Source organism: Pinus tabuliformis, chromosome 6, assembly GCF_031772625.1.
Source record: "Pinus tabuliformis cultivar Carrire ecotype Pingquan chromosome 6, CPIR1, whole genome shotgun sequence".
Lineage (NCBI taxonomy): Eukaryota > Viridiplantae > Streptophyta > Pinopsida > Pinales > Pinaceae > Pinus > Pinus tabuliformis.
Window position 1 is genome coordinate 2,022,536,634 of NC_142292.1, and position 69,713 is coordinate 2,022,606,346.

Here is a 69,713-nt window from a genome sequence, read left to right on the forward strand (position 1 = left end):
GGGCTAAGCCCCTAGCCCTTGGTTTCTTTGCCTTCGGTTTTGTGGGCGTGTAGTGACCGAGGACAGGGGGCTTAGCCCCGATCCCTTCCCCCAAACATTCAACGTCGAAAATTTAAATAGAACATGGGGCCTATAGTAGTTAAGTCCCACAATAGTAGAGACAGTAGAGTGTTGTAGTGTTGTCCATGAGGTTACAGGTTCAATCCCTGTTGAGCCTTGTGTAGAAATTTGAATAATATAACACTTATTCACAGAGATTATCTTGATTATACACTATTTGCGGAATGCATGCATAATACATAACCTCCTCTACCATTGATCATCAATTTGCGGAATTAAAAAACAATTGCATGCGCACATTGAAACATCAATCACACATATCAACACAGTATGTAATGGGGAAAGCATACAGCTGAAAACCCCCAACTATCTGTATATTATAATGATAGATAACATGTAACAATACATAGTACAATACTCCTCACAAGTACTTAGTACTATCTCCACATGCTACACACAAAACTAGCTCAGATCTGAACAAGTCACGGGTTCAAATCTCCTCCACTGTTTGCCTGCCTCTACTGTGCAATCCAAGTTGAGAATAGATCAGATCCAAGTTCGAATTCCCTTGGCTTGTACTGCGCAATCCTCATTGGCAATCTCAATCAATGATTGTGCAAATCTCATGCACAACTATAGTCACAACTGATAGTAGTCTCACCCTTTCACCCACCTCTAACACTTGTCTCCACTGAACTATCCATGCACTGAGTTAACTGATGTATTCTTTAGTTGATTTATGAGTTAATAATTAGTGAATTAATTCACATCACTCATCACTAGTGTATTTGGCAGTTAGACTAAATACAACTAGTTCAACTAAGTCAAACTGAACACAACTCCATCAACTCCTCAATCAACTCCACCAAACTCAATCACTTGAGTTTTAACTGAAGTCCATCATGCAATAGGTCAACTAACCCATAGGAAAAGTGTATTTCCTTCTGGCAGTTGCATGTGCCACATTCGTAGCTCGAACTGAAGTGCTGCAAGAGGATAAGATAATGTTTATAGTCCAAATATTATTAAGAGCTAATAATATTCGACTATTCTATTTTTTTGACTGCCGGTCTAAAAATAGACTCCGCCCATATGTCTAAAAATAGAGGTCCATCTATTTTTACCAACATGACCAATCATCCATAAATAGCATCCTGCAACTCATAAACCATGATCCATATGTCTAAAAATAGACATAGCCTAAAAATAGACTTTGCGCCAAAAATACCCTACGGGCCCACTTAGTGAAGACGACTTCTTTTCACTAAGCTCCATCATCTTGTTATCTGCAACCCCTATCCTGCCTCTATGGTATTCGAATTTGCTCCCGGTGAGCGCCTTCGTCAAGATATCAGCATCCTGATCCTCCGTGGGAATGTATGAAAGTAACATGATTCTCTGTTGCACACAATCTCTGATATGATGGTACCTGATGTCGATGTGCTTCGATCTATCATGAAATACTGGATTAGCCGAGAGTTTAATGTAACTCTGGTTATCACAATAAATCAAAGTAGGCTCCAAGTGTGACCCGAACAACCCGACCAGGATCTTCCTCATCCATATAGCCTCGCATGCAGCCAAACTTGCTGCCATATACTCGGCCTCTACTGAACTGAGTGCCACGGATATCTGCTTCCTGCTGTACCAAGAAACTGTTGTTGACCCGATACTGAAGATCCCTCCAAATGTGCTCTTTCTGTCTGTTGGGCTCCCTGCCCAATCTGCATCCGTGAAGCCACATAGCTTCACCTCATCCTCCTATCTGTACCACAATCCATATCCCGATGTGCCTCTGAGATAACACAATACATGCTTGCCTGCCTTCCAGAAGAGCTTGGTTGGCTTAACCATAGCTTGTGAAAGCTGGTTAACAACATAGCATATATTGGGTCGTGTATTGACCAGATACATAAGCGACCCCACCAACTGTCGATAAACAGTGGCATCCACTACCTCCACTGAAGTAGCATCCTCCTTCCTCCAACCTCCAGGAAGAGGAGTATCAACAGGCTTGCAACCATGCATGTTAAACTTCTCTAGTATCTCCCGAGCATACTTACCCTGAGAAACAAATAGTCCATCATTGCGCTGCCAAATTTCCAATCCCAGGAAATAATGAAGGAGGACCAAGTCCTTCATCTCAAACTCTCTAGCAAGATCCTCCTTGCATGAAAGTATCAACAGCTCATCTCCCGTCAAAATCAAATCATCTACATAAAGTACAATGATCAGCAACTTACCCTCCACCACAATCTGGTATAGGTTAGGATCCGCCTCACTCTTGGAGAATCCAAGTCCAATGAAATAACTATCTATCAGTGTGTACCAAGCACGAGGTGCTTGTTTCAACCCATACAATGCTCTCTTGAGCCTGCACACATGCGACTTGCTGTTGAAGATCTCGAAACCTTTAGGCTGCTCTATGTACACCTCCTCCTCAATGAATTCGTTGAGGAACGCAGTCTTCACATCCATCTGATGGATGTGCCACCCCATCTGCGCTGAGAGAGCAAGAATCGTCCGTATGGAAGAATACCTTGCGACGGGTGCAAAGGTCTCCTCATAATCGATACCCTTTATCTATGAGAAGCCTCGGGCAACAAATCTTGCCTTGTACTTCTCCACACTCCCTTCAGCTTCCTGCTTCACTTTGTAGATCCATCTCGAACCCACCACTGATTTCCCCTCTGGTCTTGGGACAATCTCCCATGCATTGTTTTTGACAATCGAATCATACTCTTCCACCATGGCATCTACCCATGCGGGATCCTCCACAGCTTCCTCGAAAGAGGATGGCTCAGTCACGACACATTTGCTCACAAGAGCCATGTATCCATTGTACCAATCAGGTGACTGTCTCTGTCTCCGCTGTGTTGTAGGTGGTCCTACAACCTTCTCTGCATCTTGAGCCAGTTGCTCAGCTTCTGTAGTGCGCTTTCGCCCTCTGATGGTTGGCGTTGCATGAGTGGTCTCTTCCACTCCATGAACTTCATCTTGTGGCTGATCCACATCCTGAAGCTCATCCTTAGGAACTAATAGCTCCTCATCTGCATGCAAGTGTGGCTCCCTCTCAAGCGAACACTTCATGGCTTTCTCCTCCTGAAATTTGATATCCCGTCGCACAACAGTCTTGCGACTGTCTGGAAAATACACACGATAGTTGTGGGGCGTATCAGTGTACCCCACAAATATCCCAACCTCTGCGGTCGGCTCCAGCTTCTTCCTGGCATCCTTCGTCACATGCATGTAAACAGGAGAACCAAAAATCCTCAAATGGGAAATATCAAGCCTCTTACCAGAATAAGCCTCCTCGGGTGTACTCATGCCAAGTATCTTGTGAGGACAACGGTTCTGCACATATACTGCAGTATTGCATGCCTCTACCCACAAGTGAAGGGGTAGGCCCTGATCATGCAACATCGCCCATGCAACACCCACGATCGTTCTGTTCTTCCGCTCAGCAACCCTGTTCTACTGTGGGTTATGGGGAGCTATGAGCTCTCTTTGAATCCCTTCTGCGTTGCAGAAGTCCTTGAACTTGCCAGAGATGAATTCACCACCATTGTCGCTCCTAAGAGCCTTCACCATCTTCCCCGATTCCTTCTCGACTAGTGCTTTGAACAGACAGAACTTTGAGTATGTCTCGCTCTTCTGCTGCATGAAGAAGATCTAGTACTTTCGAGAGAAATCATCAACAAAGATCACATAGTACTTGTGCTTTGCTGTCGAAGCTACTGAGAAAGTTCCACACACGTCTGTGTGAATTCTCTCAAGGATCGTCGTGGCGCGACTATCCTTCTCGTGAAATGTGGCTTTCACAAATTTTCCCAAAGTACACCCCTTGCACTGATCTGACTGCGCAAGAGTGCCTTTAGGAAGCCCAGTAGAAATCTGTTGCAGTATCTTCAAGGCTCCATGGTGAAGGTGGCCCAATCTCCGGTGCCACAGCTCGCCATCGTCCCGGCTCACCAATCATTCTACCTTGCATGCCATTGCTGCGCAGCGATCTACATGCAATTGATAAAGGTTCTTGACTTGAACCCCTATCTTCTGGGTTTCTCCAGTTGTCTTACTGCGCAGGAAAGCCTTTCCCTCGCTGAAGACAACATCATATCCCTTGTCTTCTAACATTGCCACAGAGATAAGATTCTTCTTCAATCCTAGAACGTGCATCACTTCCTTCAATACGAAGGGCTTACCAGACTCCCTCTCAAAGGAAATGGTACTGATACCGGTCGCACTGTATCTACCATCATCGCCCATCTCGATGTGCACTCCAAGATCTTTCTCATCCAGATCAGAAAACAAATCTCGATCTCCTGTCATGTGAAAAGACGCACCACTGTCCAAGAACCATACGATCCCATCACACTTGATACCAAGCATGCAATCAGTGAAAAATCCAGCTCAAACTGCGAGGCTAAGGCCTCTCCCGCTGCAGATCCAGCAGCTTGCTTATTTTTCTTCTTCTACGGACAATTTGTGGCATAATGTCCGTGCTGGTGACAGTGAAAGAACTTCACCTTGGACATGTCCTACTTCTTGCCTTTCGCACCGGAATGAGAAGCTTTCTTGTTCTTCCCCTTCTTTGCTTTGGCAGCCAGAGCGCAATTTTCTTCATCAGATGCGTTTGATGAAGATCCATCCCTGGTATTCCGCCTGATCTCCTCTTGCACAAGATCATACGAAAGTCTCTCCCATCCTGGGAATTTCTCCCGACCATTGACAGGGTCCTGATAGGAATGCCAACTCTTTGGAAGACCAAGGAGAGCCAAGCTCACCAAGTCCTCATCATTGACAGTCACCCCCACACTTCCCAGCTCATCCCGGAATTGGGTGAACTTCGTGAGATACTTGGGCACTCTGTTTCCTTTCTCACAGTTAATGTTTCTGAGTTTATCCTTGAGCGCCAACTTCCTCTGGTCGCTCTTGCTTTGGAATAAATTTGTCAACGCTTTCCACATCAAGTATGGAGAAGCCTTTCCATGCAGGCTGGATACAATGTGATCCTTCACGTCGTCCAACAGAATCCTTCGACACTTTGTTGTCTTCTTTCGCCAAGCCTCAACTTGAGCAGCATCAGTAGGCTTTGGGACCTCAGCATCTATGAACTCCTTAAACCCATTTTCATCTAACACCGCCTCCATCCTGTCTTTCCATGCAATATAATTTGAGCTGCCTTCAAGGGCATACTCCAATCACAATCCATTGAAAGACATTTCAACTTTGACACCAAGAAAACACTGCTGCAAATTCGAATTCCACCAGCTCAAAACTCAACCACTTCTGATCTAAAATTCGTGAGAACAAAGTATTTCTCGTACAGAGATCGACTGTATGGGCATTTACCGGATATCTCACCTTCCAAAAGAAGGATGAATCCAGGGGCTGCCTGGCCCGATTATAGACTCTGCCTGAAGAAATAAAATGTAATCACTTTCTGAATAATAGATCTGATGATCAACTTCGCTCTGATACCATGTAGAAATTTGGATAGTATAACACTTATTCACAGAGATTATCCTGATTATACACTATTTGCAGAATGCATGCATAATACATAACCTCCTCTACCATTGATCATCAATTTGCGGAATTAAAAAACAATCACATGCGCACATTGAAACATCAATCATACATATCAACACAGTATGTAATGGGGAAAGCATGCAGCTGAAAACCCCCAACTATCTGTATATTATAATGATAGAGAACATGTAACAGTACATAGTACAATACTCCTCACAAGTACTCAGTACTATCTCCACATGCTACACACAAAACTAGCTCAGATCTGAACAAGTCACGGGTTCAAATCTCCTCCACTATTTGCCTGCCTCTACTGCGCAATCCAAGTTGAGAATAGATCAAATCCAAGTTCGAATTCCCTTGGCTTGTACTGCGCAATCCTCATTGGCAATCTCAATCAATGATTGTGCAAATCTCATGCACAACTATAGTCACAACTGATAGTAGTCTCACCCTTTCACCCACCTCTAACACTTGTCTCCACTGAACTATCCATGCACTGAGTTAACTGATGTATTCTTTAGTTGATTTATGAGTTAATAATTAATTCACATCACTCATCACTAGTGTATTTGGAAGTTAGACTAAATACAACTAGTTCAATTAAGTCAAACTGAACACAACTCCATCAACTCCTCAATCAACTCCAAAAAACTCAATCACTTGAGTTTTAACTAAAGTCCATCATGCAATAGCTCAACTAACCCATAGGAAAAGCGTATTTCCTTCTGGAAGTTGCATGTGCCACATCCGTAGCTCGAACTGAAGTGATGCAAGAGGATAAGATAATGTTTATAGTCCAAATATTATTAAGAGCTAATAATATTCGACTGTTCTATTTTTTTGACTGCCAGTCTAAAAATAGACTCCGCCCATATGTCTAAAAATAGAGGTCCATCTATTTTTACCAACATGACCAATCATCCATAAATAGCATCCCGCAACTCATAGACCATGATCCATATGTCTAAAAATAGACTTTGCGCCAAAAATAGCCTGCGGGCCCACTTAGTGAAGACGACTTCTTTTCACTAAGCTCCATCATCTTGTTGCATTTTCAACATCTTGTCTGAGATTAACAAAAACTTATTCGCCACTGGGGTGCCACATGGCACCTAACCATTGGTCCACCAAAACAAGCCATCAACCGATCAAAATTCAACCATGTGCTAAATTCAAAGGTTTTCACTTGTCAGACTATCATTGGGCTTATTACTGATCAAACTAGCAGGGGACCTAAAGGGAAAATGTTAGGCCAAGGGCAACAAATGGAGACTCAATCCATTGTCAATTCAGCTAAGGCTTCCTTCTATTTACGGACTTTCACTAATGGGAGGAGACCTGATATATTATGGAGTCACTAATCAAGGATGAGTCAATGGATATGAGTGACCCAAATAAACCCTTTCCCAGAAGAGTTTGAAGGATGGAACTCTGCTTGCTTTCTAAGCAAGGTACTATGTATTCTAGGGAAGACAGAGAGGATTTGGGGGTTAGTTTTATGGGATAAGACTTGTGAAGGAGTTCCCCAATCCCTAAAATCCTTGTTAGAATTGGTATCTTAGATGGTTCTTGAAGAATGATCTTTCAATGGAGCGAGACCATATGGGGCCAAGTGGACCCAGTCTAGGGTATGAGGAAATTATGTATCAACCAATGATATTATTACCTTAGACAAGGTGGGGGAAGGGATCAAATAAATAATTTCACTTGAAGATGTTGTTTTGACTCTATGAGGTACTAGCCTTAGGGATGGTAGGGAAAGTTTTGATCCCAGAGCTAGGCATTGGATTTTCTCCCAACTCCACCATCGAAATGGCTTCAAAATTGGAGGAGATCTAGAGGAAAGGTTAGCGCAAGAGACCCTAGAAGATCATATTTTTATGGCTAGCTTGTCGGGAAATTGATGCCCTAGGTACCCCAACATGGATAGATCTGGAAGGAGGTGAAAGAATATGCGTTTTAGTGACCACCCTTGTAGATCAATGCCTTAATCTTTGGGAGAATGGAGTCTATGATTAATATGAGTAGGATTTCTTGGTTCCCAATCAAGGAGGCCTCGAGATCACTTCATTAGCCATCTAGGTCAAGGAGAAGCAACCTTGCAGCATTTATACTTCGATGTGCAAAGGAAATGGCTTATCAAGGTGAAATTGCTTAATAGAATTATGCCTAGAAGATTTCACTCATATTACCTGGCCCATACATTGAGAGATGCTATAATAGAGACAAATAACAAAATTTTAAGTAGTAAATGCATGCAACAATTAGCCCTAGAACAACGAAAATCCCAATCCAACATATATGACAAAAATAAACAAGAATAATTAAAAGCATGTACTTACATGTAACAGAGTATATCCAACCATTCACAATTGACAAGAGAGAAGCTCCAAGAGAAGATAAACCAATATCCACACATCAAAATCCATCCATAAAGCTCCAATTCATCCTCTAGAAAAAGTGTGAAAAGCTCAAGAAAGAGAGAAATGATCCAAACCAAAGTGATGATGAGCAAATGAGCACATCTCACTTGTATTTATACACAACTTAGGAGTTTGAATTAGCATCCTTGGCCTACATAAGCCCCAAAAATAAAATAATGTTCTAATAATTCAACTTTTGGTGGCAAGCCCACCAAACTAGTTCATAAATGAAAAAGTAAGCCTTTCAAGAGGTCAAATAATAATATATGTGTGTTGTAGGGCCCTCTAAGAGGCCTAAAGAGGTCCATGGGTGCCAAAATGAAGAACAGGACCCTCAAAAGCGGTGGACAAGGGGTTGTCCCTTTGTAATAACCTCTGGTGATCCAAATGACATGTTGGGGCACATAAGTGTCCTCATGGGTCTCCAAACAAATTGAAGATGCCTGTATATCATCTACAAGTGATAGGATGATGGTGTAGGTTGTGCCACATCATCGTGCAAGTCCTAGATCATCTTCCAAGTGTATGGTGTAGATTTGGGGCCAGCTGGGCATGATGGATTAGGTGCATCCTCCTCATCCAATAAGTGAACCATGAGAAATCTCTGAATGGTTGTGGGGATCCATGGAGCACAATCTGTTGCTATTGATTCAAAATGGATCTTGGATAGACTTCTAAGTCTAAAGTGTTCCTCACAGAGGAAAATGAAAGTCCAAGAAAGCTCCTGGAAATAGTCCCCTTGCATAGATATTTTCGTTTTGAATCTACTGCAACTTGAATGGGCTAAAATGGACTTCGGATGATGAAGTTATCGCAAAGGGAAGATTGCTTTTGTACTTTGAAAAAGGAGGCATTTCTTCCAAAAATGGGCTTAAGGCCTTATAAAGGAAAATTGTATCGCAAAAGTTTCAAAGGGTGGACTTAAGGCCAGGGCGGAAGGACCCCTGATCAGCGATCTCTGACTCATCGCATTGGAGGCAGGCATGTATGCGATAGCGGGATCCTAGACTTGGCGATTGTGATAATGCAATTGTGATAATCGTTGATCGGAGCGATCGGTCGATCGGAGATCGAAGGAGCAGGGATATGGACCCTGCTGATGCGATACGTGATGGGCGATATTGACGATCAGTGGATCAGCGGTCGGCACGGCCAAAGGAAGGAACCCCCAGGGGCCGTTGAAATTGCTATATGTCGATAGCGATACACCGATATCGGTGATCGACGATCGAGTGATCGGTGATCCCCGATATAAAGGGTCGTTGGGCACGCGACTTGCGATATGCCGATAAGTGCCGGACCCGATGGGTTTATAGACTTGATTTCATAAATTTTGAAATCCGGGAATTCGGGATTTCTGTGTATTCCCGTGTATTGAGGTTTTTAGACCTCCTGCCTATGCGATTGCGATATGCCTATGAAATCACCCCTATAAACCCTATCAGGTCCGCCTTTGATCGACATATCGCATTCGCATAGGCGAGAGATCTAAAAACCTGAATACACAAGAATACATAGAAACCCTGAATTCCCGGATTTCAAAATTTATGAAATCGGGTCTTTAAACCCATCAGGTCTGGCCCTTATCGGCATATCGCAAGTTGTGTGCCCAACGACCCTTTGTATCGGGGATCACCGATCACTCGATCGCCAATCGCCGATATCGGTGTATCGCTATCGACATATTGCAATTGCAACGGCCCTTGGGGGTTCCTTCCTTTCGCCATGCCGACCGCTGATCTGTCAATCTGCCAATCACTAATATCACCCATCGCGTATCGCATCAGCGGGGTCCATATCCCTGCTCCTTCGATCGCCGATTATCATAATCGCATTATCGCATTATCGCAATTGCCAAGTCTGGGGTCCCACTATTATATACATGCCTGCCTTTGATGCGATGAGTCGAAGATCGTTGATCGGGGGTCCTTCCACCCTGGCCTTAAGTCCGCCCTTTGAACCTTTTGCGATGCGATTTTCCTTTATAAGGCCTTAAGCCCATTTTTGGAAGAAATGCTTCCTTTTTCAAAGGACAAAGGCAATCTTCCTTTTGCGAGAACTTCATTATCCAGTCCATTTTATCCCATTCAAGTTGTAGTAGATTCAAAATGAAAAGATCTATGCAATGGAACTATTTCCAGGAGCATCCTTGGACTTTCATTTTCCTCTGTGAGGAACACCTTAGACTTAGAAGTCTATCCAAGATCCATTTTGGATCATGCCTTCCCACTAAAGAACTTTTGGTCTCCAAAAGACTAATATACTAATCTGAACAGTAAATGAGAGTAACAACACCCTCTTCTTTCAGCCTCCATACACTTGCCTTGCATAGTGCCTCTGAACCAAAGCATTTGACCACTCTCCTTCTTGGATGTGCTGGTCCTCTGGGGCAGAACTGTTTTCCTCCTTGACTTCATGCAGAACTCCCGTTGAGATGGTTACAGAAGGTAGTTTGAACTTCTCTTCCTTGATCATTGATCCAAGGTGGCTCCAACAAATGTGAAGTTACATCTGCTTCACAAAATTTTCATTTGTACCTGTTTGACAAGCTGTCAACAACAACTGTTAACAACAACATAAATACAGACAACAATTGGATGGCCTAAACTCCTGCTTCAACAAAAGAAATATATTTTCACATTTTGTGAACACCTTAATGTCTTACATATGCATACAAATGTGGACTAGATAACAAGCCCACAAAACATGCTTTTAAAACAAATGACCCTTCAAGTCAAGCATGTAGAAAAGATCCCAAGGATTCTTTTCAAAAGATGAAACACTTCATCATTATCTCCATCTTGGAGACCAAATCAACTTTTCTCAAGTCAATATTGCATTACATGCATGCCAAAACAATAAACCCTTCAAGTTAATTACACATACATGTTCAAATATAAGGAAATCATGAGCATCCCTGTGTTCATGCACATCAAGTTTATGCATGCATTTCATCCTTCAACTTTCGCTTAAGCACACTGTACTTTCAAAGCTGAAATGAAATATGATGTTGCTGCAATAAAGTGAGTCTCCTACTCAACTTTTCCATTCACCTTCTTGGTAAAATCCTGCAACTTGCATTCCATTAACAAAGAAATGCAAATAGATGTATCAAATCAAAAGACATGCAGTCTTTAATTGGATAAGAACTCTAACCATTTCTTACCAATTCATTTCAAAGGTGCTACCTTTGTCTGCACATCAACATCCACATGTGAATCATCCTGAAACACATCATTCATGGAAACTTCCTTTCCATTTCTGCCATCTGTCAGAAAGCAACTGCTTCTCTTCCTCCACGGAATTCAACTGCTCTCTAGGTATGATGCTCTTCCTTCCATCCTCATACATTTCTTTCACCATATCCATCATGGTGGACAAGTCTCGCTTCATGTCTTCCTCAAAGACTCTTGTGAAGAAAGAAGAATTTGAGGACTCACTTGTAGAAGTTGTCATTATGCCAATGAACAAAAGAACTTCAACAAGATTAACAAAGAGCTTATTCAAGCAACCTTTTGCAACAAACCTCTTATGCTTCAAGGATTGCCTTGAGGTCCTTTGGGATAAGAAGGATGCCTTCAGCCCTTCTTTTCCTCTCCTCAACTGAGCTATCAATAGATTTCCCTTCACCTCTGCAAACTCAAAAAATAGCCAGTCTGCAAACAAGCATACAATCAACCTCTGACTGTTTAAACACCTTTTAGACAAGCAATCTTTGCTCTGTCAATCAAGCATTCTGATCTGATACCACTTGCTCTGGTATAATCAACTTTGATATCACCTTCTTTGAAGGTGGGGTTAATCAAACTTAAGCTCTGATACCACTTGATCTTAAAATGGGGCACTAAAGGCTTCTTGTCAACTTACAAGAACCTCTCCCACTTCCAAAGCTTAAATATTTCCAAGACCTTATGATTAACCATTTGCGGAATTAAAAGGTGCTTGAAAATAGGTGTATACTTGTGTTTTCCTTTATATTGCTCAAGTGCTTATGTTCATTTGCTTAAACTGATATGAAATGCATATAACAGTAATTAAAGTAGCAAGTAAGAAAACACATAAGACAACAATATAATTAGGAGTTCATCCAAAACTTTTGGGCTACGTCTCCGTGAGCTCTAGTCAACTCAACTAGGCTCTCTGGGATTATGGCATAAGTTCTTTTACAAGCTCCATGCTCAACTCCATTGGATTACACAGAAACAATGGGCTTAGAATGCCATCTTACCCCTTTGGTTGTCCTCACTCTGCAGACAGATCTAGGCTTCTCTGGACTTGACTCCTTCAATCAGCGCTTTGAGTGATCTTGCTCTAGCTTGCACCAACTCGCTCAGAATCCTCTTAACTGTCTCTGGAATGTCGTCTTCTATCTTTAGTACACTCTGGACACCAACATACACCTATTTTCAAGCACTTTTTAATTCCACAATTGGTTAATCATAAGGTCTTGGAAATATTTAAGCTTTGGAAGTGGGAGAGGTTCTTGTAAGCTGACAAGAAGCCTTTAGTGCCCCATTTTCAGATCAGCTATGGAGGTCCATGGCTCTCAACGCTCACCCTACATGTGCCAATGCAGCTCTCTTGAGGATTAGGATCTCGTATAGGGAGACAAAACCCAAGATGGAAACCATCTACAATTACGCATAAGATCCAATGTGTCCCCTAGCCTTCCAGTACAACAAGTCAATAGAGAAATCGAGTAAATGAGCTTACCTAATCATGGACCACAGGTGGGGACTTCATAATAGCATGTGGTGGGCTCCAGTATTGTAGCAATAATGCTACAACTCTTGGAACTCCCTTCTTTAATTTTATCAACCCGGTAGTTCATAACAAACTTGGAAGCGACGGTGCTGTATGCACAAGTACTAGCTCTTGTCGCAGCTGTCACTTGGTCAGCTGGCACAAGTCCGCTAGGGGCTTAAGCCAACTTCGATGAGCTCTTAGAAGAAGCTTTTTAACTGATGGATGAAAGCTAACTCAAAGGAAGCTAATCTACTTGCAGAAAGAAACTGAAAGCCAAAAAGAAACGCAAACCCTAGCAAACCCTAATTCTACCAGCTAGTCCTACTGATGCAAAGACGAGAATGCAAACTACTGAAAGAGATTCCATTACTTCTATGAAGGTAAGATACATGTGTCTAGACTACCTCTACCTGAAGCAAACATCTTTTTGTATTTTTGAATAAGTTATTAGAATTATCATGCATGTGCTTTTAACTGGCTTTTTACTGTGCAGAGGTGGATCAAGGAGGAGAAATGCTTGGAAGAGGTCGGGAAGGTTCAGAGAGGGTCTAAGGAGTCCCTAACACCCTTCCAGAGAGTTTCACAAAGTTTGGTTGCCAAGAAACTGCGTTTATGAGCTTCTACAGGAAGTCTGCAGGGGTTCTACAGGATGTTCTGGGATTTCTACAGGATGTTCTGTAATTTTTCTACAGGATGTTTAGTAATGGAATTTTGGAGCATGGATGGAGGGAAAAAGGTGGAGGAATGAGTATGGAGGTGAAATAGGGGTGTAGGGGAGTTCAAGACTTGGAGGATGGAGTTGAGGAGAAGTTGTAGATGGCTGGACTTGTTCCAAGAAGACTAAAGTAATGTTGCACAAAAGGTAGGGTTATGAGGGCAGTATGGAAACGTGAGGCAAGAAACCAAGTTAGGAGATGGAGAAGATGGGTTTGAGGGAGTCTGGGTAGACAGAGAAGTAGTACAGGTGCTCTGCAATTTGTGTTTCCAACTGAACCAACAAAGACATGCAAGAAAACAAAGATCTAGTTATGCTACCCTAATATGATCTAGCTAACAGTAACAAGAATGGACAACAGCTTTATTTGCAAGGAAACCATGTATATTAACTATGCAATGAAGCATTCAAAGATCTGAACATGTAACCAACTTCTGCAAATGAAAACCAAACACTAATGATTGCATGGGAAAGCAAAGTCAGTGTTTTTGTGGGCAGCAAAGTCATCCTAGTCACAGCTCCTAATCCTAGTGAGGGAGACGTGAAACCACAGATGTTTGTTGGCCCTTTTCTTGAAGCTTTTTCTGTTAACAACCTATCAACTAAATCTGAGCATGAAAATATATTTTACTCATCAAAAAACAAACTAAATAACAAAACAAGATTTAGATCTAAATAACAGATTTTATTCTAAGAATGCAACAAAAACACATAAAGATAATCAAAGGAGGTATTGGGCGCTTGAGATGGGCCCAACCCCAAGAGCTATAGCCTCCTAAGAGAGATTTAGAGCTGGTGCAAAGCTGGATTCATCTTTATTGAGCAAGAAAAGAAGAGTTACATCAAAACTGTCCACAAGGAGAACTTGAAAATGAGCTGAAAGCAAAGCTAATCTATTGCCTAAAAATCGAAATACAAACTAGCTAAATTCTGCCTACAAAATGACTAACCATTGGCTACAAAATGACTAACCACTAGCTAACCAAAATCAGGCCCCAAGCCTTCTTATTTATACAAATTGAGGACCCCAACAGTCCTCCTAAACTTTAGGGACTCGGCTGCCCAAAACTTGTAGTTAACAGCAGTCCTACTTGACTTGCTTGGCTGCCCTTGTGTTAATTGATTTGGTGGCCCTTGAACTCCGAGCTGATAGTGGAGAATTCGAAGTAAGGACCCATAAATGAAGGGGACACCTTCCTACAAATCCTCTCCCTTGTTCTCCCACGAATTTGGCTGCCAAGTGCTCATTAAACCCTTCAATTTTGTCTCCAAATTGACCAAAAAGGCTACACAAAGCACCCATTAGACTTGTTGGCATAATGACTAACCCAATTCACTCTATTAGCATAAATATAATTAAAAACATGCAATAAACTAATGAGAATGGTGGATTAAGTCGAATTAGGAGGTTGAATGAACCCAAATAATTATCCATTTTTGGGGCTCATTAGCATGCCCTTCCATAATGGCCTTCAAGATGTGCCAATGTCTCCTAAACTCCAAATGGGGTTAACTAATAATCCTATTAGGTGGTTTACACTTCTAAAGGGGATAATATAGTCAATGTACATCCTTCAAAAGGTGGTGGCATGTGACAGATAGGTGAATGAAGTAGGGAATGAGAAGGGGAAACCCTGGGTCATATGTTGGGGTACAAGGGTAGCTAATAAGAAGGAAGCCCACACTTGGGTTTATAATGTGTAGGAGGGAGAAATCGTGGTACATGAGGTGCCTTGACCTTGATTTTTTTATCCTTCTTTTATTTCTTTTGCCTTTTAATGGTTTTCTTTGATTAACTACTCGGGGCTAAAGGGGTTAGAGCATGATGTATACAATATAGCAATGAATTGCCCCTTTAAAGGTGGGGCAGTTCATCACCCACTAGGAGTTGGGACAATCATGGGTTTCTATATGATGAAGAAGGCTCATAGAACCTATAGGAACCAGGGTGATGGCCATGATGATCTGGTAGAGCTCATGTATTGGATTTTTCCCATGTGCTAAATGTATTTGTCCCAACCATATTTTTCATTTTGTGGTACATTTTCCTGTTGAAATTGGCCATATATGATTTTTATCTTTCTTTTTAGCTGCTTCAACCTCCGGGCTTCATTCCAGGCCATGAACCAAGGTGTGGGCAAGGGGAAGGGACAAGCTAGCCATATGTGGACCCAGTGGAGGAATGTGGACCAAGGTGGGAGAAATGATGAATGGTGTAATAATGAATGGAAAGAGGGTAATATAAGCATACAAGGGAGCAAGACCACGCGACCAAAATCAGGGTATCCCATGAAATATCATCCCTAGGGCTGAATGGTCAGTAAAAGAGATCCCACGAGACTAGAATCCAAGGTTAATGCCTAAAATGGGTCTAGGGGACAAAAGCATAGCCCTAGCCCATTCTTTCCGCTGAATCTGCCCATTAACCCATACCCAGAAGTGCCCATGATAAGCAAACTACAATACTCAATTTACAAATGACAAGGCATACCTTTAGGTTTGGGAGGTCCACCTTTAAACATACGATCATGGCAGATGGGGGAGGGACCACATGATTAGCTTTGGTGGCGTAGAAATGGTATAATGAGCTAGTTGGGGGCTGTTGGCTGCCGGCTGAGGACCATCTTGGAGAAAAAAATTCTCCTAGTGATATTACCCACAAAATGGTGGGTAATAGAACTGAGGGTGCACAGTCAACCTATTGAGTCATTGTATGGACTTCCCAGTCAACAGTCTTGTACTTCAACCTGCAAAATTTTTAGTTGTTTAGGAAAATGACCAGAACACGATATCTTGAGCATACGATGTCAGTTTTGAACGATTCAAGTTGCGTTGGATTCAGGACGACGAGATCTATGTTTTGGCACCAATTTCGAGCACTTTTGAGTGATTTCATTTTTGAGCACTTTACTAATCCACTAGATCACTCCTCCCCACTAGAAGCTTTTGGATCACCAAAAGACTAATTTCAGTCAACATATAGGTGAGGATACAACTCCCTCACCCTTCCAATATCAATCCATTTGGCTTTAATTGGATTAGTATATTTGAGCCCCACATGAAGGTACTCCACGTTCCCTCGTTTTGAAGTTCTTGTTCTCCTGTCAAGGATTGTATCTTGCAACCATTCTTTAAGATATTCAGGAGAGAAATCTTCAATTGTAGGAATGCGAACATTCTCTCCTCGATCTTCAATCAAAGGAGGCTCATATAATATCAAGTTCTCTTCACCTTGAAGATTTTCTTTTTTGATGCAAAGCCTTACTTCATATCCAACCTGAAAATTGTGGTCAACACGATGCTTATCATGTATAGCCTTGTACTTGGCTTGACTCTTCACCAAATTTTCTTGTACCATTTGATTCACTAATTAAATTTGTAATGACTGATTAAGATATGATGCAAAAATTGATGTTGTACTGATTTTACCTTTCAATGCATTGAAGGCTTTCTGTTGCTTGCCTCCCCATTGAGAGACATGTTTCACCCTTGTCAAAGCATGCAATGAAGCTAGCTTTGTCTTGAAAGCGGTTTTCCATGTATCACCTTCAACAAGTATTATTTGATGGTAACCACTTCGCAAGTTCAACTTAGTGAAATAAACAACATCCTTCAATTGATTTAACAAAACATCAATGTGAGGAAGAGGATAATGATTCTTTACTGTGATTTTGTTCAAAGCTCCAAAATCCACACACCATGATCGCCATCGCCATGTACCATCCTTCTTCAAAGCTAAAACATTAGGAGACCCACAAGGAGATGTACTAGACCTAATGACCCCTTTGTCAAGTAGCTCTTGCATCTGCTTCTTGATCCCTGCATTCTCTAACACTGGCATCTTGTTCATACCAATGTTCAAAAGTGATGCATCCTATTGCAATTGAACTTCATGTTGTTTTCCTCTTTTAGGAGGCAACACGCCAGACTCCTGAAACATATTATCACGTGTTAACAACCTCAACTAAATCATATTTGAGTTTTACATCACATCCTTGGAAAGCTTTAGATTCTTCAACATCTTTGTGTTTGATCATTAACAATGCAAAATTCTGACTAGCATTTACAAGCCTCTTCATTTGTCCAACATTCATAAGAGACAAATTCAACTTCTTGCGATGTGCTTTAACAATATACTCAATCCCATCTTTAAACAAATGACACTTGTTCTCATGGTGATGAAAGATGGCTTTCCTATCATATAAGTATGGGCTTCCCAAAACAATCCCACATATGTCAAGTGGTACTACATCAAGCTCTACCTCATCAATAAAATTTGTAGTGATGGCAAATTTAAGTATGCATTTTCTTGTCACTTGCAATTTGGCATTGTCACATACCCAACCCAAAGGATAAGGTTTAGGATGAGGAATGGTTTCCAAGTTTAGTTTCTTGACAATGGCTTTGAAATAAGGTTGGCTTGGGATCCACTATCAAACAAAGTATCTACTTTGTTATGTTTTGAGATGACTCTAATATGGAAAAGCTCAATTCTTTCTTTTTCATTTTGAGTTTCAATGGGCTTGCTAGAAGAACTAGTACTTGCAATAGAATCTTTACCTTTCAATCCCATGGTTGTGATTTTGGTCTCATCTCCAAAATCAGATCCTAGATCTTGTTGAGTTGTTGCAACAATCTTTTCTTTCTCCTTGTTGTTAAACTTTTTGGGTCTCAACTTAGGATGAAGTTTCCAACAATGGTCTTCATCATGGCCTTCTTTTGAAAAATGTTTACATGTGAGTTTTTCTCCCTCTTTCTTGATTGAAGCATTATTTTTGTCTTTTCCTTTAAACTTCCCCTTTCCTTTGTCTCCAAACTTAAATGGCTTCTCGCTAATCTCTTCAGAAACATTCTTCCCTCTTGCTTCTAAATGAGTTGCTTGTACACAAACTTCATCTAGCTTTGTAGGGTTAAACATAAGAATTGTATGCCTCAATTAACTATGTAAACCACCTATGTATTTAAGGAGAGTATCTTGAGAGGATAAATCTGCACCCAAAATGAGAGATCTTCTTCTAAACTCTTGGGTATAACTTTGAACACTCATACCTTTTGCTTGTTTAAATTTTTTCCAATCCATTATTGTTTTCTGCATGTATGCTCATGGATAAAATTGTCTTCTTAATGCAACTACAAAATCATTCCAAGAGGAAATAATCTTACCGATTTTCTTGAGATCCTCTTGACTTTTGTCCTCCCACCAAATGAGTGTTTCACTTTTCAACTAGAAGCAAGCTAAATTTTAGTGGAATCATCATCAATTTGTTGAATCCTGCAATAGACTTGAAGCTGACGAACCCAATTACCCAATTTCTCAGCATTTACTTCTCCATTGTACATATGCAATTCAAATTTGACATTAAGCTTTAACAAAGTTGTTTAAACATTACCTTTTGGAGTTCTTAGAGGAGTATGTGAAGGGGTTGAAGTAGAAGAAGGTGAGGGTGAAGATGGAGGTGAAGAAAAAGGTGGAGGTAGAGGTGGTGGTTTGTCACCATTTCCTCCATTACCTTTTGGAGGATTTGAGCTCTCTTCTTGCAACCTTGTGTTTCTCTCTTCAAATAGAACTTTAACCATTTCAAAGAAAGATTTTTTGAAAGTTCTCTCATCCTCAGACATCCCCTCATGAGCTTCTTCATGTGCCATGACTAGTGAAGCTTGAGGTATGTGTGGCTTCCTTGAGCCCACTTGAGGATTTGGCTCTACAAGCACTCCTCCTCTTTTCAACTTCAACCTTGTAAGCATCAGAAAACACTTGCAAACAAAATCAAACCTTCAAAATAACCTTGAGCTTTGATACCAAACTGATCTGTATTACAAACTTGAAGGTTTATGGAAAATTTGCAAGTAAATTTTTATGTCTTTTAGGCAATGGATCAATTTGCAAAAGTACATAAATTTATGGTTTTTAAACTCAGTTTGCAGCATAAAACAAGACAAATATACCATACACAACAACACAAGACAACAAAATGATAAAGGAGTTCACCCCTCCTGGGCTACATCTCCTAGTCCAGCTTCCAATGTTGGGCCTCTTTCATTAAGTGCTCAAATATATGATTTCATGGATTTAAAATGCTTAGAATGTAAAAATAATGTCTCCAATGACTTCGGAAGACCCATAAACCCCAAGCTAGGCTCTTATTGGGCTCAATTTGGCCAAAAATTGAGAAAGTTATGCTCTAGAGAAGTTTTTCTTTTAATTTCCCTACAAACTAGCTCCTCTGTCTAACCTTCCTACGAATTTCGCAATTCAGGAGGCCACCTAGCACCATTTTCACTCTGCGCCGATGGGATTTGTGCCAAATTTGGTGCAATTTGTTGGACGATTTAATTGCCCAACGACCCTTATGGCAAAAAAATCTGGCCACATGGGGGCATGCAACCGGGGGCTGGGGCTAACTGCCCACCCCCGCTAGCTTAGCCCCCTAACCGTCGTGCCACGGTTCCAATGACGCATAAAACCCAGGGCTGTCGCCCAAAATCACGTGCTCGTTGCTTTGGCACCTTACCGCTCTCCCGAGGTCTTATGGTTAAACATATGCCCTGGGCTAGGGCTAAACCTTATCCCTCTCCACATTAGCTCCAGTTCCGACAGGTGTGGTCCCGTGGCATGCCATGTAGCCTTGGCCTAGGGCTCCGACCCAACTCCCATCCTGTTAGTGCCTGCAACCTCCGTCCACCAGTCATATGGTATACGGTGTGACCTTGGGTTGGGGTTAAGCCTCGAGCCCTTGGTTGCTCCGCCTTCAGTTATGTGGGCATGTAGTGACTGGGGGCCAAGGGCTTAGCACTGACCCGTTCCCTCAAACATCCAACGTCGAAACTTTAAATAGAACATGGGGCCTATAGTTGTTAAGTCCCACGGTAGCAGAGACGGTAAAGCACTGTAGTGCTGTCCACGAGGCCGAAGGTTCGATCCCCATTGAGTCTTATTTGACCTTAACAATTTATTTTTTGCCACTGGGGTGCCACATGGTAGCCCATGATTGGGCCACATGACACCCAATTATTAGTCCACCAAAACAAGCCATCAACCAATCAAAATTCAATCATGTGCTAAATTCAGAGGTTGCTACTTGTTAGTTTGTCATTGGCCTGAGGGTGCAAGTCAAGCTGTTGATTCATCATACTGACTTCCCAGTCAGCAGTCTTGTACTTCAACCTGCAAAATTTTTAGCTATTTAGGAAAACGATCAGAACGCAATATCTTGAGCATATGATGTCAATTTTGAGCGATTCAAGTTGCGTTGGATTCAGGATGACGAGCTCTACATTTTGGCACCGATTTTGAGCACTTTTGAACACTTTCATTTCTGAGCACTTTATTGATCCACTAGATCAAAAGGGATCCCATCGCTAAGGTGGTAAATGTTCAATACATTCACTCAAGTAGAATTGAGTTATTTAGTTTCAAAGTGGGAGAGATTTTCAAGAATTTCCAAAGTCTAAGCGCACAACCCTCAAGCCTTTAGAGAGAGAAGCCTTTGAAATGTTAATAGTCAAAAGCAAAAATGACTTCCAAAGCTCATAACATTAATCTTAACATTTATGTGACACTAAGCACATGAGTTAAAATTATGTATCTTCGAAATTCACTCCAAGGATTAAAAATAATGCTCCTCATACTTTCAAGGTTTTAGGAGAATGAATATGCCTTAAGATTTGAGGGATGGAACATAATGTAAGGTAAAGAAATGTCTAAAGGAAATTGATAACATTGATCTAGGTGTAGAAAAACCCTAAGCTTACTAGGACATAAATGTTGATCTATCAAGACTTAAACCTATGAAAAGCCAAAAAAATAAAATAAAAGATGGATGCATACTTCAACTATGGGTGTGTTAAGAGTTCAACATGGCTGATATTCATAAAGAGTTGGTCTTGATTTCAATCCCCTCATAATTCTCATGCATTGCCACAAATTCAAAACTAGATCCATTGATTGAAATTCTAACAAATAATGTGACTACCTTCTCAACTAACTCAATTTGACACTATGGTTAAACACCCATATCCTTCAAGTCAATAAAACAACAAACATACATGTAAATGTTCACCCTCTATTTTACACATAAGTGAACCAATGGACTTTTACCATTCATTTCCACTTAAACCATTTTTTAATGTTTTTATGATAGCTATTTATAAATCGTATGAACTTCAAACACCACTCTTAGGGAATCATAATATAGTGACTAGAAATTTGTAAGCTATTAATATAACCATAAACCACATTAAGAATAACAATAATGTTGTTTTTGAATATTTTTACTATGTAAGAGGGAGGATTATGTCCAATGTTACATGTGGACACTCCACCCATCTTCAAAAATCAAATGAAGCCAAATGATTAGCAAATAGTGCAACAAGATTATAAAGATGTAAAGAGGAGGAAAGGACAAACCTTACATTCAAAGGTCAAATAAGTGTTTAGAATTAGAGGACAAAGATGAAAGGTCAAACCAAAAGGCTAAGAAATAGAGAGTAATAAGTGGTTGGTTATGCTCTTGGTGTTATAGTGGCAGCGTTGAGGTTTGATCCTGGGTCTCCCTTAGATTAGGCTAGGCAGTTACCGATTCACCATGTTGTAAAAAAAAAAATTAAAATTAAAATTTAACGACACAAATTAATAAATAAATAAATAGAAGACAAAGGTTAAAGGTCAAAACAAAGGACTAAGAAAACTGAGGGGAGAATAATTAATAAATTAGGAGATTATGAATAAATTAGAAGAAGATTAATAAATTAATAGTCTAAGATGAATACAATTTTACATAAAAATAATTAATAAATAAATAATTAAAATTAAAGGTCAAACAAAAAGACTAAGAAATAGGGTTAATACTAATAAATTAATGATATAAGAGGAATAAAATTGTAAATAAAATTAATTAATGAATTAGTAAATTAGAAGAGAAACTAATAACCATAGATTAATAAAAATTCGAATAAAATTAATAAAGAATTAAAAGGAAAACAAAGAGAATAAAATGGATAAATTAATAAATAAGGTTAATTTGAAATAAGATAGAAAGTGAAAAAGAAAAAGAGAAAATTATATTAAATTAAGAAAAAAAGGGGGAGGGGGAATTGAATAAACAATGGTGGATTTGTGGGGGGATGAGGGGATTTGGGAGTGTGCTACTGGGAAATAATATGAAAGTTATAGGAAGAATTAAGGATATAGGATGGAGAAGGCGAGTGGGGATAGAGATTAATAATTAAGGAATTTAGCTGAGAAAGAAAGGGGGGTTTAATGATTAAGGAGTAGAATGAGTGACTTCCAAGAATTGTTTAATTTGTTGCCATCTTCACAGTTAAAATTATTCGTGTGCTTTTCGATTTCGAGGGCTTCACAAATGATTTAAGTGGAATAGAAGGGAGCAGGGGTAAGGATTTTTGCTTGGTTAAGGCATATAAGGTGCTTAGTTTTATATGAGTGTTCAACAAGAACAATTTTCACAAACTGATTATGATTAGTATCGGCTATGTGTTCTTTCAACCGAGATTTAATTGATCTACATGTTTGACCTATATAAGAATTTTAGCATGAGCAAGTAATTTTATAAACCCTAGGGCATGACAATAGATCTAATTGATCTTTTAGAGATTTGAATAATTGATTTAATATCTTAAAGGGTTTAAAAAGAGTTTTAATGTTTTCCTTGGCTAATATTTTAGAGATGTGATCATTGGTTTGTTTGATACAGGGAAGGGAAACCATAACTCGAGGGGGAAGGGTGGGGGGTTGCTTAGAGGACCATTGATCACATCTCTAAAAGATTATCCAAGAAAAGCATTAAAACTCTTTTCAAACCCTTTAAGATGTTAAAATTATTCAAATCTCCTAATGATCAATTGGATCCATTATCATGCCCTGGGGTTTATTAAATTCATTTCTCATGCAAATATTCTTATATAGGCTAAATAAGGAGATCAATTAAATCCCAGTTGAAATAACACATAGCCGATACTAATCATAATCAGTTTGTGAAATCTGCATTTGTTGAACACTCATATAAATCTAAGCACTTTATATGCTTTGACCAAGCAAAATTCCTTGCCCTCGCTCTCTTCTATTCCACCCAAATTATTCGTGAAGCCCTATAAATCGAAAAGCATCCGAATATTTTTTTTTTTTTTTTGTAAGCTTAGGTGGGACCTTCTCATTTTCGAGTTTTTACATGTCCGTTATTCACCCCATTTCCAGGGAGGGTAGAACAAGAATCGAACCCAAGATCTCCGGTTCAGTGAGACTTCATTTCCACGGCCATTGCCACTTGAGCTACCCCATGCGGACAAAAGCATCCGAATAATTTTAACCATGAAGATGGCTACAAATTAAGCCATTTTTGGAAGCTGCTCATTCAACTCTTTAATAACTAAACCTCCCTTTCTTCCTCGATTGAATTCCTTATTTATTAATCTCTCTCCCTCCTTGCATTCTTCATCCTATATCTTTAATTATTCCTATAACTTTCATATTATTCCTGGTAGTGACCCCCAACTTCTTAATTTAATATAAAATTTCTCCTTCCTCGTTTCCTTTTCCCTTTCATTTTATTTAAAACTAACCTTATTTATTAACTTATCATTTTTTTTGTTTTTTGTAAATCGATCTTCTATTCATTCTTCAAAAAAATGTACATCATTAACAAAAACACAGGTAGTCTCACCCCGACCAGGTTTGTTGACTACTTCTAGTAGCAAGTGACAGTAAAAAAAAAAACAGAAAGTAACAAAGACCACAGCTGAAAGGGCTAGAAGCACCAGAAGACAAGCAAGAGACATAAAACACCTGATATCATATCAATCATCAGAAGTGATGGAGGTTGTGTTGTTGGGGTTGTTATAGGAGGCGGAGGAGGGCAAAACGCACATTGCACATGCTCTTCAAAATGGGCCATCCAAGCCTCCAACTTTTCAACTTTATCAGAGAGTAGATTATGGCTGCGCCAGACCACCACCACATGTTACCGGGTATGACACTGAAAATAGTGCATCTTGTTCAGTGTTGTGATAAGCTCTGCATGTTCCTCCCGCCTCACACGCTCTACGATAGCCAATTTATCCATAATTGTCTGGATGAGGTCCCAACAACGATCCATGCAACATGTCTGTTGCTGCCCCCTTCCTCCACGATGCGCCACCCCCTGACTCTGTCCTTCTCCACAAAAAGCATACCCTCCTCGGAGCTGACCTCTCATGGTATGACCACCTCGGCCATCAATTGAAACTCTTAGGCCTTTGCCTCCTCGAACCTCCAAACCATCCTTGCAATTGTCGCTAGATCTTCCTCCCCCACGCCCTGCTGAAGCCGACGAGCAAAGACAGCCACCCCTAGAACCACCACATCCTATATGTTTTCCACTAGATGTCGGCGCTACCAGGGATAGGCTCCCACCACCCACAAAGTCTACCGAATTAGGCTTCAGACGAGACAACCTGCCGAAATGTGAGGTGTCGGCCTTATTCCAATACACTAGAAAACACTGACCGAAAGAGAAATGGAGGGCTTCCCTCCTTCCACCAATAGGATCCTCTGCCTACTATCCAAGCCAAGTTTTTGGGCTCTTGATCTCACCACCACCAACACAGAACCACAGACGCATGAGGGGAAAACACTGCCCGCCACCCAACCTTCCACCCACGGTGCACTGTGCCACTAGGACGAAATTATCCTAGCTAAAGAACTAGTGAGGGCACTAAGAACATAGTCTCTCCATGCTCGAACACGCAAATCCCTATCCCAATTGCTTGACAGAAGAATTCCCCACCCTTTGCTGAACCACCGTTGCTCTAGGATAAATGAATTGTCCCATTGACTGCTCCGACTCACTAAATGTATGTGCTAACTTAACCAATACTTCACTAGGATATACCCTCGTGGGAGCCTGAAGGACTGTCGACGGTAAACCGCTACCTTTCCCACACCAGTCGCGCTCGCGACTTAGAAATTTCCTTCTCCAACCTCACACACCAGGAGCCGTAATAACACCATTCACCATGCAGGATTTCGAAATTGAGCCAGGCCTTGTCTAGGTTATAATGGGCCTCCTCCCCGACCATGAACGCTCCCCTGACGCCACCACATGCAACGTACCCTTCGAGCGAATGTTTCACACACTCAAGGTTCAGTGCCCCCAATCTCAAGGTACTTGGAGAAGGCCAGGGGGAAGGCCTTCGTACTTGCATCCACGTGCCCATCATCAATCCCCACGCGGTTCTTCCTGGCTTGCAATCGCATCGTTCAACACCCCCATCGGGGAATTAACTTATCAGTTATATTTTCTTTATCTTCCTTTTAATTCTTTATTAATTTTATTCGAAAATTTTATTTATCTTTTGTTATCAACTTCTCATCTAATTTATTCATTAATTAACTAATTTTATTTACAATTTTGTTCCTCTTATATCATTAGTTTATTACTATTAACCCTTATTTCTCAATTTTTGGTTTCACCTCTAATTCTAATTAATATATATATATAAATATATATATATATATATATATATTTTTTTTTTGTAAATTTTATTCATCTTAGACTCTTAATTTATTAATCCTCTTCTAATTGATTCATTATCCCCTAATTTATTAATTATTAACCTTTTTTCTTCGTCTTTTGTTTTGATCTTTAACCTTTGTCTTCTATTTATTTATTAATTAATATATGTCATTAATTTTAACTATTATTACTCCCTATTTCTTAGTCGTTTGGTTCGTCCTTTCACCCTTTGTCCTCATTTGTACCATCTTTGAATCTAAGGTTCACCCTTTCCATCTCTTTGCATTTTTATAATCTTGTTGCACTCTTTACTAATAATTCAGCTTCATTTGGTCCTCAAGAATGGGCAGAGTGTCCACCCCAAACGTTGGACATAATCCTCAAAGATGGGTAGAGTGTCCACCCCAAAAGTTAGACATAATCCTCCCACTTACACTGTAAAAAACTCCAAAAACAATATTATTGTTATGATGATGCACTGTGAAAACCTACATATTCTCACATTATAAATAATAAAAACATGAATAATTAAAAAACACATCATATTACAAAAACCATAAACCTAATTTAAAATTGTAAACACATTTTTAATACAAAATAATTAACCTATTTATAATAATGGAAAGATTCTAAATAAATAAATAAATAAATAAATATATATATATATATATATATATTAAATAAAAAAATTGATAGCTGTATCATCCATATATCAAAAATCATATTACATTGCTCTCACTATAATTCTTTAACTCGCTGAAATAACCCACAAACCTATAACACAAATTAACTAGAATTTAAAATAGAGTGAGTAACATTAACCTTGTGAATCCCAACCATTTAAATTATCCCTTAAAAATATAATTAAAAAAAAACCATAATACATAAAGGCACTTTCTATTTATTTTACATAAATAAAATTTAAATACCTAAAATCTAAATCCATACATTTTAACTTGGTTTACTATATAAATAGCCCTCTCTATCCCTCCATATAATTCACACCAAAATTTTGACCAGAAACCGCCGGAAAAAGTGGCGAGACTGCCTTCAAGTACCACACCACGCCATCTTTAACTACACGCCATCTTGCCTGTCCCAAATAAAGGAAGGCACTCTAATTCTGTACTCCTGGCCACTTACAGCTAATTGATATTAAATGACAGAAGACTGATTAGTTCGCACTCTGATTTCCGAAAGCATACCCCTCGAACTCCTCCATAACGTCGATAATTAGATCTATTCTCCGGTCTATTGACGAAAAGCCAGCTTGCAAGTAATTAGTAACAGAGGAAACCTGGTAAAAGAATAAAGCATTGGATATTAAGAGGAGTGGTGGTGAAGCATTCTGCTATTTGCAATGGCGTGGAATCAACATCCAGCAAATATCCCACAGGTAATCTGTTTTTTTCTTAATTAACGTTTTCAATGTTGGTTGACTCACCTACATTTGCTCTCACATCTCATTTTTGTACCTGATCTAGGTATTTCTTTGAAGAAACACCAGAAACCATATGTTACAGAAAAGTTTCTTAGTATTCGATTCTGTTTTATTTATTCCGCTGTTTTTGTATGTATTTCTCAATCATGGACACACATATACTGAATTTAAGTTTTCAAACCCTAGTTCTGAAGCCATTGATGCACGAAAACCCTAGTAAATTTAAGTTTTAAAACCCCAGTTTTTCTTTAGTCAAGATCACGGTGGTTTTTTAGAACATTGTGGAAAGCAGATTTGAATTTACCTTGTCTTCTTAGCAAGATTTGCTTTTTATGCCCGTTAAGCCAATTCCGATTTTATTGCTCCCGACGTTATTGGGAGTGTTTAGAAGCAAATAAGTCCGCAACGCATACGATATATCTGCCGAATTATTGATTCAACTGCAGATGTTCAGACTACAATTTCCAACACCAGCTAACCACATGGTCAGGCTAACCTAAATAATTAGAAGAGGTGGTGTACAGTAAAAGACCATCTTAATAGAAATCACCCTCGTTCTCGGGAAATTGGCTAACAGATGCAGTCTTGGCTCACGTTCAGATATAATGCAATAATGAAGAATAGCAATTCTATTATATTTGCAAGAATAAAGAAAAATACATAATAATGAAGAATAACAATTCTATTATATATGCCAGAATAAAGAAAAAAACCTCCCATAGTAAACTCACTTGATGACAAGGTCTCATACTGGCATCACTTTACATCATCCCAGTAGGGCTTGTGGAATCTGAGTACAACAGAAGAAATAGAGTTAAAAAACTCTGATGATATAGTGAACTCTGATGGTACATGAAGCTTCTGGTACATCCTTGGGCATGGAGTCCTCAAAAATCTTTGGGTACACTTCAGTTGTCAACACTATGCTGTTACAATCACTTAAATCCAGAGCTTTTTTATGTTGCAATATACGTTAAGTAATTGTAGATAGAACATAAACCATATAAACCATATGCACAATAGAAGACAACCAAGAACTCAATGAGACATAGAGAAGTTAGGTCAATGATTAGGGCAAAACCCACAAGTGAAAGACTTAATCAGATTCTTCTTCTATTAGAAATCAATCGTTCAAGAGAGATACAAAGTATAATGAGAGAATCCACAAGTGAAAGACTTAATCAGATTCTTTTTCTATTAGAAATCAATCGTTCAAGAGAGATACAAAGTATAATGAGAGAATGAAGAAATTCATCCAAATCTGAAGAAGATCTCTTACAATAGTAGCTGATGCAAACACTGATCACTTAGGCTCTCCAAGATCTTCTCTTGCTTTTCAAGAATCTCTATCTCTCTCTATCTTCCCCTAGACTCTCCAACTCTCTCTCTCAAGTTCGAATTCTCCTTTCACAAGCACAAGTAAGTGTGTCAAGTGAGGAGGAGAGACACAAATATATAGGAAGAACAAGGAGGTTGAATTCATGAGAGAGTAACTCCTATGCCTTGAGGAGGAGTTACACATGCCAAAATAGGAGTGTAACTAATGCCATAAAGGAGAGGAGTGTAATTTGTGCATTTAGGAGATAAGTGTAACTTATGCCATTAAGGAGAGAAGTGTAACATATGCATTAAAGAGGTGTAAGAGGAATCATTTTATGACGAGTCATTAAAGTGTGTAAGAGTGTAAAAGGTGCGTGAGAGCATTAAAGAGAGAGAGGAATGAATCCATCAAGAGAGAGAGAGTAACATCTGCATTAATTGAGGGGAGTTACATATGACATGATTGAGTTCCATGATTGGGAGACTTGAATTTTTTAATAATAATATAATAATATCTTAAAGAGGATAATAATAATAATAATATTAATATTGATGATTAAGTTAAAAATGAAACAATTGAGATAGATTAAGGACAAGTTAAATGATTTTCTATCATATATATATATGCTTATGAATTGATGGAAGGTGATTTACTATTTTTGGAAAGTCATGGTTGCAAAGATAGACATGATTTTCTGTTTTAGAAATTCATTCTAGAAAGGTCAGAAATGAAATTTTATTCAAGGAAATTCATCCCATAGCGGCCAATTTCAACACTTTCCCTGTTTTTGTTTTTTTGTTTTTTAGCCTGCATTTCTGCTCAAGTGGGCCCTGCACTAATACAGATTTTCCATATAATAAATGTTAGTTTCTTGTAGAAAATTTGAATGTAAAATAACGAATAAAACTAATACTGAGGCAAAATTTTACTCTGCATTATTTTCCTACATTTCATTGTAACACAGTCAGTAATAAAGTTTAGAACTTTGGATAGCTTGTTGTTAGACAACTGCTGTTGCTTTTCAGTTTGAAACTTTGAAGTACTGTGTTAATGAGAATGATATTGAAGATCATTCTTTCGAAGGTCCCTGTTAACAAATCTGCCAATACTAATATAAAAATTGGCTATGACATTGTTTCCTTGAACATCTGAATTGGAATTGCATTTTATCGTAAGCAGTTACTTGTTGATAAGTTGTATGTTGCTAAAGCTTAGGTAGCTTGTTAGAAGCGAACTGCAGGTGTTCTTTAGTATTCAGTACTTTGCTAAGGACAATTATATTGAATGTCATTTCTTTTCAAAAAGGAAGTGTTATGCAAAAGTGACCTGGTCAGTGTAGGAGTCGTCCAGTCTTTTGACTATTCTCAGTGAGAACTGTCTCTTTTTCAATAAGTTCGGAGAAAAGACATCAAAACACAACCGAGCAATATTTCAGTGATAAAACTGTGACAAGCAACCAGTTTTAAACTTTTATACTCTCTTTGATTTAGATCTAGATGTGTAGCAAGTGTCTACTGTCGTCAACTGTTTCTCTAATTAAAAGATTGCTAAAATGATTGCACATTTTCAGTAATAAACTAGTTTGCAAGACTTGCATTTACACAGTTCTGTAAACTGTAGGCCAGTGAATACTCCCATCTACTCACCCTGTTGGCCATAGATACCCACTTCCTATTTCATGCATGATTTTCCCATGTTGGGCTTACCATCTCACCTGCCTGAGCAGACACGTAAAAGCAGGCATTTCAGTGTGTTTTGTGACTCCTTTTCTTCCACTTTTTTTATGTAGTGGACAATTACTGTTCTTTTATAGTTGATGGCTTGTAGCACGCATCTTAAGGTGATACTGTTCTGTTATTCCTGGTCAAAAAGAGAGCATGGAATCCTCAGATGTAAATCTGACCTTTCATGGGATATAAATTTGCAGTTTACTTTTTTGAACTTCCTATTAGCCTCTACATGTATGCATACATGTTTCCTCATTTTAACATTTATAAACTGAAATTTACCAATAAACTAAACCATGGAATATTTTCCAGCTAGCCATTTATCAAAAGGAGTCAGATCCAATTCTACTCTGTATTTTCGCCATAGAAGTGGAGTTCTGGCTATCTCATCTCTATTTCAGGACAGTTTTCAACTATGGGTTGTAACGTGGTTTTTTTAACTTTATTCTACCTGGTTGATTGTTACAGGTACCCAAAGTCATGTATGAAGACCTCGGAGGACAGCCTGGCATGCAGAGACCACCATCGAACACAGCACCAAATCCATTCAATAATGCATTTTATGGGGCTGGTTCAGGATTTATTCGAGATGGATTAGGTGCATATGGGGAAAGAATTTTTGGAAGTGGCACAGAAAATGTGCAAAGCATTGTATGAGTTGCACTTTTATCCTGGTTGAATCACTTTGAAATTTCTAATAGGTCTCCATTTAAAATGAGAGATGAGTCAATTGATTCCATGGATAGGGGTTTACAGCAAGAATAGTTTCCTTTTTTAATTTCTTCTGATTGACAAAGTTTCTCTTAATAAGCTGAGGTGATGATTTTTATGAGCAGGTCAGCAAATATTTTTCTGATCCACAATATTATTTTCAAGTCAACAACCAATACGTGAAGAACAAGCTGAAAGTAATCCTGTTTCCCTTTTTGCACAGGGTAAGTCACAAAGTATCTGACTCCACTGAAAATTCATCTCCCCATAGTGGTAGTATTTTCATTTTGCTTGAGAATGTTTAGTAATCATTTATACATAACTTTAATTTTTTTTGTATGTTTTCACTGTGTTTTTTTAGGGTCATTGGACAAGGATAGCTGAGCAGATTCCAGGCGGTCTCACACACAAGCCACCTATCTATGATATAAATGCTCCAGACTTATATATTCCCTTTATGGCATTTGGAACTTATTTAGTCCTATGTGGCCTCACAATAGGTCTGCTTGGGAAGTAAGTATTCTTCCCTGGCTGCATAATTCTTAGACATCAAAGTAACTTGTGATTTTTTGTCTTATCCTGCGCTAATTGTTTCATCCAGCGCCTGGTATAATATGCATCAAACTGGTCTTTTTCAGCGTTCTCCTAATATGTAATGCAAAGAATCAGAAATGACATTAAATTTTTATTTTCTTCTCTTCATTATTCTTCTCTTTCTATCTGCATTGTACATATTTGCCCCATACGTCGTCCAGTCCATTTTCAGTGTCATAATTGACTCCTCTTCAAGCATTTGCTTTCAAATCTCATTATTTTGAGCTGGCATTGTCTCCACAAGCAAATTGTTGGTCTCCTAGAAATGGAAACATGATAAGCTGTGCTCCTTGGATGATTAAGGTCTTCTCTGAACTTGAGGGTAGTTTATTGTGTTAAAACTTAAATTTCCTTGACCCCATTAACTTGGGAATTTACTATCTAGTAGATTATTACGGATCTACTGAATAAAAAGCACGACTGAGATCTTAACAAAACTTAAACAACGGAAGCAAACAAACAACCAATCTCAATCACACGTTTACACAGATTTTCTGCCCATCAAACAGTTCTTCATTAAAATAACTTCAGAACCTACATGGGCTCCCTTCCTGGGATAATGGCTTTGAGGAAATTTCATATACAACAATAAACCTGGAGTTATCTAACTGATCAAGCCCTAGAGCTGTTCTTTGATCTATTCTGGCTTATCTGGATCTCCCTTGCTGTTCCTTGTACCTTCCTGAGGCCTGGCACATTGGATGAAAGTTCTTATACCCCCAATCTGTTGGAAATACTGAGGGGGGGTGAATCAGTGTTTTGTCAATTAACCAATTTTAATCATCAACCCATCACAACATCAACCATCTAAGATTGAACACATGAACACAGGATCTATAATTGAAATAAAATTTCTTTCAATTTTTCTTAATATATAAAGAGTACAATCAAGTTGATCAGCTCCAACTGAAACTTTTGTAGGCACCAACCTACGGGAGACACCAATCTCTCAATTGAGCACCAACTTGGTGAATTTGTGGGCACCAACCCACAGGAGACACCAATCCCTTAGCTGGCACATTGGATGAAAGAACTTCTACCCCCAATTTGTTGGAAATACTGAGGAGGGGTGAATCAGTATTTTGTCAACTAACCAATTTTAATCATCAACCCATCACAACATTAACCATCTAAGATTGAACACATGAACACAGAGGATTTATAACTGAAATAAAATTTCTTTTAATTTTTCTAAATATATAAAGAGTACAATCAAGTTGATCAACTCCGGCTGAAACTTTTGTAGGCACCAACCTAAGGGAGACGCCAATCTCCCAATTGAGCACCAACTTAGTGAATTCGTGGGCACCAACCCACAGGAGACACCAATCCCTTAGCTGAGCACCAACTCAGCGAAAATTCATGGGCACCAACCCAGCGACAAGTTATATTTTGGATTTGTTGTCAATTACCTCTTCCTCAGATAGTTGTCACTTTCTCATGCAATTAGTAGATTTTCACTCTCAACCCTGATTATAGCCACTTGGCCTGCACTTGACTTTTCTTCAAATGTTCCTATTTCATCTTGCAGGTCATAGGTCTGCACTTGTCATTACTACTATTACTCAGCTTGCTGCAACTTGGTCTTGCATAGTCAAGATCATGGGATTTGTCAAATAGTTATGCTCAGAGTCGTCAGTACCAATGTGCACCCTAATCCTTTGAATGCCCTGCTTTTATACATCACCAGGCAAAATTAGCACTACTAGGGTTTCAGTCTTTCTTCCTGCTTCCTTCTTCGATCTAGGGTTTCTTTGATGTAGATCTTGATCTTTTTGCATTGATAACCTTCGACTTGCTTTGATGCCTTTCGTTTGAAGATTGGTTCTCTTGTGTCTAGTTGTTTTTTACTGCCCCTTCTTGTCTTCAATACCTAAGCTCTGAAACCATGTTGAGAAATCTAGGGCATTTAAAGATAACAATTTCTCTGCTTGATAATTGCTTGTGATGCACTTTTACTTCTTAATCTTATAGTCTTTTCTTTGTTAGCTTATTAATGTGTTCTTTCATCAAGACAATTACCAATATGCATTAAAGACAAGTGACACAGTATGTAGGCTTCTTTAGCCAGGGCCAAAACCTCTCACCTCTTAAGAGTAAAACCCGATCAAAATTCTTCTTCTAGATCTTCAATTGGTAAGTACCATGACCATGACACAGACCCTTGACTCTAGTATACCTCTCAAGAACCTTGTCACTAACTTTGATGCTCTACCTCTTCCTTCCTTCGCGTTTCTTCTTGATCTTGAACTGCTTCTCCTCGTCTCCTTTTAGAGAAACTCGGTCTCTATCTTTTCCACTGTTCCCCTAGAGAATCTCGGTCTCTAGGTCTTGTTGACCTTGCCGCTTACACCTACCTACAAGTTAGTGAGAAAAGCCTTCAACCCCACAAGATGTGGTTGGTGGCAGGGAACTCAGAGAAGGGGTTGTCACACTAATCCCGACTCTCTCCTTTTGACCTATCTCCTAGGTTAGCTAAGGGGGGTGGTCCCTAATGAAAAGTTAAGTTAAAATATGTGAGTTTCTAGGAGAGTGTTATAGTGAAAATGGATTACTCTTATGAGCAAATATGAAGTGGACAACTTGAAATAACAATGCCAATCATTAATATGACAAAAACCATAAAAATAGTGCTTTATAAGGATTTTTCTCAACAATTTAAAGATATATTTGCTCATAGTAAAATGTAATGTTCTCAAAAGAGAAAGCAAAGTAACCCTAAAATGTAAACAAAAATTGTTAGCACAAGATATGTAAGATACAAAATGTTTTTCAAGATGAATAAGTCTACAAATCAAAGCATGGAAACTATCTTGCTCAAAAGGATACAAAAAGAACTCAAATGTTAGACCAAGATGACAACATGCAATTAAGTTTGCAACCCAAAATAATAGTACTTGAAAGTGAAATCAACCATTCATGACAATATGCAATTAAACCAAAAGATGAGTCAATTTCCAAGTACAAGAAAAATTAAACTTGTTGCAAAATTAAAAGAGATTACAATGTTTGCATCCAAAGTGCCTCTTGAAATAAGATTTGCATGTGAGACTTTAAACCATCAAGATAGCAAGAAATTTAAGAATTTTGCAAACAAAGCAAATGTGATGGAATGAGTTCTTGGTTTATTTTATTAATTAGTGCTAAGGCAAAGTTACAATTGAACTCTAGTCCTCAGACTTCATCCTCGCCCAAATATTTGGATCTCACAATGAGGAGTCAATAGAGGTAGAGGGTCCCTAAAAGTCTATACAACCAACTTAATTTGGAGGTTGATTTTAGAGATGCTTGAAAATGAGCCTAAGTAAGATGCTTGAGTAAATGTAAAATGGAAAAGCTTAAAGTAACTTGTATTAGCAAGTTCAAAGAAAATTAGAATGGAATTATCCAAATGATACTTGACAAGAAATTTAAATGGAGTTGTATACTTCACAAAATGCTTGAAAGCAAGTAACCAAATGTGAAATTGCAATATTGCTTCCAAATAAACATACTCCAAAATAACTTATGAATCACTTTGTCAAGTAAAGAGACATAAATGAGAAAAATATGTTAATCCCAAGAATTAATGCGAGTGTTGAGCAATTTAGAACATTAAAGATGCTTGCAAATGAATGAAGTGTGAAAGTTTAAACGATGCAAAGTCAATCCACCCAAGAGAAGCCTCCCTCTAAATGGCGAGATAGGATGCCATGGGAGAAATCCCAAGCTTCCCCAAACAAATTATATCTTTTATTAATATTACAATGAGAAGAGGGCCATTCAAAGTCCTCAACTAAACTTCAAGGAGAGTCTTCACAATAATTGCTTGAAACTTGGACACTAGACCTCCTTTCTTGAGAAAGCAATGACAAGATCTCACAAATCCTTGGCCTTGGAATACAAGAGAAATTTCTCAAAATAATGTCTTGGAAATCTAGCCCCTTGAGATGTTGAAATCTGCCAACAAAGGAAGAGAAAATGGCAGATTTGATGGTTGTTATGACAGAACTTTGCGACAGCGAATGATCTTCCCTTCAAAAAGATATGTGGTAGCCCTTATGCAAGGGGAACAAGGTGAAAGTTTCTTCCAAAGGCCCACGTCCCAGCAGAGATGAAGGCTGCCCCTTGTTAGCTCACGGCCAACAGAAAAACCAGTCTTCAGTAGCTCCAAAATCAGTGCTAAGGGTCTGCAACAAGTGTTAGTAGTTTCCGAACATGCAATCCCTCAATACTGCCAACAAAGATGAGCAAAGGGTGTAAAAAAACTCTGATTTTTCTCTGCAAAACCAGCCCTCAAAATTAGTGGAAAATAGAGAGAAATGTTAGCAAATCATATCTACAAATATTCTACAAAATTAGACCAAGGAATTAGAGCAAGACTCCTATCCTTGCCTGATTTTCAACATGCTTCTTCAATAGAAAAATAAAATCAATATGAGCATAAGAGTTTGAGATAAATGGTTTAAATAAAATTGACTTGGCTTGTGTACAAGCTATGTACCGAAATCCCTGCAAAACCACTTTGTAAGATAAGACTATGAAGGTTCAAAAAACAAATGGCAGCTCCTTTAAGAATGCATCAAGAGTGGGTTGGTCTCTCCAAAGACTTCCCCACACTTGATTCTGTAATCCAAACAAGATGTTCTCTTTACAAAACTTCAATCAAGAATTAGTTCCATATAGATTTAACAATAAACAATGATAAGAAACTCTAGAGATTTATTTAAAACCAACTAGAACATTCTATACCTAGAGCATATTTCTAAATCAAATGTCAATGCAAGATATCTCTGCATTAACAAATCTACAAGAGCATATGGAAGCAAATTAGATCAAAGCATGAGTAAAATGAATTATATTAATGCTCAACAATTCATCACACTCGAAAATGAGGAACACCTCATGAATGAAACCCCAAAGTCTTTATTGATATTTCTGAAAGTGTACAAGGCAGCAACACTTCTGCAAGTACAATAGCTAGTAACAATATTATACAAATGAGAGCTCAAGGCTCTATTATATAGAACTATGGGAGCCAATTCTAATGTAGGAGTGATTAAACAAGTGGCATGAAGTGACAATCCCAAAGAGAAATTTGAATTTGTTGAATGGAGCTCCAATGCCAAGTATAAAAATTGAATTTTCGCAAGTGGACATCATTTTCTTCTTTTATGTGCCAAATTCGAATTTTGATGGTGGAATGACAAGTGTATATGGGTCATAACCCATGTGGGGAAAATTTCCCACAAAAATCTCCACCAAATATTCTCCCAAATCCTCCCAAATGTGCATTAACTTCACAAATTCGAATTTCCAAGTAAGCAGTTTTCTCCTTTAATGCGATAAATTCGGCTTTATTTGAGCACATGTCATTTCCTTGATTTTAGGAGTCCACATCACCTTGGGACTTCAATTTAACTCCCCCTTAATTTTCCACCTCATTTTCACAACATTTAGCATGCGTGGATAATTATTTTTTCTCCATTTATTTAATTTCTAGCTTAATTAATTGCCAGATTTCCCACTAAATTTAGGAAAAGTGGGTTTTGAGGGTCCAAAACACATTATTAACCCCTCGAAGTGTGTTATAGTAGAAAGTTGAGGGTGAGAGGTGTAATTTTGATTACTCATATCCCATACAACTTCTCTAGACTACACTTATTACAATTTAAATACAATTTTATTTGCAATTTTTGACCTGCGGGAAATCTAAAAAATTAAAAAATAACTACCTAGACCTAACCAAATTCCACAATTTTTTTTATATGATCTAGTATGGTAATATACATCGACTCTAGACACTAAGATGTGTCAGGGGCTCAACCTACAACCGTCACCCCGACTTTGGGGTAAAACGTGAGTGAAAAAACCTAGAAAATTATCTGCCTCTGAAAAAGAATGGATAATTAACCAGATAAAAAAACACTCCAAGATGTACTTGTTTGCTGATTGAGTCCCAACATCCTAGGCTTGTTACAGACTCAAAAATCATCATTACTAGTATCACTTATTACAATTCCCCGTAGGGTGTGGAATCTGGGTACAAGAAAGATGATGAGAAGATAGAAGTAGAGTTAAAAAACTCTGTTGATTGACGATATCTGATGGCACAAGTGTTCTCTGGATCATCCTTGGGCATGGAGTCTTCATATAATCATCAGGTGCCACTCTAGTGGTCAACAGGGCTTCTGGAGAAACTCAGTGTCTACTTTGATTACCCAGAAGAGTCTTCTTTTGTTGCCCCAAAAGATACCTTCCTTTGCTATACCAGAAGAAACCCTACTTCGTAGGTCCCAAAATTCTTCTTCTTCGTATTCCTAGAAGAATCTTGTTTATTGCCCCAGAAGAATGCCTCTTTCGTTGATCCAGAAGATCCCTTCTTCGCAGTCCCAGAAGAATGACTTTCACAGCCCTAGAAGAAACCCTTTCATTGTGTTTAATGACTTCATTTACATGATACTGACTCTAACGTTTTATGACTAGATGATAAAAAAATCCCAAAGAATCTCAATGGGGGTCTTGGCTCAAAAATAAAATCCCTTGCTCATGAATGATGAAAGCCATGAAGCAAGTCAATATAATAATTTTATTTTTCTTATTTACATCTCATTATATAAAATCATAATTGCATGCCATTATGAAGACTGAACCTAGTTACACTTTTCAACAGAAAGCAAGAGCTCGTGACATCATCATAGAGAAACATGAAATATAGAAGTCTATGGCAGTCACTCATGGAAGGATATAGCTCTTGGAAACCTCATTAGAAGCATAAATGGTACTTATGAGAAAAGGGAAAAGTCATCTAGTACAAAGCACATCATACATCAATCAAAAGGAAAACATTTGCTGAATGAGGATACTCAAGATCCTTTGTTGGAATCTTCATTGGAAGGTTCACCAATTAAAAGGAAGCAAGTGTTTCATCAAGAATTCCAACTTGTGGGAATTCATGGGATGGTGGAATGATGTCAAAAGAAGTGAAGCAGATCAAGGAATTGAAGTTCTTTCAATCAAGGAAGTTGCTGAAGGAAGTCTAGATGACCTAAAGGAAAATGAGGTATGTATGCTTGTATTTCATAAAATAGAGTCAAGTCATATGGTTGGAGGTAACATGGATAAATGCTCTATTTTGAGAGCATGATCGGAAGAAAGGATCTCCTCCTTTGAAAGGATGCAGGAAGCCATGGGTCGCACTTTGACTGGATGAAATCAACAATATGGCCTCATATGAAATATGAGGTGGTTGGCAAAAATTGGAGGAACTCTGATTGGAAGTTCTTGGAAAGGAAAAGTGTGAAGAAAGAAAGGAAGAGATCATGAAATATGCAACTATGGAGGAGGCAATCAACATCCAAGGATTGAAAGATTTGACTATGACATCTCCATGAAAGATATGAAGACTCTGATGAAGTTTGAAAAAGAAGGAGACCCTTGACAATATATATATCTTATGGAGATGTGTCAACATGTATGCAGGATGCTGATGCAAACAAAAAGATGTCATTATGAAAGACCATCACAAAGGTAATTTTGATTTAATGTTCATTTCTTATTTTTTAATAATATCTGGATGGGCTTATGCAGTGCTTCCAAGGAAAGAACTGTGGATGTCTTCTGCAATTGATGCCCATATAGCAAGATGAAAGATCCTTAAGGAGGCAGGGCATGAAGAAGGTAGCATGGCATGAAGAAAGACAAGATATGGACTAATAGATCACTTTCCAATGAAAGGAATGATGACATGACTCATGGATGAAAGTGATGGATGGTCTGTGCCCTACAAAGAAGTCCCGAAAGATGTAGACTCTATGACAAAGAAGAAATTCATGACATCAAAGGAAGGAGTTCTACGAGAAATTAGTTATTCCATGATATCCATCTGAGGAGCTGCTGGAAACAAGTCCTTGGTCAAGAAGGAGCTTAGTCAAGTCCCTAGTTAAGAGGGAGCTTGGGTACATTCCTTTTAAAAGGAATGGGTACATTCCTTCAGTGGAATGGGTATGTCCTCCCTAAGTTGAGAGGGAGAGATAGACACATCATTCTTGTCTTCACTTGGGAAGACAAAATGAAGGATTGGGTAAGCATCTGACATTCGATACTCTTTGAGGATGTGTTAAGGCATCCAAGATAAGAGTATTCGTAAAGGACCGATATTCTTTGAGGACGAGGAATCCAAGATAAGAATAGTCCTGGCGGAATATACTCTAGGAGAACTCGGGTGGGGTATGTTCTGAGAGAGACAATGATGAGGGTGTCTATACATTATGGGTCTCACCAACATTGAGCTCTAATCTTGTGGAGAGAGAGCATTTAGTCAAGGTTTTGCTATGTGACAATGCTAGATTACATGATGCTGAATAGATGGGTTATCGATCCGACTCTTCTTATGAGAATTCTTCCGATTGAGAATGTCCAAGTACCTTGTATAGATTATGAATAACTCATTAGTTAAGAGGGAGTGTTGAAAAATATAATTAGGTTCAGTCTTCATAATGACATGTGTAATCATGATTTTATGTAATTGATGTAAAGAAGAAAATAAACTTATTTTGTTATGCTTGAGTCATGGGTTTCATGCGCAAGGAATTTTATTTTTAGTTGAAGCTCCCATTGTGAGCTATTAGGTTTGGTCATCAAGTCATAAAGTCTATTGAGTCAATGTTATGTATTGAAGATCCATTTTGGGTATGTTACAGATTGTAAAAAGACAAGCTAGTTGTGTCACAAACCCTCCAAGACCTTGTCACAAGCATTCCCTCACGTTGACGTTCAAAAGAGATGAGATGTTTCTAGAATGACAAGTTGGCCTAGCCCATGGCACAAGTCGGCCTATTTCAAGGAACATATCACTATATACAGAGTGAGCTTAGCCTCACTTAGGATACAATTCAGTCAAGCAATTGAAATAAGAAGTGCGAGAATCACAAGGTGAATAGCCTCCTAACCAGCGAGAAGCAAAGGAAGAAGAACGAAGGAATTTGGGATTGTTTTTGGGTCATCGTCCTCTCATGTATGACATAAACTAGTATTTTAGTAGTAGGGTTACACCAACCCTTATAGAAGCCAAGTAAAAGGTCACTAAACCATCTATCTTGCTAGCCGAAGTTACAAGGAGAAGCCCTCAAGCTAAGCGAAGAAGGAAAACATCATCAAGATCCATAATTCAGCCCACACGTGTGATTTTGCAGAAGTTTCAGGTAGTCGAGAATTGCAGATCCGTGGAGGAAGGCCGAAATACCAATGTAGCCGAAATTTGCAGTGGCAAAAGTCAATTTGACTAGTGTTGACTTGGGCAAGAAGCAGAAGTAGTGAAGAAGGGCCTTGTGACATGGTCTTGAAGAGGTTGTTGTGTCAAAGGTCCTGGTCTTGGTCTTGGTATTTGTCAATTGAAGTTTTTATAAGAAGAAGAATTCGTTTGGGTTTTCCTCTTAAGTTGGAAAGGTTTTGGCCGTGGCTGATCGCCTACATCTTATGCCTCGTCTCTTTATTGTTTATGATTTGGTAGCTGTTTGATGAAAATGAACACTATAATAATCTAAGTCAAGAGAAGATCCTAATCTAAAGAAGTAAAAAGCATTCACAAGCAGTTAACATTGCAAGAGAAATCACTTAATCCTTATGCCCTAGATTTCTCAACACTTAGGATGCTTAGTGGCATGGTGTCCAAACTCACGTGAATGGAAGCACTTGATCTTGCTTAGATCCTTCTTCTTTCCCTTTTGACTAGACTCGACCACTTCTTTGCCCTTCTTGCCCTTGGCCTTGCTACTCTTGCCTGCCAGGGCATAGTTCTCCTTATCCTTTGTCTTCATTGATCTACCATCTCTAGTCCCTCTCCAGATCTCTTCTTGAATGCGGTCAATCCATAACCTTTCCCAACTGGGAAAATTTTCTCCGCCACTGATAGGATCCTAGAATCCATACCAAGACTTTTGAAGTCCTAGAAGAGAAAAACTCACAAGGTCATGCTCCAGCTCATCTCATACCTGAGTGAACTTTGACAAATACGTGACCATGGGCTCATCCTTGCTCATCCAGATACTCCTTAGCTTCTCTTTAAGAGAAAGCTTCTTGGTATCATTGGTGCTCTGATATAATTTTAAGATGGCTTGATACATCTCATACGCTGTCTTCTTCTCATGGATATGAGGAACTATATGATCTCTGACCCCTTCTAGAATAATCCTTCTTGACTTGATATCATTCTTGTTATGCTGGGCCAATTGTTGGGGATCTTGAGGTGGTGCTTGCACCTGCTTGATAAACTCTCCCACCCCATTATCTTCCAGCACTATTGTGATCCTCCCTTTCCAAGAGACAAAGTTAGAAGCTCCCTCTAAACAATGATCTGCCCTCAATCCTTGGTGTGCAATCCTGCTTCCCTAGAGAGCTCTCCGACACCTGTATGGCACTTGTTGCACCTTATGACCCTCCTTGGCACATAATGCAGGGGTTTGGGCCTCCCTCAAGAAGACTGTAAACCAGTGGCCAAAATCACAGAGATATGTGCTAAGCTTATGCCCCAAAATCTTCCTAGGAACTCGACCAACCTTCTCCTAGTCCTATACAAACCAAAACACACAAAAAGATCCCAAACTACCTTCTTCCTTCACTTGATTTACCTCCTCTAGGTCTATGACTCCCTTAGGTTACTTTCCTCTTATTTGATTGCACTTGGATGATGTATTAATCACTTGGATGATGTATTAATCAACTAGTGCTGGTCTTTATTCTGTTCCTTGCTTTGATACCATGTAGAAAATCCTTGAAAATTTTGCACTGTTGTAGCGAACAATTCTGAAACTAAATTGTAACACCAAGACATAGAATTTCTCTACTCTTTTGTAGTGGAATAAAATAGAATTAAAAACACATTAACACAATACAATAACATGGTATTTTCTAGGGAACTCAATTGGGAAAACTTTTTGCTTGTTTGAGAATTTTATTGATAGAAATTTGAGCAATAGATCTCTTACAATACAACTGTTTCAATCAGAAAACAATCTTGTTCTCCCTTTGCTTGTCCTAAGCTTGAAACACCTTGCAAGAACCCTGATCTGCTTCCTAAATCCTTGTGCATAGGGAGCTCCTATTATTTAGGAATTAATTCCTAAATCCTAGTGCAAATCCCAAGGAATTCTCTTCTATCAATTTGTGCACAAGCTTCTCCTTAGTAAGCCCTTCCCACACACAATCTCTTGCACGCAACCTTGTGCTCTCTATTAGCTTGTCTCACTAACTCGTGCTCATAGTACAATGATTACAATTGTGCCTTTCGACCTCCTTATAAGCAATTCGACCCATATAAATCTGGCAAGTTTATTTTTGGAACTTGGTCTTGTGATTGACTAGTTAACTGAGTCTAACTAACTCATGTAACTCGTCCTAGCCACAAATAACCATTGAGACTTCTAACTCGCACTAGGAGACAAACAACTGAGCCTCCAACTATTCACATGAGTTAAATTGCCTCATGAACTCGCTCTAACTTTTAGGAACTCATCCTAACGTATAGGAATTTGTCTTAAGTTATAGGAACTGGTGCATGCTAAAGAAAGACTGCTCGTGGTCTCTTTGATTAAGACACAAGTCAAAGAAGACCTTGCTCGCTACTATTTTCAACAGTAGGAATCTCGCTAGATTTTGAATCTAGCAGACGCATAACAAGAGATCCATGCCTAAACAGATTAACAAACTCTCCAAGGTGGTATTCACCTACAACATCCAATTTTCCTCTCTCTTAAGCAGTTGCAGCATCATGGGTATGGGTTGAAGCATCCTTAATCCATAGTTTAAAAAACAGGGAATCAGTTGGTTATCATTGTTTTGATCATGTTCTCCCTTCGAAATTGAGTTTCCCCTCAACCATCTGACTTTGAGCATCACTAACCCTTGCTTTGACCATCATTGGCCCTTGCTTTGACATCAATGACAAACCTCTCAACAATCTTCCCCTTTGTCATTGATGGCAACACACCTGTAATAACTCCCCCTGAATAATGCCTCTCTTGTCGTAATGCTTCTTGATCTTTCTCCCCTTTTGACATCAATGGCAAAGGATCACTGCTTTTGTCTTCTTTGCCACTAAGGACAACTCCCCTTGAGCTATTGCATTCAGTAACTAGTGTAAACTTAATTTTGAACAAAGTAGTAAATAAGGGTAGTTTGAACTTTGAATGGCAATGTGGCAACCCGTTTTCTTTCCTTCCAACCAAGATATATCTTGGCTGGCATCACCTCTATAAAGGAAACACAATGTTATGGCATGCAGCCTTGTAAGCCTTGCAAATAACTAGAAAAAGGACTTGTACTGTTGTTGAGGTTAGATTCATCTAAATGAAGTTATAGACAATGTAAATAGCTTGTTTCTTCTCTGTTGAAAATAGTACCGAGGAGAGGTGTTACTAGGCTTTTATCCCTTTTAGCCTAGTGAGCACATTAATTACTTTTGTCTCAATGACATTTGAGTTAAATTAATATCACGGGTGGAAAAGACACTTAGAAGTGTTGTACCATGTACTTTTTCTAATATTAAAGGCACTTTTACTTTATAAAGTGACTTATGTGTAAAGTACTAAGTGTACTTTTCTAATATTAAAGTGAGGTGAAAAATCATTTTTTGAGAAAAATAGAAAAGATACACAACTTGAAAAAGGTACTGGGAGACTTTTAAGTGATGGGGCTAATGTATGAGGGTGGTCATTTGAGAGAAATGGTCTCAACCACACATCTTTAGATTTGAGGATTAAATTACAGCCATTGGATCATAGGTTTAGGGATTCAATCTTTTCCAAGGAGACAAAAGAGGAAAATGGAGGTTCATTCTTCACTTCACACTTGAGAGAGAGCATGACGAGAAGAGAGGAGAAGAGAAAATTAATGGAGGAAGAGAGATTGCAGCAGTGAGAAGGGGGCACATATTTGGAGGAGGAGGTTGTATAAAAACACGAAAATCGAAGAGAACAACTACAACATGCATGAATTTTAAGGCAGGGAGGCACAAATTTCGAGGAGTTCTAGAACGAAATTCGAGTAGTTGTAGAACGAAATTCAACACAGATTTCAAGGCAAATTTTGGGCACATTTTTTGAGGAGTCGGGCAAAGACAGTTTGCCAAATTTCTGGGCATGTAATTTTGTGGAAATCTGAGAAATTCAGTGGGCACAAATTTCTAGAATGAGTGAAATTAATGCTTCAACAAAAAGAGAGATAAGTACTGTGTTTTATCTACTTATTTAAATTTTCTCAAGCAATAAAATCCTCCTTTGAAGATCGGTTTTCCCCAAGAGGCTATGGGGTTTTTCGGGAGTCAGATTGACCAAAAACTACTCTCAAATGTGTTGAAAGCTTCCATAATTTTTGCATTAATTATCAGCGAATAGGAAAGTGGAAAATTAGTAGAAGCACCCTTTAATGTTTGCAATAAACGCACATTGAAATTTATATCAGAATGTCAAAACATGTGGGTTGGGCCTAAACAAATGCATGCAAAATTGTAAACTGGGTAAAGGGTGCAGATCATTTAATTTTTACATGGTATCAGAGCAAAGTTGAGGCTCAGATCTCAAATTTCACTCAGCTAAGAAAGAGGGGAACAAGCATTAAATTCAGCAAACAGTGAACCAAAAACTTGTCAGAAACCTAAAGACTTTAGTAGTTTAGAGGGAGGAAGGTTTTATCTCACAGATTTGCTCCACATTGTTGGTTGTAGGGTCATGGCTACAGGGTTGAGAGTAGAGGACAGATTGGCAGAAAACTTTGGCGCATGGAAGGAGAGAATTATGCTTTTATTGGAGGAAGTTGAAGTGTGGGATGTTGTTGAAGCAACTTTACAAGCACCCACTGATCCAACTTAGTTGGTGGAGTTCAACGGGAAGAATGTGAAGGCAAAGAGGATCCTTCTAGATGCCATCAAGGATCATTTATTCCCTCATATGTTTGGGATGAGATATGCATATCAGATGTCGGAGTCCTTGGTCTCTTTACACCAAAGTTCTAATGAGAACAAGAAGATGGTGTTGAGACAAAAGCTACGCAACACCAAGATGACCAAGACTGACAATGTCACCTCTTTCCTCACCAGAGTCTCATAGGTGAAGGATGAGTTCTTTGCCATTGGAGAGACTGTTCCAGAGGCGCAGTTGGCTAGGATTGCCTTAGACGGATTCATCAAGAAGTGGGATGGATTTATTCACGGCTTGGTGGCCAAAGTGGTTGGAGGAGGATGTGGGACGATTTCATCCAGGAGGAGATCAAGAGGAGTGCAAGGGGGGCAACAAGAGTGGTGGGGGAGGTGAAGAGGAGAATGTTGCTCTTGTGGCAAAGGGAAAGAAGGGTAAGAAGGTCAAGAAGGGGTCTTCTAGTGGAGCAAAGCAGGAGAAGGGGAAGCAAAAGGCTAAGGAGAAGGACATGAGCAAAGTGAAATGCTTTGCTTGTGGGAAGATGGGTCACTATGTTGTTTAGTGTCCAAACAAGAAGGGTAAGAAGAAACAGGGAGTTGCAGCGTCAACATATGTGGATGATTTTGCGGCTATATTTGATTCAGTGTGTGCTTTGGTGGTGAGTTTAGCCACTCATGTCACATCTTCCTGTGCATGGTTCATAGATAGCGAAGCATCTTGTCATATGACCAGAGTTAGAGAGCACTTCACGAGCCTTTTGGAGGGATGATATTGACTTGGAGGTTGTGCTTGGCGACAACTCTAAAGTCAAAGAGGCAGGAATGGGATCGTTTCATTTCAGAGGGCGTCCTCACCTCCTTTGAAGAGTTTGATATCAATCTTTAGCTTGAAGGACAAGGGGTTTGAGGTATTATTCCGAAAGGGACAAGTGTTGATATATCTCAGGGGATTTGGTATCGAGTCTGCACGTGTGATTGGAGCTCGTAGTGGGAGACTATACTGAGTTTTGTTTCAGCCTCTTCAAGCTATGGTAGCGCAAAGCAGTAGCAACGAGTTATGTGAGCTATGGCACAGGAGTATGGCCCACTCGCACCATGGAGCTTTCAGGATGTTGAGGGAGATGGTTACAAGCTTGCCTAACTTCAGCACAGAGCGTCATGATGTGTGTAGGGGGTGTGCTTTGGGAAAGTACACCAAGACTTCTTTCCCGACCAATGACAGTAGAGTTGCAGGTATCCTTGATTTGATTCATTTTGACGTATGTGGTCCTATGCCCCATGTTTGATTGAGTGGGTACGAGTACTATGTGACCTTCATTAATGACCACTCTAGGAGGAACTGAATTTACTTATTGAAGACTAAGGATGAGGTCTTCCATAGATTCCAAGAGTTTAAGGCTCTTATGGAGAACCAGACAGGGAGGAAAATCAGGGTGTTGTGATCAGACAATGGAGGCGAGTATACTTCCACGAAGATGAGAGAGTTTTGTGGGAGTGTTGGCATCAAGAGGGAGCTCATTGTGCCTTGTAACCCCTAGCAAAATAGGGTGGCAGAGAGGAAGAATATGACCATTGTGTTAGCGGCTAGAGCAATGTTGCATGATTAGAGTTTACCTTTCTTCTTGTGCGCTGAGGTGTGTAACACTGTTGTTTATTTGCAGAACAGGAGCCCGCACAGAGTCTTGGGGAGCAAGACTCCTGGGGAGGTGTATATTGGCAAGAAGCTGAAAGTTGGGCACACCAGGATATTTGGGTGCCTTACATATTCACATGTCCCTGAGGAGAAGAGGACAAAGTTGGAACCCATTGTAGAGAGGGGTATCCTAGTGGGTTACATTGAGACCAACAGAACCTACCATATATATGTTCCTGCACAGAGGAAGATTGTCCTAAGATGAGATGTTACATTTGAGGAGGAGAGGGCTTTGGGGAGGCCTCGAGAGGTTGATTAGGTAGAGCAACATGCTCCTCAGCAGGGGGCCACACTATAGGTTTCAGGAGCATCAGGTGGTGCATCAGGATCAAGAGGTTCACCTTCTTCAAGGGTGACAGGTTCACAGAGTACAGGATCACCTGGTGCAGGTTCATTAGGCACAGTATCTCAGAGTTCAGGATCTCCTTTGGTTATTTCAGAGCCTTCCTTGTGAGGAGGAGAGGCACCAGTTGAGGATTTTCCCATACCACCACAGGAGACTACTGCAGGGAAGAGGAAGCCAATATGGCTTCGGGAGACCTTGAAGGAGGCTCAAGAGGTAGTGGGGAGACCCAAGTGGTCAGTGAGGGAGAGCAGACCACCAGAGAGGTTGGGTGGCTTTGTGGCAAATGTTGTGGAGACAGAGCCAACTAGTTTTGAGGAGGCCGCCAGTTAGCAGATCTGGAGGGATGCCATGTCGGAGGAGTATGCCTCTATCATGAAGAATGATGTTTGGGAGGTAGTGCCACGTCCTGATGGGAAGTCAGTGATGACTTCCAGGTGGATCTACAAGATCAAACATGCTGCGGAGGGCAGCATGGAGAAGTTCAAGGCTCAGTTTGTTGCACAGGGGTTCTCACAGGGAGAGGGAGTTTACTATGAGGAGACTTTTGCACCGATTGCTCGTTATACTTCCATTAGAGCAGTGATATCTATAGCAACTGAGATGAGATGGAGGATTCACTAGATGGATGTGAAGATCAACTTTCTCAATGGTGTTATACAGGAGGAGGTGTACATTGAGCAACCTAAGGGCTTTGAGTTGCATGGGAGGGAGTTTCATGTGTGTATGCTGAAGAAAGCCTTGTCTGGACTGAAGCAAGCTTCGAGGCATGGTACGAGAGGATAGATGCCTACTTGCAGCAGATGGGTTTCCAGAAGAGTGATGCAGATCCGAACCTATACTTTATCAGGATAGGTGACGATCCACTCATTCTGGATTTGAATGTGGATGACTTGTTTATTACAGGGGAGGACAAACTCATCCAACACTGCAAGAGAGATCTTGCTTTAGAGTTTGATATGACTGATATGGGGTTGATGCATTACTTTTTGGGGTTGGAGGTTTGGCAGGAGGATGGGCATATCTTCGTGGGCCAGGGCAGGTATGTAGGTGATATCTTGAGGAGATTCCGTATGGATGGTTGCAGGCCTATGGCTATTCCTATGATCACCAACTGGAAGAAGCCGCATGCATCTGATTCTGAATTGGTGAACCCTACTTTGTATCGACAACTGATCGGTTCATTGATGTAGCTGGTCAACACTAGACATGATATTTGTTTTGCAGTCAACACACTGAGTCAATTTATGATGTAGCCCAGGAGAGTACACTGGGTGGCTGCAAAACATGTGTTTAGGTACTTACATGGCACAATGGATTATGGTTTGGACTATGTCAGATGTGGTGGAGCCAGATTGATTGGTTGCACAGACTCAGATTGGGCTGGTAGTGTTAGTGACCAAAAAAATACTTCCAGATGTTGTTTCTCATTGGTCTTGACAGTTGTGTCATGGTTCAGCAAGAAACATAGGTCAGTGGCATTGAGTTGCGCAAAGGCAGAGTACATGGCAGCTAGTCAGGTAGGGTTCGAGGCATTGTGGTTTCGCAAGATGCCTCATGGTTTATTTGGTTAGATAATGAGACCAACTACAATTTACTACGATAATCATAGTTGTGTTAAACTCTCTAAGGATCTAGTATTTCACGATCGGTCAAAGCATATAGAGATCAAATACCACTTATTGGGCTTAGCGAGGGGTAGTGAAGCTTGAGTATATAACCATTGATGAATATGTAGCAGATATTCTCACTAAGTCTTTGCCAAGAGGCAAGCATGTTTTCTTTAGAGACAGGATGGGAGTTGTGAGCAACACCTTCCTCAGTAAGGAGTGTTGAAAATAGTACCAAGGAGAGGTGTTACTAGGCTTTTATCCCTTTTAGCTTAGTGAGCACATTAATTATTTTTGTCTCAATGACATTTATGAGTTAAATTAATGTCATGGGTGGAAAAGACACTTAGAAGGGTTGTGCCATGTACTTTTTTAATAGTAAAGTCACTTGTACTTTATAAAGTGACTTTATGTGTAAAGTACTAAGTGTACTTTTCTAATATTAAAGTGAGGTGAAAAATTACTTTATCGGAAAAATAGAAAAGGTACACAACTTAAAAAAGGTACTAGGAGACTTTTAAGTGATGGGGCCAATGTACGAGGGGGGTCATTTGAGAGAAATGATCTCAACCACACATCTTGAGATTTGAGGATTAAATCTTAGCCATTGGATCTTAAGTTTAGAGATTCACTCTTTTCCAAGGAGACAAAAGAGGAAAAGAGAGGCTCATTCTTCACTTCGCACTTGAGAGAGCACGAGGAGAAGAGAAACTCCATGGAGGAAGAGAAATTGCAGCAGTGAGAAGGGGGCACAAATTTCAAAGAGGCCGTACAGCAGCACGAAAATTGTGGAGAACAGCTACAACAGGCACACATTTCAAGGCAGGGAGGCATGAATTTCGAGGGGCTGTAGCACAAAATTCAAGGAGCAGAACAGCTCGAATTTTGAGGAGGAATTTGCTGTCGAATTTCAGGACAGCAGCCACATGCAGTGTGAAAATTGAGGAGGGTTTCTGCAGCTGTCAGGCATGATTTTCGAGGCAGCAGAGTCACTTTCAAGGCTTCAACATAGAATTCGAGGCACCTTCCAGCACAGATTTCGAGGCAGATTTTGGGCACATTTTTCGAGGAGGTGGGCAGATAATTTCCTAAATTCTGGGCATGTAATTTTGTGGAAATCTGAAAAAATCAGTGGGCACAAATTTGCAGAATGAGTGCAATTAATGCTTCAGAAAAAAGAGAGATAAGTACTGTGTTTTATGTACTTATTGAAATTTTCTCAAGCAATAATCCTCCTTTAAAGACCGGTTTTCCCCAAGAGGCTGTGGGGTTTTTCTGGGGTCAGATTGACCAAAAACTAGTGTCTCAAATGTGTTGAATGCTTCCATAATTTTTGCATTAATTATTAGCTGATAGGAAAGTGAAAAATTAGTAGAAACACTCTTTAATGTTTGCAATAAATGCAAACTGAAATTTATATCAGCATGTCAAAACATGCGGGTTGGGCCTAAACAAATGCATGCAAACTTGTAAACTGGGTTAAGGTGCAGATCATTTAATTTCTACATGATCTTTAGTGGTTATGTACTCATCAGGCACTGCTCTGTAGAATTTTGCTGATTAGGCTCCAAGTTCTCAGGATTGCCTCCACCACCATCTTTTTTCTTGGATTAAAATCTGGTTGGCTCTCACTTTTTAATGCGATCAGGCAAAAGCTGGACAAGATATCCAGTAAAATAGTAACATGACCATTGTAAGCAGCAATTTCACGAGCTGCATTGTCTTCATGTAAAATTAGAGCCAAAACATGGGATGTCCGGGACAGCATGCTATTATCCTTTCCAGGATCTATAGTACAATGTTCCAGTTGCTCTACAAGAACTGATATAACCTTAGCTCAGCCCTGTCACCAGCTGAATCCATTTTAAACCTGTGGAACACTAAATTGGACTATCGAGTCTGTAACCTGTGTCATCAACAAGACCAAGTTCTTTTCATTTCCCCTGTTATAAGTTGTTTTATTCAGGAGTAGACAGCTTACATCATCTGTACTTTCTGTTTATAAATCTTCCAACACCTCTACAGAAATGCTCCAATTCCTTTGAACTAATTTCATATGTCCTCCAATCTTTGGAAATGCTCAACCACTGAAGCCCCTAGGTTCATCTTTAGTGACCACAACTAAAACCTCAATTGGGTGATTTATTGCATCAAATTGGCCATGATGTTGCAAACATCCTTGGAAGTTTTGAAATTTGCACTTCTTAGTATTTGTCCATTTGGTGGGGATGGAAATCAGGTTGATGATGCATGGGCTTTTCCCATGTTTTCCTGATATGCATCCTTTACTTTCTGCTCAATAGAAGAAGGTTTTGAGACTTCATCAGTGATGTAACCTCACAGTCTGTTCAATATGAAAACATGTTTCATGGTGTCTGCCCACATACTGTTGTTTTCTGCACCTGAAAGTTTTTCTGTCAAAGCATTTAACACACCATGGATAGAGGATGATGCCATTTGCACACATGTATATTTCACAAGTTCAATTTTGTCAGTCGAACTTAGTGCCAATTTAACTCTGCTTTGTCACCAAAGGAGTTTTCTATGCAGACATAACTGAGAAAGGCATAGCAAACTATAATAGAAATCAATCAATCAGAGGAATACTTAACACACTAATGTTGGGTATCATATAGCCTACAAGAGCTTTGCTGAACTTAACTTGGTTTCTATTGATGAAGACTGTTTCATGAGCATGCCTAACTTTCTCAGTCTCATTCTTAACTCTCCGACACAGATCTTCTTTGGTCTCCAATCTCACAGACTCCAAATATCTTGTTGCTCTAATACAGTGTTGGGAGAAAGTTTGCAGATCAAGAAACAGTGTGATGCATGTCACCTTTAAAATGCTGAACTCTAGCTAGCATCAGGTGCATGATATAAGATACAAACCATTGATCCAAGTCTCCCTTTCTTGCTTCAGAAATAAGAGTATTGCCATCATCCTCTGCTCTTGCAGTAGCTAAGTTGTTTCCCTTGAGCTATTTCTGAAGGTTAGAGGGGATCCTGAAGCCCACTTGTAATGTCATGTTCTGTTTTGTCTTTGTCAAGTCATGGATATCTTGATCAGGAACATCAGAAGTCTGGTTCTGAGAGGAGGAAACACTAGGAGATTTGGGAGAGCTTCCTTTATCATCTTCACAAGAGTTTTGCTTGCTTCTGTACTTGCAACTTTGCACAGCCCAGTCATCTATCTATTTCTTGCATGCAGGATGGGTCTTCCCTTAAACAGAGCATAGAGCTCTTTCAAACTTCTTAGGCAGAATCTCAGTGAATCATAGATTCTGCCCTAGGCACATAACCATTAAGCAACTTGAACAAGTGCCTTGAGCATTCCAGGCAAGTTCATTTCCGGGTTCAACCTGTTTTCTTCTCCAAACTTTTGTAGTATTTTCAGATAACTTTTGTTCCTTGATTTGTTTAGGAGCCCACTTCACGCCACTTCTACAGTCTCGTGCTATATGTCCAAAATTGTGACATTGGTAGCATTCTGTATTGTACTTGAATGACGGAGCAACTGATGTATACTTTCTGCCAGTGAAGCCATTTGGATATTTGTCTTGTCTGTCTGCAAACCTGCTTCTAGGGGTTTGATGATAACTTTTATAATCATCCCTGCGATAGGCTCTTCAAATCCTAGCCTTATGCCCAACATCTGTACATGAAGAACAATGACCAAAAAATATACTTGGGTACCTGGATGAAAAGGATTGCCTTGACGAGGTTGATATTCTGAAGATATTCTGCCTTGGAGGAGGTTTAATCTTCTGTTGATCTTTACTGTGTGTGGATCTCTTGAGGGCATCATCATAGCTTCTTGGACTAGTAATATTTTCAGCCTTCCGTTTTTCATTGTGATTTGGCTTTTGAAGGATGATGGCTTCCGGTTTTTCTTCATACTTAATCTTTGGAAACTTGGAGCTTGCCTCACCTGTATAACCAAGACCTATTTTGTCGCATGGTGATCTCTGGCAACTGAGAATGTCATCTGATACTTGTGTGCTCTTCAATTTCTTGTTGAGCCTGTCAATCTTAACCCTTCATGCGACAACTTATTTTTCACACTTCTTGCAATCTTCTTCTTTAAGAAGAGTCTTTTTGGTAGAAATCACATAGGAGAAAATTTTCTCCTATGTGATTTCTACCGAAAAGACTCTTCTTAATGTAATATGGATCACAGAAGCTTGAATTCAGAAATCTTCTTCTTTCTTTAACATTTTGATTTTCATTACTTCTAAGTTCTTTGGCTCCTCTTGGTTCTTCAAGTTGTGTCTTCAAGGAAATGATTCCTTCTCCAAGTTCTCTCTCTTGTTGGCCAAATTATGCTTCAAGTTTGTTCATGTCCTCAGATCTTGTTTTGAGATGACTTGTCAAAATACCTTCTCTTCTTTTTGCTTCTTCTAATTGGAGTCTTAGGACAACAACTTCTTCCTTTGTACCATCAAGGTCATGATTCTTCTTTTCAAAAATTCAATGTCTTGCATCTGCTTCTTAAGTTCTTTATTTTCTTCTCTCAGTGTATTTATTTCTTTTAGAGCAGCCACAATCTCTGCTTTAAGGTCTACTTCAGCTTCTTCTTCATAGTCTTCTTCATCCTCATAGTATTCAAACTTCCATGCTTTTGGTGTTTTCAATTTTGCCTCCATCTATCTCCTTTGTTTCTTGATCATTTCTGTGATCTTGTTCCACATGCTCCGGTTTTGGCTCAGCAGACACCAAGACAAATTCTACATAAAACTTTTGTAGATTTTCCCAAAGACTTTTGGCTGAAGAACATTGAACCACCTTGACTTTTATGGATTCCGATAGACTACTCAAGATTGCTTTCATCGCTTTTGTATTGTATTTTTTTGACTCCTCTATAGCTATGCTTCCAATAACAACTGATTCCTATATTTCACAACCAAGATTCATCAACTAGTGCATCATTTTGACTTTCCACAAATCATATTTTGTTCCATCAAACGAAAGAGGTGGGAAACACAAACTTTTTTCAGTATTTTTAGATGTTTTGACAGCATAGCATTGGAGGGGAGGGGGCTTCCTTTGAATGCTCGGAGGACTGTTTTCTTGATCTTGCCATTTTCCCTTCTGGGATCTTCCTTCCAGCTGTCAGGTTGTGATAGAAGGAACCTTGCTCTGAAACTAATTGTTGGAAACACTGAGAGGGGGGGGTGAATCAGTATTTCATTGATTAATCAATTTTAATCATCAACCCATCACAATATTAACCATCTAAGATTGAACACGAACACAGAGGATTTATAACTGAAATACAATTTCTTTCAAATTTTCTTAATATATAAAGAGTACAATCAAGTTTATCGGTTTCAACTGAAACTTTCGTAGGCACCAACCTATGGGAGACACCAATCCCCCAATTGAGCACCAACTTAATGAATTTGTGGGCACCAACCCACAGGAGACACCAATCCCCTGGCTGAGCACCAACTCAGCAAAAATGCATGGGCATCAACCCAGCTCCAAGCTATATTGTGGATTTGTTGTCAATTACGTCTTCCTCAGATAGTCATCACTTTACCATGCAATCAGTAGATTTTCACTCTCAACTCTGATTATAGCCACCTGGTCTCCACTTGAATTTTCTTCTTTTTCAAATGTTCCTAGTTCATCTTGCAGGTCATCAGTCTGCACTTGTCATTACCACTATTACTCAGATTGCTGCAACTTGGTCTTGCATAGTCCAGATCAAGGGACTTGTCAAAAAGAGATTCTTCAGTGCTAATGTGCCCTCTAATCCTAAGAATGCCCTGCTAATATAAATCACCAGATCAAATTGGCACTATTCTGTTTTTACAGGTCATATATACCAAATCAGACTTGATCTTTTTGCATGATCAAATTCTTTGCTTCTCACAAGGTCCAATGTCTATCAGCTCATGCACTAAATCGCTTATATTGGATTCACAACAATGCAGCCATCGAATCAGACATCAGCCACGATCATACCACAGACACTACAGGTCATGCACTACAAAACGTATACAGAATACACCAAAACAGAGAATCAAAACACCATCGAATCAGACCACACAGTCAATAGACTTCAACACTGTCCACTTCAATTGCAATCATCGAATGCGTTATATCTGTTACGCTAAAACTCAGGCGTTGTCTTGGCCTTTTTTCACCTAAGAACCCTTCGCAGCTACGTCAGGAAGCTTGCTTCAAACACAGAATTTCTATTCGACTCTGTTCATTAGATGAATCACTCCTCAGATGGCTCGGATTTCTTGAAGATTTCAGACCTGATTTTTTAACAATCTCCAAATGACCCTCAACATACGTGTATTTATATGAGATATGTATTGTCCTTTTGGAGGGGCCGACCTGATTCTGGCAGGAGCTGGCTTGTATGCTGAGCCGACTGGTGCATATTTTTATCATCGCTATTTTTCCGCACTGTATAAAGGTTGAAATTGTTCTCTGCTCCAAGGTATATATATATCATCATCCAGAATTTAAACTGCTGTCATCCAATCAATAGCTCCCTCCTCATGCTTGCATATCAATAAAGAGATCGATTTCATCAAATCACAACTACAATAAATATCCATGGTTCCCGAGGAAGAGATGCAAGGACACCAATAACAGCATTGACTGTTCCAAATATAACTGTAGGAATCTGGCAGACACATAACAAGAGATCCATTCCTAAACAGATTAACGAACTCTCCAAGGTGGTATTCACCTACAACCTTCCAATTTTCCTCTTTTCATCAGTTGCAGCGTTATGTGTATGGGTTGAAGTATCCTTAATTCATAGTTCAAAAAAAAACAGGGAATCAATTGTTTATCATCATTTTGATCATGTTCTCTCTTCGGAATTGAGATTCCCCTCAGCCATCTGACGTTAAGCATGGGTGTTCCTTGCTTTGACCATGTTCTCTCTTCAGAATTGAGTTTCCCCTCAGCCATCTGACTTTGAGCATGGCTGACCCTTGCTTTGACCATGGCTGGCCCTTGCTTTGACATCAATGACAAACCTCTCAACACAATTGCTGAGATGGCTCTCTCAACATTTAGTGCTTGCTCATTGTGTGCCTTCTCCCTTGGCCCAACTTTTATTTTATAAGCTTGAGTTGTTAACTGAATCCACAAGCCTCATCTCCAAAGTGATTGATGGTTGAGATTGGATTTTACTTCACTAGATTAACTCATTCGATTAACTTTGTTGTATAAAAAGAAATTACTTTATTCACTAAAGTAATTGCTAAGGTTAAGTGTGTATTGGGCGACTTCCGCAAGCCTAAATATATTGGCTTGTGCAGAAGTACCTGCCCGAGCTTCAAACATCAAGATATTGCTGCACAATGCCACATGCTAGCGAATAGGTCTAAATTCTTGCAGAATTCATCATCAGTTTGCTAGAATTTTGTATTCCGTGGACTTACCCTAGTTTAAATCTGTATAAAAATTAAAAAAGATAAACTAAATATTTCTGCAATCAGTGCATAACTAAAATTTAAATTATATCGCAAAAGACAAATGAATGTCATTGCTCTTATATACTATAATATGGGTTTGTACTTTGAGATTTTTTCAGACTTTTGTTGTATTGGCCTTTTGCTGTGGCTTTTTTTGTTCTATTATTTTGAGAAAGCAAATAATTTCCAAGGTATAGATCATTGAACTTGTTTTTCCAATCTGATTTTGATGTTTATGTCGAGCAGGTTCAGTCCCGAGGCATTGAGCATTCAATTTTCAAAGGGTCTTCTTGGTTGGTTGGCTCAGTTATTGCTGTTAAAATTGTCATTATATGCACTGGGTGGTGGAGAAGCTCCAATTTTAGACCTCGTTGCATATGGGGGCTATGCTTTTGTAGGCATAGCTCTTTCTGTTTTGGCTCGGACTATTTGGAGTTATTCTTACTATGTCGTGATGCCTTGGACGTGCCTGTGCATGGGAATTTTCTTGGTTAAGACGATGAAGAGAATCTTATTTGCTGAGGCTAGGAGTTATGACAGAGATTCAAGCAGGCATCACTACCTTCTGCTTTTCATGGCAGTTGCTCAATTTCCATTGTTCCTGTGGCTTGGATACATTATTGCCTAGTTTAATTTTTGTTTGCTTTTGTACATTTAGTATCTTGTATCACTCAACCTGGAGCCCCCTTTTTTTTCTCTTGCCATGGCCTTTTATGGTTTATGTTGGCACCTTCTAGTGTTCTCACATGATAGAAAGATGTAATCAATGTATTCATGTTTTTCGAGGCAGACGACAAGTCTTTGGGGTGCAATTTCTTAGAGTGAATTTATTGTATAAGTTAGTGACATTCAACTTTTTTTAAAGGAATTTGCTCTGAGAAATGCTGTGATTTATGCGGATAACATTTCTGAGAATGTTGGCCGGTTTGTTTAGTAGTTATCAATTGTAAATTAGGTATAGGCAATTTATTTCCATATCCTCAAACATGACTGGAATGATTACCCTCTAGTATTGGGATACCTTCTAAATGTATCAAAGAGCACTTTGATTTCACAACTAGAACTGCCGAAACTGCCCCATCAACGATGTACCACCCAACCAACAACGATTTCCCTTAACCATAATTGATCATTAATTAGTTTTTATTATAGCTAGTTAATGTGTTTTGTCTTTGATTAAAAAGTTGCAAGTTATTCAGTCTGCCAAACATACAATCTCCAATTCCACTCAAACCTATTGAAAGGTGCTAGCTATATAACTAGGCGGAGAAACTAGTTAGATTAAATTTTGTCCAACTCCAAAGAAACATCTGAATATGTTTATGTACTTTTGGACTTAAGCGTGCTTGCCCAATAAAGGATAAGCTCATTCAGATGCTACCTCCACTGCTTTTATGTTGCAGGAACCCATCATAAAGATTATATATTGGATCACAGATTACTCTTAGAAGCTTCACTACTTTTATGTTGTAGGAACCCATTATAAAACAATAGATATTAGATCATAGATTACTTTTAGAAGCCTTTATGAACTCTTCTCTAGTCACTATTCTGGTTCTTGTGCACATAAATGATTTTGATTCTTCATTCTAGTTTGAAACTAGAATTGTTATATTTTGGTGCATTGGTTTATTTATGTCTGTTATACTCTAGCCATGCAAATCTGAACATTACATTATTAAAGCGCAGGAAAAATAGTTTATAGTTTCTATAGCATCTGTATGAGCCATTGAAATTGAATATTTACAAGAATATGTTATCATCAGTCATTTGGGTTTCTACATCCTACTTTGAAAATGTTTACCTTCAATTGATCCTATCATTGAGGTGAAACTGAAATGGTTTTTCAAGTAAACTACTCATTTTAGATCTCCCACCTTCAAGTTTTGTTGCTCTATCCATGCATATAAAAATAGCTGCCCTCGTGTAATTTAGAAGCTTAAACGAGACTACTATAACAAATCTCTGAAGAAAACAGCTTCACTGCTCAATATTAAACAAGCGGAGTTACTAGGAATATCACCTAATCTTTTAAATTCAGTGAGAGCACTTTATCACGCTAAGGCTAGTTGACATAAGCATGGAACTAAGGTACTTCAATGAAAAGGTTCAATCACCTCTCAAGCCATGGTGAGAACATCGGTGCCTAACATGCATGGAGTTGCGTTTGAGCAATGAGCTTTTCCAACTGAAAGGCAAATCAAAATTATGCCCTAATTAACAGAAAACATCTCCCCTCTTCATTGACTGTGCTATAAAATTGCTTATGAATAAGTCACAAAAATTACTCAAAGGAGACTTCAGCCTCAGAAATCTATCTTTGTTGTTCTACATAAAGTTCTACAGAAGTATTGTCCAGCCCTACTCTTTTGCAAGTAGTGTGGTTTAAACATTACTACCCTGCATGTGTGTTATGATTCCCTTTGAGGTTACAGAAAGCAATGATCAATAATGTAACGGAACAGTATCTTAGACAATATTAGCAAAATAATTATCAATAAAGATATCTTTGAATATTCACTTTACCTTTTCCAAAATAGGCAAATAGTAGACATCATTTATAAGCAAAATTATAGTAGCTGATACTTCCATGCTCCTGGAAAGAACATACACATTGCCTACGCTTCTCAAAATCTGAAATCACTGCATCTAACTTCTGCAGGGCTTCTTTTTCCCTTGATTTTAGCATACTCCACCTGGGCAAGGATCTCTGCTATTCTTTTACTTGCATGTCCTTCAGCCTCTTGTGCTTTCTTCGACAACAAATCATACTCTTCTTTTGTAATTAACACAATTGTCATATGATTTCTTAGATGAAGCTGCAACTCCTTTTAACTGTTCAATTTTTTCAAGAGCATTAGCCTCATTCAACTTCAACTTTTCATTTTCTTGGAGAATGCTTTGCAGCTCATTTTCTTTGTCAGGAAGATAATCTAACAATTTGAATATACACAATTTTGGATGGTGATTTCCCTAATGACAGTGTCTAGTTCATCGATACTGCAATTAAAAGAGAACAAAACAATCAACAAACATAACGCCATAGATTCTATCTTGAAGTGATCACCCAAATCACGTAAGAGTGGATAAAAACTTGGCACACAGTTTTTACCAACAAATCTTGCAACATGCCAATGAGCAAGCCCATATTATATGAATCAACAAAGATTGCATATGATAATTAAACAAAAAAAGGTTGCAGTTTCAACTCTAAGAAAATCCATACAGAGTCTAATTATTGGATAAAAATGAGTAAGTTGGGAAGAGCATAAAACAACCGGACTCGAGACATCAACCTTCTAGCTGGGGAACACATGCGAGTAAATGACTCAAGTTTGTTCCAAGCAAAGACCATATAGGCCCATCACAAAGCAAGACCATACAGGGAGCCATCCATGGAGTGCTGAATGACAATTGTTATTTATAGTAGCGTCAGAACGACATAATTGTCATTTGCAGTAGCATCATTTCCCAGTTGCACAAATAAGGTTTTGGCTCCTTGAAAAAGTAGTTGTGTGTGGAGCATGATTGTTCAGAGGTCTTTGTTTCAGTGGGATGTATACCCCAGGAAGTTTTGTACACCCCTCCACACGGGGGGGGTGGTCCCCCCCGCGGGGGTCGGGGGGGGGAGGGTTCGGGGGCAGCGCCCCGAAGCTAAAAACAAATGTAAAATTGCCTTGTAAAAGTATAGTAATTTCTAGTCAATTTGAGCCGTTCATTAGGCGGATGATCTGACGGTAGAACTTATGTTTAGTTTAGGGTTTTTTGCCCTACAAGGCAACCCCTCTCTTTGTATGAGGGCATTGTATTTGAGGCTGTGTGATAGATGTGTATTCTGTGAGCGAGAAACAGAGAGGTGAGACTGTGAGAGAAACAGAGGATATTACAGCGAATTTGCTGTAGGTTGTGTCTCTTCATTTTGCTGGATAATAGAAAGGAAGGACTGGCTGTTCGGGGTGGACGTAGTCCAAACTGGGTGAACCACGTATATTTGTGTCTCTCTTGATTTGTGCGTTTTCTGTGTTTATATTTCTGCAATATTTTATGTGTTCCATTGCTCCGTAATATATAATTTTCTAACCACTGGTATCAGAGCCGAAGGTCTATTTGGCTGATAAACTCGCAAGAAAGAAGGGTTCCTGGTTTGAGTGGGAGCAATGGCGGAAGATGGTAAGTTTAGGGTTGAGAAATTTAACGGCCAAAACTTCTCGCTGTGGAAGATGCAGATGGAAGATTATCTGTATCAGAAAGATCTATACCTACCATTGGGTGGAAAAACAAATATGCCGACGGGTATGAAAGACGAAGAATGGAACCTTCTCGATAGAAAGGCACTCGGAACAATACGGTTGTGCCTTGCTGCATCAGTCGCCTTCAACATTTCGAAGGAAACCACAATAGAGGGTTTGATGCAGGCGTTGTCGAAACTATATGAAAAACCCTCGGCCTCAAACAAGGTATTTCTTATGAAACGGTTATTTAATATGAATATGTCGGAAGGTGGATTTGTTGCAAACCATTTAAATGATTTTAATACAGTTACAAGTCAGTTAAGTTCTGTAGGGGTAAACTTTGATGATGAAGTTAGAGCTCTGTTATTCTTGTGCTCATTACCAGAAAGTTGGAATGGTTTGGTAATGGCCATTAGTAACTCCGTTTCTGGATCTAGTACTTTAAAGTTTGATGATGTTGTCGGTGCTATCCTTAGCGAAGAAATGCGACGGAAAAGCTCCGGTGAGACATCAGGAAATGCTTTGAGTGCAGAGTCTAGAGGAAGAAAAATGGAAAGAGGAAAGAGCTCAGGATATCGCAGTAAATCAAGGAAAGGCAGATCCAAGTCCAGATCGGGGATAGTGTGCTGGAAATGTGGAAAGAAAGGACACCTAAAGAAAGACTGTAGATCTCGGAAGGGAAAAGAAGGAGATGCACAACAAGAAAACAATCATGAAGCAAATGTGATAGGTGAGGTGTTACAAGATGCTTTGATTCATTCTTTCGAAAATATTACTGATTCCTGGGTGGTAGATTCAGGGGCTTCATTCCATGCCACACCTGATAAGAAATACTTTCATGATTATGTTCAAGGAGATTTTGGACAAGTTCGTTTGGGTGATGATAAACCCTGTAAAATCGTTGGAATGGGTAAGGTTCTTGTAAAACAGCAGAATGGAAACCAATGGCTATTAAAGGAGGTAAGGCATGTTCTAGATCTAAAGAAAAATCTGATTTCAACAGGGCAGTTAGGCTGTGAAGGTTGTGTGACAACTTTCACAGATAAAGCTTGGAAGGTCACCAAAGGAGCCCTGGTAATAGCAAAAGGCGAAAATGTTGGTACATTGTATTTATGCAATGGTATTTCTAACTCTATTAATGCTTTAATTTCCAAAGGAGCAGATGCAGCATTATGGCATCATAGGCTCGGACACATGAGTGAAAAGGGGATGAAGATTCTTCACTCAAGGAATTTGTTGTCGGGTTTGAAGAATGTTGATTTGGACTTCTGTGAGAACTGCATTTATGGAAAATAGAGGAGAGTCAGATTTCTCAGAGTTGGGAAAGAAAAGAAGAATGAAAAATTAGAGCTTGTGCATACAGACGTATGGGGACCTGCTCAGGTATCATCTTTCGGTGGCTCTCGTTATTATGTTACTTTTATTGATGATGCAACTAGAAAAACTTGGATTTATTGTATTAAGAATAAATCTGATGTATTTGATACTTTCAAGAAATGGAAAGCTTTGGTTGAGATTGAGACAGGAAAGAAATTGAAGTGTCTTAGATCAGACAATGGAGGTGAATATTGCAGCAAAGAGTTTGATAGGTACTGTTCAGAGCATGGAATTCGTAGAGAGAAGACAGTTCCAAGAACACCACAAGAAAATGGTGTGTCAGAAAGGATGAACAGAACAATCATGGAGTGTGCAAGATGCATGAGATTGCATGTAGGATTGCCTTTACAGTTTTGGGCAGATGCTGTAGATACTTGTTTATCTAATAAACAGAGGGCCTTCAAGTTCCTTGGATGGTGGTGTTCGGAGAAGCATGGACATGTAAAAAGGTAAACTACTCTTTTTTAAAGCCTTTTGGTTGTGAGGCCTTTGTCCATATTGTTAAAGAAAACAGAACAAAGCTTGAGGCAAAGTCAAAGAAATGTACCTTTATTGGATATGGTGTTAATGATTTTGGTTATCGCTTATATGATTATGAAAATCACAAAATCATTAGGAGCAGAGATGTAATATTCAATGAAAAGGTCTTGTATAAGAATTAGTTGCAGGAAAAGAAGAAAGAAAACGAAAACAAGGAATACGCAGTTCTTGATGACATCACTGAAAAGGTAAAGGTGTCTGAAAATAATAATAATCAACAACAACAACCACCACAACAGCGACAGGCACCCCAAACACCTGAAAGTGGTGTTAGAAGATCTACCAGGATAAGTAGACCCCCTGAACGATACTCTCCATTATATTATTTATTGTTGACTGATTCTGGTGAACCCGAATGTTATGAAGAAGCAATGCAGGTTGAAAGCAGGAAGAAGTGGGAGGTAGCCATGGAAGAAGAGATGGACTCCTTAATGCATAACCAGACTTGGGATTTAGTCAGGTTGCCTGCAGGAAAAACTACATTGAAGAATAAATGGGTTTACAGGCTAAAGGAAGAAGATGGAGGAAAACAGAGGTATAAAGCTAGACTTGTGGTGAAGGGGTTTGCATAGAAGAAAGTATTGATTTTGATGAAATATTTTCTCCTGTTGTTAAAATGACTTCAATCAGAACTATTTTAAGTCTTGTAGCAGCTGAAGATTTGCATCTTGAGCAGTTAGATGTAAAGACAGCCTTTCTCCATGGGGATTTGGAGAAGAGATATATATGCAGCAGCCACAGGAATATGAGGTGAAAGGGAAGGAGAAACTAGTGTGCAGGTTGAAGAAGAGCTTGTATGGCTTAAAACAGGCTCCAAGTCAGTGGTATCTAAAATTTGACAAGTTTATGTCTGAACAAGGTTATACTAGATATCACTCTGATCATTGTGTTTATTTGAAAAAGCAAAATGATGGCAGCTATATTATATTGTTATTGTATGTAGATGACATGCTTGTTGCAGGATCTAACATGCAGGAAATAAATGTGCTCAAAAGAAAATTGGCAAATTCATTTGCAATGAAGGATTTGGGAGCTGCAAAACAAATCTTTGGTATGAGAATAACTAGAGACAGGAAAAATCGTAAATTAACATTGTCTCAGAATGAGTACATACAAAAGGTGTTGAAAAGATTTAACATGCACAATGCAAAACCAGTTAGTACACCTTTTGCTAACCATTTCAAACTTAGCAAGGAAATGTGCCCAAAGACCCAAGAAGACATGGATTATATGTCTAAAGTTCCATATGCATCAGCAGTTGGAAGCTTAATGTATGCAATGGTCTGCATAAGGCCTGATATTGCACATGCAGTGGGAGTTGTAAGCAGGTACATGAACAATCCAGGAAAGGAACATTGGATGGCAGTGAAATAGATTCTCAGATATTTGAAAGGTACCACAAATCAAGCATTATGCTTTGGTGGTGCAAACATTTCTCTACAGGGATATGTTGATGCAGATATGGCAGGTGACAGAGATAACAGGAGGAGCACTACAGGATATGTATTTACTGTTGGAGGAACAACTGTCAGTTGGGTTTCAAAAATCCAAAGTGTTGTTGCACTTTCAACAACAGAAGCAGAGTATGTTGCTGTTACAGAGGCTAGTAAAGAAATGATTTGGTTACAAAGGTTTATGGGTGAGTTGGGTAAGAAGCATGATATGAGCACGTTATACAGTGATAGCCAAAGTGCCATTCATCTTGCAAAGAACTCAGCATTTCATTCCAGGACTAAACACATACAGCTCAAGTATCATTTCATACGATCAGTGTTGGAAGATGGAGAGTTGAAGTTGGAAAAGATACACACTAGCCAAAATCCTGCAGATATGCTAACAAAAGTTGTAACCAGGGAGAAACTGAGAACATGCTCAGTTTCAATTGGTCTTCAAGGATGACGATGAAGATGAGAAACAACCAGGTCCAAAGAGGAGTCATTGTCCAGCAAATGAAGCAGCGGTGGAGTTGCTACAATCATTCTCCAAGTGGGAGATTGTTGTGTGTGGAGCATGATTGTTCAGAGGTCTTCGTTTCAGCGGGATGTATACCCCAGGAAGTTTTGTACACCTCCACGCGGGGGGGTGCGAGGGGGACTTGTCCCCCTCGCAGGGGTCCGGGGGGCCCATCCCCCCGGCTGGGGGTCCGGGGGCCAGCGGTCCCCCGGCGGGCGCTCGGGGCAGGGCAGCCCCCGAAGCTAAAAACAAATGTGAAATTGCCTTGTAAAAGTATAGTAATTTCTAGTCAATTTGGGTCGTTCATTAGGCGGATGATCTGACGGTAGAACTTATGTTTAGTTTAGGGTTTTTTGCCCTAGAAGGCAACCCCTCTCTTTGTATGATGGCATTGTATTTGAGGCTGTGTGATAGAAACATGGATATTACAGCGGATTTGCTGTAGGTTGTGTCTATTCATTTTGCTGGATAATAGAAAGGAAGGACTGGCTGTTCGGGGTGGACGTAGCCCAAACTGGGTGAACCACGTATATCTGTGTCTCTCTTGATTTGTGCGTTTTCTGTGTTTATATTTCTGCAATATTTTATGTGTTCCATTGCTCCGTAATATATAATTTTCTAACAAAAGTGTCAAAGATTGCTGTCATTTGTGGAGGCACAATAATGGGCAGCCTCTTAATCCACGAGTTTCCTCTCAAAGAATTTTTATAGTAGAGGAAACAACTGTTGAGATGAATTCAACCACCAACAGATCAAAGAACAACTTTGATTTCACAACCAGAACCAATGAAATTGCCCTATTAACTCCTACCATTGAAATTACCCCATTAACTCCTAACTGAAAATTGATTGATTGTTATAATCCTGTTTTGATAGTGACTAATAACATAGACCAATTTTTTATTATAAATTTGTCATGTAAATAAAAATAAAAGTTCACTTGGTATATTTGTAATAAGAAAAATAAATAACTATATATGTATATGACAATATTTAAAAGTAAATGAGTATAAATCCATTTAAAACCCAAATAAATAAAATACTTAAGATAAAATTTATTGTTATAATCATGTTATTGTAGAGACTAATAATACAGATTTACTTTCGATTATGAGTTAGTCATGTAAAAATAAGATAAAAGATTGCTTAGTTTATTTGTAATAAGAAAAATAAATAACTATATATGTACATGACATTTAAAAGATAAATTATCATAAATTCATCTAAGGGATCAGATTAGATGTCGTATGATGTAATTTTTTTGTCATTTAATATTAAAAAAATAATACATTATATGGAATTAAATGATAAAAATGGACATCTTAAATAATTTGATTCCTTTTAATAAATAATTTGATTCCTTTTAATACTTTTTTTTGTTGGCTAACTCATTCGGATTTGAACCAATAACCTTAATAGTACACCCATTCATTGCCAATCCTTTTGGCAAGGAATGCTTTAACAATACACTCATTCATTGTCAATCCAAAACACATTGGGCCCTTTTTGGTGGCTAACCCATGGGAAATTGCACCAATGACATTTCAGCAATGAGTGCCTTAACAGTACACCCATTCACCTTCAATCCAAATCCTAGTGGTCCTCTCTTAATACTAAATACATTTACCAAGAGCCTAGAGTAATCAAATGTCTCAAGATGTGTGACAACCCTCGCATTACCCCAATTTTTGTAATTTTTATAATGTGGTTGTAATGCTAGTGTGGGCACAAGAGCCATGGTTGGCTGATATAATTTGTTGTGATTGTAGTGCCAACGTGCACACAGGAGCCATGACTAGCTAATACAATGTGTTTTTAAACATTTAAATATAGTTGCCAACCGAAGGAGAGGATGACCTTTCGGATCCCAATGTATGATAGCGTTGCTTGTTTGAAAGGCCATAAAACTAGTGTTTAACGTGATTGTTGAAGTTAATGAGCTACCAGTTGCAGGCCTGGTCGAGCCACTTACCGACAGTCAAATTTTATGTGATGTGATTGGGGGCAAGCTACTGCCTAACAAACAAATTATGAGATGCGATTGGGGCAGTGGAGAAAAAGATAGAGCCCTCTCCCCTAGCGGATCATAGAGAGATAAGCAGGTGGTTCCTCAAATGCACAAGAGGATGCTAATAAAAAAGTGATATAAAGATAACTGAAGAGAACAGGGCGCTGGCTAGAGTGGTTTTATTTGTTGGCTCTCACTAGGGTGCTTGCTGGAGAACGAAGTGGGCTCTTGTGTTGATCATTGGAGTGCGTGTGAGTTGTTGGGTAACAATAGTGGAATACAAAGCGGTGTCTGTGCTGGGATGCAAAACCCTATGCATGAGTTAAACCCCTGTGAATTTTGGGTGAATTTCCTGTAAATTATGTGAGGCCATTGCACTGTGTTGTTTAAGCCTATGTTGTCAGTGGGAGGTCCAATGGATGATTGAATCACTGCAATGCCTACTATATAGCTGATAAAACACTTGGACAATGGATTTTGGGTCACTATGATGCTTGCTGAGTCGTTGATAAACCACCTGGATAGGGAATTTTGGGTCACTTTGGTGCTTGTTGAGTAGCTGATAAATCACCTGTATAGTAGACATCAGACCCCTACGGTTCTTGCTATGAAAAAACAACCACTTGTACAGCGGATTCCAACTCATTAGATTGAGAAATACCCCATCTGAAACTAGGGCGAATCCCTGTGAATGAACTTAGAGGAAAGAGTGAGTCACTGTGGTGCTTATTGCTACAAAATAGATGATAAAGCACCTTGGTGCTTGTTATAGGTATAGCTAATAAAGCACCTTGGTGCTTGTTGTTAGAGGGAAGTTGATAAACCACCTGGACAAAGGACTCCATATTTTTTAGAGTTAAACCAAGACTTTGGTGAATTCGATGAACAAGCATTCCTTATACATTGGATCTGACTCGGGGGTGGTTCGCTGCAAGAAAGTTGCGGTGTAGCTAGCCTATGGTTGGGTGGAGAATGGAAGTCTTTCTTTCAATTGCTACCAATTTGAGGCATATAGATAAATACATTATATTTGTATATTTGAATCATGCACTGTGATGTTCAATGCTATGATTGGTATGGGATATTGTGTATCTATGATTTTAATCAATGTTTGGATTGTGTTGTTCAATATTTAGTTCATGAGTGATATGAAGAACTCTATGTTTATGCTCTCTTATTTGACGAGCAATGGCTTATGAAAATGTAGCTCAACTTGTTTAGAGGATTTGCAATGTCTGATAAATGGATTGCGACCCTTCTTGTTTAGTTATGAGAACATGTGTGCTCATGCCTAGTTAATTGTAAATCATAGCGCTTTGAGCAAGTCTAGCTATATTGCATGTTGTACGAAGGGAGCGAAGGTTGTTTATTAAATGTTTCATTGAATTGATGAAATAACCAGTGTTTTTGAAACAATGTGTTTTGACATAAAAACCCGATGGATGGTATGTGTAGGACTAATTCATAATCCTTTTAATTAAGGAGATTAATCAATGTTTAATCGGTGTTTAGCCAATTTTTTAAGGCTATTATCCTAGGGATTGTGGTACGGGGTAGGTAAAGAATACCAACCTAAGGAACATGATCTTGGGGAAAACAATAACTATTGGCCTTGGGAGATATTGGCTCGAGCCGAAAGGGAGGGGGGGGAAGCGGGAGGAAGGTTGGATACAATACCGAGGTATGTAATCCTGGGAACGTGGTATTTGAGGGGGAGGTTTTATCGACCCAGGAAAGGTAATACTAGAAACAAAAAATTGGGGAACTAAAAAGATTTGTCAATACCAATATGAAGCACGTGCCATGAGAACCCACGTGGTGGTAGCGTGGCATCACATGGGCCAGGTGTGACCACATGGGTGCCACATATATTTTTCTTGATGACATGGCCTTCTTCATGGGTTAAAGTTCTAAGGGGCATAACTTTCCACCCAGGACTCTGATTGAGGCAAAATTTATATCACTGAAAAACTCTTGACGAGTTGAACGGGATGGTGGCATTAGTTTTAGGTTTCAAAAAAAATCAAGGAAAAGAGGTTGTTGTAACACCATCTTCATAATAGACCTTGGATATCGGGTCAAAAAGAGTAACACTCCCATAACAAGAGATGGTTTAAGGGTTGGGAGGTGTTATAGAGTAGTATCAAAGCACGTATTCAACAATGGACTTGAAGGGGCTAATATAATTTAATTTTATACGTATAGGTAAATTGATTTTTTAAATGAATGATGATTTAAGCCAGTAGTTGATGTGATCACTAACTTTGATGGAATTCTATCTGTCCTTTTCTGGAATATTTACCTGACATGGGATTTGGTTGTGTGAACAATTTTAGATCAGCATGCTTGGTGCTAGCATACCAAGGCTATGATTATTGTGTTTATGCTTGATTTTGCTGACACTTGTGTGTGTGTGTGACAACATATAAGAAGACATACTCTACAATGGAAAATAAAGGAATGAGTAGCATAATGGTTTAGTACAACATGGACAAAACTTTTCGAATCAGGAAGAAGATTTAGTTGGAAAGAGGTCAGAAGAAAATTCCCCTAATTGGATGGATACCCTCAAAATCTTGAGAGTTGAACTAAGGAGCTGCAAGGCTGACACCGAAAATATTTGTAGAGCTCAAGAAAGGAAAGCAAAGGTGAATACAATGATATTTTAGAGCTTATCAGATCTACAAAGACAAAGACAACATGATCCTAGTGCTAGTTATATGGACAAACATAAATCCAAGCAAAGCCCATACGAAATTTGGAAGCATGGATTGAAGTCAATAAGGCAGAAAGTAGCAAGTCAAAGAATAGGCGTAGGCATGCAAGTGAAGACATGACT

The 69,713-nt window shown here is 39.1% G+C and overlaps 1 protein-coding gene across 1 annotated transcript; it reads left to right on the forward strand.

The window, feature by feature from the left end:
• The first annotated feature begins 27,001 nt into the window (after positions 1 to 27,001).
• Positions 27,002 to 57,646, forward strand: LOC149267371 (uncharacterized). Its single transcript, XM_089432413.1, has 5 exons — positions 27,002 to 27,384; positions 30,946 to 31,128; positions 31,314 to 31,412; positions 31,550 to 31,701; positions 57,011 to 57,646. Exons 1-5 carry the CDS (start codon positions 27,349 to 27,351, stop codon positions 57,390 to 57,392), a joined length of 852 nt encoding a protein of 283 aa, XP_089288539.1. The 5' UTR covers positions 27,002 to 27,348; the 3' UTR covers positions 57,393 to 57,646.
• Positions 57,647 to 69,713: the final 12,067 nt, after the last annotated feature.

Bases quoted from the DNA above. Each gene is read 5' to 3' on its own strand.
- LOC149267371 (XM_089432413.1), top strand. From the start codon at position 27,349: ATGGCGTGGAATCAACATCCAGCAAATATCCCACAG. The intron at 27,385-30,945 runs GTAATCTGTTTT...TGATTGTTACAG, and splicing joins ATCCAGCAAATATCCCACAG to GTACCCAAAGTCATGTATGA. The intron at 31,413-31,549 runs GTAAGTCACAAA...GTGTTTTTTTAG, and splicing joins TGTTTCCCTTTTTGCACAGG to GGTCATTGGACAAGGATAGC.